Below are 72,089 nucleotides of genomic sequence, written 5' to 3' on the forward strand. Positions count from 1 at the left end.
TTTGCTCTACTGCAGAGATCACTCCAAAGCATCCCGTATTCCTTGAGAAGAAATAAGACATTCATTGCCACACTTTTTTTTTGTCTTTTTCTTTTTGCTAACCACCTTAATCAAGGGCAAAGATTTGGGAAGAAACTAAAAAGAAAGTAAAAGATATAAAATAGTAATGAAATGAATTTGTTACATAAAATAGTAATGAAATAAACTAAAATGAGAAACCAAATCATAAAAAAAAAAACCCAAAAGAATCATGAAAGGCAATGGTGAAGAAAACTAAAATCAAACATGAAAATAGAAATACCATGTATAAATGAGAAGTCAAAGAATATGGGCATGAGCCCACTTGAGAATTAAATATCGGGACCTTCAAAGTAGCTCACCTGGACAGTGTGCCTGCGTTATGTCTGAGTAGTATATTTGAACCCAGAATTCACTATGTTGTTTTGTGCTATGGTATCTTCCCCAATCTAGCACTGTCTGGTTTCTAAGTGAAAAAAAGTTTGAGTTAGAATTGATCACACCAGCAAAATAATCCATCAGAGACAGTTACAGGGCATCCAGAAGTGAGTGGTGTGGCACGGAAAGGAATACTGAGTTATTTACTGAGTTATTCTCTGAATCCTACACCCACGTGTACAGTCCATGGGTCAACAACCTCCCACACTCGAAATTCAGGTCTTCTCTTCTAGATGGTAGGTTGAAATGGTTCTTGTTTCAGATCAATGCTATGAGATAAACCAAAGTAAAAATAAGAATTATAGATGATCTTAATACTGAGTCACTAATGCTACCTAAAGTGTGTTAGGCGACTTGTTAAGGGAGTTCAAGAATTAGAAAGAAATCAGAGAAGCCTGACTAAGAATCCATTGGCAAAAACCTTGAGTTGAAATGGGTTGGGTAAAACCAGCAGTTTATTCATGTCTTACAAACATGGTCCTACAAACATCATACAGAGCTGGCACGAAAGAACAGACACCATCTCATACACCATGCTTCCTTCCAAATCACTTCTATTAAGTTACAATGTCAGAACAAGTCAGTTACTGAGTTACACAGTTCTTCAAACAAGGAGACCTCCCCCTCTAGTGCAGGGTTAGGTTGGCTAATCAGACACACAATAAATTTACAGATCTAATACGATGCAAGGTTTGTAAGAGAAGTCAAGATAGTCACATTGATACTGTAGTACATTATAATACGCCACTTTTTTTTCTCCAGAGATGATGATATCACTTAAGATTCCTGCCTGTTTGCATTCTTTTCTAGTTTTCCTCTTTCTTTCAGAAAAGCAGTTGCATGTAGTTTTAGTCAACTGTTCACACTCAAAACACTTTACATTTTAAAAACTAAAAACTATTTACAAATAATTCATTATAACTTGAAAAGTATTTGCTGTTTTTTTTTTTTTTTTTGATCCACTTAAAAAAAAAACACCTTCCTCCAACAACCATACTTGACCTGGTACTACCATGATTAACTTCTGGTTGCTACAAAGGATACTTAGCAGGGACTCCTCATGGATTTTCTGAGCTTCAAAATATATTATGTGTCATGGCCCATCATACCAAATATACATACATAAAAAGAACATTTGAATTTTCTAGACCACATACTAGAATTCCTTTTTCTATTCCTTTCATAGAAATGCTGAGTGGACCAAAATGCTGTGAAGTGACTTTGCAGAATGAAGACAATGTTTGGGGAATATATATATATATATATATATATATATATATATATATATATATTTTTTTTTTAATTCCAAAGTCATTTTAAAGCACACAAAAGAGGTCAGTTTCAACCTTCATCCATACAGATTGTAAAACATTTTCTTTACGTTAAGCACTGTTGTAAAAAACATGTTTACGTTGTTTTGAAAATGCATTTTCATAGAATTTACAAACACTGTGATATCAAACACATTTTCAAAAACTACTAAAGTACTGACACAAAACCTGACTCAAAAGGTAAATTTTCAGTGGAATTGAGTTCTAACTTGCATATTTAATAATTCAACCATACCCGAGTTTAACTCTTCTCTAAAAACTCAAAATAGTGAAGTTACCTCAAGTTAATGCTTCCCAAATATTATCAAGGGCACTAACTTATTCTACAAGGTTTATAATTAATTTCAGAGCCCTGGCACTAGAAAACTGTACGAGACACATGTCTATAAAGTGTACCACAGACAACAGTTCAAGACGAATTAGCCTAGAAAATAGAGTTCAACAAGTACTGTGTTGTGCTAATTTGACAGCCTAAATGTGTTTTGTGTGAAGAAATGTGAAGCACGTTAGGCTCTCTGCATAACTATTTTTTTAAGTCTTATTATTTAGTTTGTTTATTTGACATTTTCAGTCTAGTAATGTTGAAAACTTCACAGTCTTAAATTTTTTCAAACAGTACCTTGGTCCTTTTTGGGGGAGAACAAGCTAAGCAAAGACAGTTAGCCATGTCCTCTTTGTACAAGGGGAGCTTTGAATACACACTTACATACAATGCATAATTCCTAGGAGAAAATAGCAATTCTAACTGGTTTCTAGTTGAAGTTTATGTCTTTACCCACAAGCTAATTGAACGACTTCACAAATGGAAATAAGACTCTCTTAGGCTATACTGAGGCTTGTGACAGGCAGTGAATAGTTCCAGGATATGGTTTTTATGTGAGATTATATTTTACAACATTTTAACTCACACATAACCTTAAGGGGAAGAAACATGATAGTTCAGCCACAGTGTTCTCAATTCAGCCCTTTGCTAAACTGCTTTTTCAGCTTGTTCACTGTCCTTGTGGAGCAATCTTCAGTTACTACACTTATAATACAACTGTGTCAAATAATTACAACCTGAAGAGATAAGTATAGGTTCCTATAATCAGGACAATCAGTTGCAGTTGACATAATAATGAAAAGAAACTAGAGAACATTTCTTTAATATCTTTGGATTTAAAGAAAAAATGATTTCCCCTCACAAAGAAAAATGGATGGATTTTCATAAGAACAAAAATGCTTTTCATTTCTAAATTCTAACAATCGCAATGACTTCCAGTGACATGCTCCAATGAGATTATCACTACTCAGACTGTGTCCCTAATGTGGAATTGCACTGTAACATTCATAAATGTTTGACTACTCTTATCTGTATCACTGGTAGGCTGCAATGGAAATCGAATACCTTATGAAAATGCTCTAGTAAAGGGGGGAATCACCATGATACACATTTACAGATACTTTCTGGCCTGATAATTCAATCCGTTTAAAACAAACAAACAAAACAAGTGTGCTGACTATCAAAAGCTTGCAATCACATGTCAGAAGGAAAGAAATGTGTTCTTTGCCTAGTAAAAATCACTAGAGTTCCAACTCTTGGTTATTATGCTAACCATCACACAGCACATGCCACTTGGCGATTTGTCTCCTGGGGTAGTCACGGATTTCCTTCCAGTGCTCCCCACCAGTTCCTTCTGCTGCTGCTCCCAGGACTAGCCGCCCAATCACCTCATTTCGGGATCCCCTTTCAGAATCCAAAACCAGAAATTCAACACTTATCTCTTCCAGACTCTCACAAGGGATATCAAAGACAAACAGTTCATTGAACACTGCATTGGGAGTGCATTTCTTCACATGAGTCTTCTTTTTGGAGATTCTCTTCTTGGCGTGGTACAGGTTCACTTTGACATAGGGGTCTGAAATGGTAAGAAACAGATGTTAGATAGACAGGATGTGGCCAGAGAGCTGACCTCAAGATACTGGTGCCCTTCGAGATTACTGCATTTCAATCAAATGTGACTACAATAAGAATGAGTTCAGGCAAAGTGAATGAATAGAGATCACTGGTATTCTCTAAGGTCAAAGGAAAAAAATAAAAAGAGAAAGAAGAGCTATAAGCCAGAGGATGGAAAGAAACTATAATTGCTGGAAGGAGAAATCACATAAAAGGGAAAAAGATAAAATGTTCTGATGACACATTCTTATTAACAATTGCTCATTCCAGAGAACTGGATAGAAGGTCAAAAAAAATCAGATAACATCTATCTTTACTGAGTTGTATGACATGAAGTCTACTTCTCTCTATATATAATTTTTTAAATTTGCAAATGTAATTTATGTATTTGATCATTTTAGGAAGTTAATGGTTTACAATATTGTTGTTGAGCTATTTTTTTATTGAATGGATATTTAAAATTTAAGTTTTCTGTTCTACTGTATTTGCTACCTATTTATCAGTATGGACCATTATTGTGTAGGTGTTAGGAGCATAGTACTTTATAGCACATTTCATTATATATAGACTTTCTTTTTATTTATTTATTTTAATTTTTTATTGATTGGATAGAGACAGGTAGGAATTGAGAACAGAGGGGAAATAGAGAGGGAGAGAGACATAGAGACACCTGTAGCACTGCTTCACCACTCACAAAGCTTTCCCCCTGCAGGTAAGGATTGGGGGCTTGAACCCAGGTCTTTGCACATTATAGCATGTTTGCTCAACCAGGTGCACCACCACCTGGCCCCTACACACACACACACACACACACACACACACACACACACACACACACTTTCTATATAGTTTATATATAGTTTTCTATATATAGAAAGTGTATATATAGACTTTCTAGTCTAAATCTTTTGAGACCATGAACAGAGCAGGCAGGTTCATAATTCAGGGTGAAATCTCACTAGCCTGATCTACTGCAGCAGATCAGAAGAAGAGACAGTGTGTGCTAAGGGGGAGGGGACCTAGTGCCTTGTAGTAAAGGAAGATGATCTTTTGGCAGGGAATTAGGTGCACTAACAGCTATCCTCAGGAAATGTCAAAATGTTTGCCTGTGCCAACAGCAACTCTGAACATCTACATTTACTCATTAAGTTGACACTGAAGTTGGAAAGTAACATTGAAATCTATAGCTTTTCTCCAAGCCATAGTCTTATCTCCATGACTGTATTTTGGTAATTAATGTACATTCTGCTTCAAGTCCACTTGAAGAGACAAATGGCAGATGCCAATTTCGATTTGAATCTTAGAACTACATAATTTTCTTTTTGTTGATAATGGAACTGGCTCAAATTATTGTTTCGTAAAGTGAAAAACAGTAGTGACATTTGTGATTGGGACTCAAAAATAATCAAAATCATAAGCTAATGTTAGTTGTTTACTATTTTGTCCATTAAATTGTATACTGAAACTTAGTTTTGGGGAAGCATTCTTACCTGAAAGTCCAGATACATCGGATTTAGGCAGCTGTCGAGCTTTTAAAACCACCACAGTGAGAGTATTTGTAGTAGACTGGTAGCAGAGAGAGATCAGTAACTCACCCCGTCCTGAAGACTTCTATACAAAGAAATAGGATGTAATGTTTTTAAAATCCTTTTAGAATTTAAATTTATACTAACTTTAAAAAGCAGTACAGCAACACTGTTTATTGTAATTTTCCCATTTATTTGTATGCTAATACGCTAATCAGAGTAACTGCAAGCTTTTATGTAATACCATTACCTCTTAAAAACAACAGCCTGCCATCTTGTGGTCTTTTTAGGTATCGCAGAATATTAAATCTGTTAGCCACACCCATCACTAGAAAATCTTAAAGGCTATTTAGAGGATAGTCGAATGTTTAATGTCAAGCTTTTTAATTAAGCTCTACTTTTTGAAGTTGTAGCAGAAACATAGCTTATTTAATTATTTGAATGGCTATGTAGAGAACAAAATGCCTCACATTCCTTATTGAAATGGAAATTTAAAGTAAACACTTTGTTTTTCAGATTCTTACCACTGTACAACACAAGCATACTGATAAAGTTAAAGCATATGCCCTATCTTTTATGGAAAGCAGTCCCTTAATATGAGGAGAAAATTAAGTATTGGTTAATACATTCCCCCAGACTTTAATGTGGTGTCTTTGAGTTATCATAGAATCCTGAGATTATATTTATAGTTTAAAGGCAGCAGTAAGGATGATCAAAGTCTCAGAGTCCAAGATTTAATTGAATGTGACACAGTGAAAAAACCTGAAGTTTGATTTTAACCATAGCTCCTCTTGTCCCAAGATGCATGTCTCTCAAACTTCTATGCGATAAACAGGACAACATCCTAGGAGTGATGGATGCTGACTATATCTTTATTTCTACTTTGTCTCCAAAGAACTGCTCATCTCAGACCAGCTACTTAATGTTTCTGAGTGCTGAGTTTCCCTCATTTCAACATAGGTAACTGAAAGGACATTGCCCTGTAGTAAAGGAAGATGATCTTTTGACAGGGAATTAGGTGCACTGACACCTATCTTCAGGAAATGTCACAATGTGTCCCTGTGCCAACAGCAACTCTGTACGTCAACATTTACTTATTAAGCTGACACTGAAGTTTGGCTTTTCTCCCAAGCCATAGTCTTATCTCCATGACTGTATTTTGGTAATTAATGTACATTCTGCTTTATGATATTTTATAAAATTTTGCCACACACAAGTTATTCTAAAATATTATAGTTTTAATCAACTGAGTCCTTTACTTAAAATGGACATTGTATTAATTTGATTAAATGTCATTTATATGATTCATTATTTCCAATCTACGAAAGAGATATAATTGCAAAAGCAAAGCAAGTCACTTCCTATTATAAAACATAACAATGGAATTTCTTATTTAATATGTTGTTCTGTCTCCTCCTTGAAAATTAATATAAGTCAATATAACTTTTAAGTTCTCAGGATGAATTAATTCAATTTTAAATTTAAATTTCAAATTCAATTATACTGACCTTGAAACATCTTTGTTAACTTGCCTGTGAATAAGAACATATTTGCCTGCATTTTAATTCAAGTGCCATGCTGTCAAAATACTCACCAATGAAATTAACACAATATAGAATTACACTTAAATCTCCATAAATTCTGCCTATTATTTTTATATTATTAAAATACATTGAGTACATCATTTAGGCCTTAAGTCAAATTTTATTGCCTCTACTTATTTGCTCCCCATTTCATTTTGATTACTAATCATGTAACATGAGACTATGTGGAATTTTATAATTTCAGTGAAAATCCCTAACTGCAAACAAGCGTCATAAAGCGACATCTATAAATACTGTAAACACCGAAAAAGAATTACCCTAACATTTCTCTTGATGATTTCTCTGTTCATTAACATTTTGCCGTCAGATAATTCAATTCCTGCCAGAGGAATAAGGACTTCTCCAATAATATCATCTCTTGAAAACCTGTCAAAGCTCAAGATGGTGAAGTGCAAGGCCAACTCTTGGATCTGGGTGTAGGGGATCCCATAGAATGTAAAGGTCTCATCAAAAGCTGGGTCCAAGGTCTTTCTCAGAACCCTGGTTTTCACTTTGTGCTTTTTCTCTGGGAGGATCGTCATTTTGATATACGGGTCAGACGTCATCGACTGCTCATCCATAGCTGGCAGTCCCCGAGCTTCCTTAATATTCACCACAAATGCTTTCTTCTCAAAGTTGTATTCTAAAGAAAAGAACAGGGTTCCCAACTTCTCTTGTTTCTCTTCTGAAGTAAGGGACTTTAAGCTATCAGGGGTAACGGTCTCTTTACCCTCTTCAGGAAAGAGCTTTGGGGTCACATTCTCCAGGTTTGGTGGGTTGCCAACTTTGAGATTTGTTTTGGGGAAATTGCCATTAAGATCTCTCTTCTCAAGGTCGAGATGCAATGAATTTTTGGGCACAGCTGGCTTATTTTTTCCTTCACTTTTGTCATCGGCTCCAAATTTCTTTTTGCTACTTAAGTTCTCAGGGTAGATATCAACTCCCTTTAACACATGCACAAACTTATATGGAGGAGTCTTGTTAGACTTGGATGATTTTCTCTGACAGCAGATCCATGCAAACAGAGAGACAGTGAAGACCAGGCCAAAGGCACTGAAGATCCCCACTACTGTGGGGATTTCATCTGAAAAAAAATCAAATGACCAATAACACACATTAAAGAAGCAGAGCTGGGAAGAGGAGTCTATTTGAAAAACACGAGAACTGGCCATTGCTCTAGTTGTACAGATTGAATAATTATCCAACTGTCCTGGATGTGAGTTCTATACTCATTTGACATTACCCTCAGGAATAAACATGCCCCCCCAGTGGGTTTTCATAAATGAGATGAAAGATGAAACTAGACCTACACTGCAGGGAGGGGAGATGCTAAATGACCCCAGTCTACCTTTGTTTTCTTGGATAATATGAGCCTCCTACAGATTCATGGGTCAGTACTAATCTCATAATGCCACCACTGACATTTGGAGCCTTTCTAAAAGCATCATTATTACTGACTATGGAACTCTAAATGTACATTCTTCAAAAACTGAGAGATTTTATGTTCTTAGTAGTTCTTTATCTACTCATGATTCAAGCAGCAAATATCAGTAGTCTAGGTAACTTTTAGAGATTATGAAGCCTTAACTATTATTGTCATTGAATGATTAGAAATATTCTTCCAAATATGAAAGTGATAAATGTATATATACATATATATATGTGAAAAACAGGATGATAACAATATATAAGTACAAATGTTTTGTATACCAAGTTCAAATTTCTAAAACACTGGTTAATCAAAAGTATAAATTAATTACATTCAAGTATAAGAAAAGCCAAACAATGGTTATAAATAAGTCATCATTCTTTAATGTAAAGAGAAGAGTACATATAGACACTTTAGAGTTCATTTTTATCCATAACTGATCTTTCTCCGGCACATTTCTACATGATACATCCTAGCAAAGTGAAATTGGCAATCTTTCCCTGAGTGAGAGCACACACTAAATGATTGACATTAGGTAACACTGATTACACATGAAACTTACCACGCTCCACATGTAAGCATATTCCTCCAACAAATGACTATGAACATTGTGTGAGTAAAAGCAGTATTGCTGTATTTGGACACAGTTTATTAGTTCAGCCAATTTTCAGTATAATCAAAGTGAAAGTTACTACTGTTAAAATATTTGTTCTGTTCCAATCTTTTATTTATTTATTTTTTCTATTCCAAGGAGTCAATAATGAAGTTGAATGTCTTGATCAAGAAAGGGTTAAACTCGTTTTGGCAACCCTGAGTGACTAATCTTTTGTTACTCCCTGCTGTCCCATGACTTTCCAAGATGATGTCCTGATTACCTAGTCAATAGTCACAAAATAAACTAAAAGATAGGATTAAAAAATGCCAAAGAGGAACAGAGTTACCTAAACAAGTGAACAATGCAAAATATCCTGTAGTATAATGATATCATGACACTGATTCCTGTGGAGATAAAACAAACCTTTGAATTCTCCAAAGATATAAAGCAATGAATGACACAGAAAAATTCAAAAAGGAGACAAGAGATATATGTAGTCAGCTAAACTTAGTATCATATTTTCAGATTTTCCCTTGATTCAAGTCTTTTTGAAGGAAAAGATCCCCCTCCTGGGCACTGAAGTAATCAAAGGCCTGAGAATAAAAAAATAAAGTCATAGGCTAAGGCATTTACTACTCAATGCAAGAACAATAAAAGCAGCAAAAATACTTTTTTTTTCTAAATAGACTGCTGACCCAACTGGATATCTCTCTCCCTCTCTCTCTCTCTCTCTCTCTCTATATATATATATATATATATATATATATATAATATTTTATAGAAATAGAAGGCATTCAATGATATATATATATATCTATTTCATATACACATTCTTTGAAAAATGTCCCATATTAAAAAAAAAAATCTGATGTTCAAATCAGGACTTGAAAACAATCATCAATTTGTAGTTTCAATATTACAGTCTCAGTCATCCCAAATGAAAGACTGTGCCAGAAGATTTCTCAAGATAATGTCATAAATTGTCATTTGAATGCCTCGGGAATAGAGTGAAACATTAATGTAATGTGAGATGACTACCTACCTACTCTCTATGCATTCCCCTACTGGTAAGGTCTAAAAGGTGTGAAAGCAAAGATCTCATTAATTTATCCAGTTTAACAACTAACATATATTGTATAGCTACTGTTCATTATTTACAAACTTATGTAAGATTTCTGTTTTAAAATGCTTGCAATAACTTACCTCACTTGCATCTGGAATGACCAGTACCCAATATACTACTTTTTCATTTCTAGAAAATATATCTTATTTTATGTACTGAATGGGAAAAAAAAGAGAGCAGTGTTGTAAGGAATGTGGATAGGAAAAGAGAAACTGAACAGGAGAAATATGTGCTTCACTTCTATCTCTCAATAGCTTTGAGCTGTTTAACCTGCAACTCTTCTCTCTGGGCTTCAGTCACCTTACCTGTGATAGGAAATGAATTGAGATAGTTCCTAGAGAATATTCCTTTAACGAGAACAGCATCCCCTGTTTTTCACTAGCAATGAATGATATAAGAAGAGAACATGGGAAAACAATCTCTCGGCACACTATGTAATAAGATATTCTTCCAAACTCTCAGCCTTCCCTTCCAGTTGGTTTTAACTGAGACCAAACCCTTATGTAACCACTGAAACACCTGGTTTCCCTAGTGAGTTAAACAAAAGTCTACCTGCAAATATATGTATATAAATATATACAAATATATAGAAACCACCTACAAAACTATTGAAACCAGCAAGCAAACAACAGACCCCTTTTCCTGGACTCCGTGCATGCTGCTATTTACAGAGCTACCTGAATAGTGAGGAAGTTCCTGGCTGTAAAATCTCCCCAAAGCAGGCAATTTCAAGGTGAGAAAAAAAAAAAAATCAGAGAAAAACGGACAAACCACCACTGTCCTTTTTCCTGTTCTCATTTTCCCATGCAGAACTATTACCTAGGAAATCTATCTTCAACACAACGCAGTAAAAAAAAAAAAAATGGAGTTGGGGGTTAGAGTCCACTGGAGGGTATTCAAGGAAGAAGGGCAATTTTAAGTTGAGGAACTTGCTCACCAAATTGCTCCCGGCTGGTGGAGATCGGAGCCATGTTTGGGCTGTGTGTCTGTCCGAGGTGCTGAATACAGAGCTGCCAGCTAGACTGTCTGGCCCGCTGCGCCCAGTGCTGGAGACTCCAGTGGGGAGCCCGAGAGACCTGCGCAAGCAGCAGGGAGGAGGCAGAGAGGGGGGTCCGGGCGCCCGTGCACTGTCATCTGCCACCCCTGCTCCTGTTTGGGCGATTCTGTCTCCCAGACTCCAGACGTGGCTGAAACCCGAATTGACGCAATCCTGACGCTACAGGGTGGAAATCTTCATGCACCTGCCCCCGCCCTCGCCCCCGCCTGCTGCAAGCCTCTCCTCTCTTCTCTCCGCTCCCTTGCCTGCTTTCTTCCTCCTTTTTCTCCTGAGGATTCAACACACACACACACACACACACACACACACACACACACACACACACACACACACCCCAATTATTTTTAACTGTTAGGCTACTGGAGATGAGGCTGGCTATTCTGTGGGGACTCAGAAGCACATGGAAATGCGCCCTGAAACTAAGCCCTGTCAGTTCCTCATAGACAATCTCCTGATCGACTGACATCAATAAAAATGCATCTAAGAGATTTCAGAATAATGAGGTGTACAGAGACGATGGGAGGAGAGCAATCCGTACCCAACAGCTGGCTGTAAAATGCAGGAGGAAAACATTTTTTATTGCTTTCCAAATCGTCCCTTGATAGATGATACCTGCTTTAATATACATATTATATAATTTATATATATAGTGTACAGATCCACTGAAAATAAGATCGCCTTGTATTTTCGAATAATCTAAATTTCTACTAATAAACAGCTCGATGATGGTGCTGCTCCATCTGCCTGTCAGTTCTCTTCCCTCTGATTTTTGACATTTGACCAGTTAAAGTGCTTTGGAGCAGATGGGAATAATCCTGTCTGTATTTAGATTTACTCTCCTTAGGACTTTTGCATATAATGAGACTTCCTCTGGAATGACATGTCTCCTTAAAAGCCCTATCTTTCAATAGATTTTTTTTTCTTTTTAAATCAGGATAGAATATAAAGTAGCATTGATAATTATTGTTTTTAAAGAATAACATCTTTGAGCTGATGCTATCCCTGGGGTTGAGGAAAATACAGTATTATCTTCTAATTAATGTTCATCTCCAGTGTGGCTTCCTAACACAGATATTTAGCTCTTTTTTTTTTTTCCCAAAGGAGATAATTCAGATTGTAACTTCAAATGCCAGTTTTTGCTCCGCAAAGAATTTATTTGCTCTGGATTTCAGTGAGCAAATGACATTCAGTGTTTGCTGGGGTGGGGGAGGGGGCATGAGTGAGTTTCAGACAGCTTCTGTCCTAGTGACAGGTTCCTGCGCACTGGGCCCACAACTGCCTCTAGCGTCAAGACTGTGTCTGGGGAGAACTGACTTCCGTCTTTTGCATCATGGAAAATTTTATAAACCAAAGTCTCTCATCTTGCCCTTTCTACTTACTACCACATAGCTGGTACTTTTAGCATTCTTCTATGGATTTTTGCAACCTTAAATGTTCAGAAAAACAAGCTAATTTACTCTACTTATGTTTCAACTGGTAGAAGCTCCTTTTTTGTGTCTTGAACTACTCACTTCACTCAGAGTAGTTGCTTCCTTGGTTATGCATGTATTTTGTGACACTGTCTTTTTAATAAGTATAGCTAGGGAAGAGATAGCATAGTGGCTATTCGAAAGACTTCATGACCCCAGGCTTCTAGGTCCCACGCTAAATTCCTAGCAGCCCTCTAAACCAGAAAGCAGTGCTCTTGTGAAAAACATAGATAACTCCACTAGGTAAGAAAAAGTTGACATTAATCTGTGAAGCACCTGACAGGGAGACAAAATGTATGGTGTGGAATCACTAAAATGACAGCTTTCTAGCTAAGTTATTGCTGACATATGGTTAAACTCATCTCTTGGAAACATAAGTTCCTTATGTGTATGTTCTATATAAATTGGTAACTCTCTAAAATTACCTTCACATAGTAAAATATTGGTATCAAAAATCTGTTTAGATTGTTTACACTCTGTTCCTATAGAATCCTACCACATCCTGGACACATTGCAATAAGAATATTTCTCACCCAGAGCTGATTATTTTGTGAATGTAATAGCTGGTTCATAACTGGCTTTTAAAAGCAACTGAAAATCAAGGCTGTTTAATTAAAATGTATGAGGTGTCCCTCACTTTTTATCTGATGAATAGATGAACAGCATAATATTCATTATCCATTCTCTTTATTATAGATGCCTTTAGTAGCACCAGATGAGCAGTGGGGACCAGACCCAACACAGAGGGAAAAAAAAAAAACAACCTGTTTCTTAAGATTGAGATTTATACCCGACCATATTATTCTACTGATCTTTTAGATCCAGCAAACAAGTAATCAACTGCATGATGTTTGCACCACTTTTTTGGAAGGTAGTATGAGCAAGGGAGGGGTTGTTGCTAAGTAACCACCTTTCTGACACCCCCAAAAGAAGTCTCCAACAACTTCCTGACCTGGGGAACACCACACAGACTGCTTTATACAAGTGACAGAGACAACTTCACAATGAAGTTTTGACTGTTGAAGTGGTTAGTCATTTGCCCTACTTTATTTCCAATTGCAATACCTATAAATATTCCCCTCTCTCCTATCTCTCTCTCTCTGTACATATATCTTAATAAAGAAAGCACAATACGATTCCAAGAAATCCATTTGAGTTTGAAGACTATTGATAACTCCTATGATTGCTATTAACTACTCCATGTACTTTAATTGATAATTCAATGTACAAATCTTGGTTTATTAGTTACATTATTTAATCTATACCATCTGATTCCACTTTTTATTAGTAGATACCTTTAGAACTTTTTAAAGCAAAATAAAATTCTGAAAGGTTTTGAAATTTCTGCAAGGGTCTCCAGTAATCTTTGAAACAGTCATATTAGCAGTACAAAAGCATTTGCCGCTATAAGTGGGTGGAGTAGAGTGAGACATAGTCACAAGCCCTTTGGAATCTAATTAAAATAGGCCTACTAACTATCTACAAAATGGAGACCCCAACTCTTTCATCTGCACTATTCCAGCCTTTAAGTTCATGATTAGTCAACAATTTGTTTGGCTCTATATGTTAACTCTTTTTTCAGCCACCAGGTTCAAGATGCTAACATGATGTCAGCAGGACTTCCCTGGGCAGACAATCCCACCTATATGTCCTGGAGCCCCACTTCCCCAGAGCCCAGCCCCACTAGGGAAAGAGAGAGACAGGCTGGGAGTATGTATCAACCTGTCAATGCCCATGTTCAGTGGGGAAGCAATTACAGAAGCCAGACCTTCCACCTTCTGCACCCTATAATGACTCTGAGTGCATACTCCCAAAGAAATAAAGAATAAGGAAGCTAACAGGGGATGGGATGGGATATGTAGTTCTGGTGATGGGAATTGTGTGGAGTTGTACCCCTCTTATTCTCTGGTTTTCATCAGTGTTTCCCTTCTATAAGTAAAAATTAATATATATATATATATATATACATATATATATATATGTGCTAAGTGTCTACTGTTCCATATTACTCAGGTAGCAATGCTAACTCTAAAGGCAATGGGGTGGACTCCTGTTATTTACTCACCTAAACTGAAAACCTGTATTCCAAATGCTCCCCAAGTTGGTAATGCAGATATCCCGTCACTATGAATCATGTATGTCTTTTCCTTCAGCTTATTCTGCACTTAATATGTGACAGCCTAAATGGGGCTTTGATAGCATGTGACTGATAATCTCTTTAATTCCCCCCTCTGTCCCCATAAAAGTTTACAATCTCCCTTCCCTCCCTTCCTCCCTTCCTTCCTTCCTTCCTTCCTTCCTTCCTTCCTTCCTTCCTTCCTCTCTTTTTTTCTTTTCTTGCCACCAAGACTATCTCTGGGACTTTGCATACATGACTCCACTACTCTCAGTGATTTTTCTCCCCCCCCACTCCTTCTCTCTCATACACAGAGAATATGCAACATTGTTCCACCACTCTGGAAGTCTCCCTGCCATAGCTGACGACTGGAAACTTGAGCCCAGCTTCTTATACATGGTAACATGTGTTCTCTACCAGAGTATCAAGAAGTCAACCCCACCCCCCCTTTTTTAAATATTCAACACATGGTCATCAAACCTATACCACTTTCTCTATTTTTTGCTAAGTAGAGAATTATAAAGCATAGGATGAAAAAAACAAAACAAATAAGCAAACAAACAAACATAAAAAACAGTCTTGTTCCCAGGTAGCATACAGTCTACAGAAGGACAGGTACTCCTTTAGAATAAGGTAAACACTTATTAGATCATAATTAAATTAATGTTTTTGTCTGGAACTTTTATGAAACCTGGCCAGCACTATTCCATGATCATCATCTGTGGTAATGTATATCCCTTGTATGCATGAAGTCCATGCTTTGATCCCTGACACAACACTAAAAATAAATGCACATGCTGGTATAGAAAACAGTGACTTAGTTATTTGTTTTTCAAATGTATAAAAAAGAAATAAGATACTAAGCCCAAAGAATATTGAGTTGAAAAAGTGACAGAAAAGTAAACTGATGCATGCCCTCCTGCCCTCTGATACAGGCATATAATGATTTAGTGGTGGGTGAAGAATATTGACACCTATTTTAGGGAAATATTTTGAGAAGATGTGAGACTATATCTCCATGATAACAATTGTCTTGGATAACAACTCTCCCCCCAAAAAGAAAAACTAAGGCAAGAAAAAATAGCAAACCTAAAATAATTTATATAGGATTAATTTTATTATTGACCAGAAAAAAATTATAAATGATACAAGAGAAAGAAAAAAATCAGACTACCAGAACATGAATTAGAACATGGTAGCAGGGTCCAGGTGGTGGTGCACCTGGTTAAGCACAAATGTTATGAGGCACAAGGACCCAGGTTTGAGTCCCTGGTCCCCATTTGCAGAGCTTTGCAAGTGGTGAAGCAGGGCTGCAGGTGTCTCTCTGCCTCTCTCCTTCTCCATCTTCCCTTCCTCTCAATTTCTGACTGTCTCTATTCAATACACAAATATATATATATACTTGGTAGCAGTTGGCATCCCCTTCTCCCAATCAAAAAGGAAGTAAATAAATAAATGAAACCACACCTTGGGATAATACATGATCCTCAAAGAAAGGCAAGATCTTAGGGAGGGAAAGAGACAACACCAAGTGCTGATAAAACTATGGAGCAATGAGGAATCTTATCAGATGCTTTTGGCATTTTATTATGTTACAAACATGTTGGAAAATTACTTGACAATTTCTACTGAAGAAGAACATAGACATACACTATAACCCTGAAATTTCACCCCTTTTTCACTTCCACATAGAATTTGCTTCACTTAAATACAAGAAGTTCCAACATTATTTGCAGAAGCTAAAAACTGGAAAGTTTGCCTTCTATGTAATGGTAGACTCAATAGATAATTCTATAGGGTAGAATACTACACAGAAATGAAAAGAATGAAATACTGCTATCTATAACAAGGGCAAGCCTCACGAATATAAAATGATTAGGGGTTCATTAGATATCCCACCTGGGGGAGAAAACACTCCATCCCAATGCATCCCAGTGCATTCTTCATGATTCAAGCCTCAGGACCATACAGGAGCACCTTGCAAAGGTGGAACAGTGCTATCTCTCTCTCTCTATGTCTCACTTTTCCTCTAGAAAAAAAAAAAAAAAGAATCTGCCTGATTGATGGAATCACGTAGGCATTAAGCCCTGAAGAAAAACCATAGCAGGGAAGAAGTAAAGGATGAAGAAAGGAGGAGGAAAAAAATGGAGGAAGCCAGGGGAAGATGGAAGGAAGGAAGAGAAAATGGAGGAGAGGGAAGAAGAAAGAATGAGGAAGAAAGAAAGCAAATTAAGGAAACCTAAGGTTTGTAAACTATAAGATAAAAAATACCTGAAAGCTCATCAATATTGAGGGACTTCATACTGTTATTGTAGAAGACAATAACTATATTGTTAGAGACTATATATAAGAACAGCTGAAGGATATATAGGAATTTTCTTGAGTCTTAAGTTGCATATATATTGGTTATAATTTTAAAAAATCTATTTCCCAGAAAGGGACAAAGACTAAAGTACTATTCCTGCATATGCAGTACTGGGTTCAGAACTTCACAAGTGCTAGTACTGAACTAACATTAAGCTATTGTAAATTTTTCATATTTCAAAACTTTATGTGTTGGGCTATCAGGATAGCTCATTTGGATAAGGCACCACTTTGTCATGCACACAACCCAGGTTCCAGCTCAGCCCCCACCACAGTAAGGGGATCCTTGGTGCTCTGATATCTTTCCCTTTCTCCTTCCATCTCTCTTTTCCAATCTGACAAAACCTTAACAATGACAAGAAAAAAAATAGACAAAGTACATAAAATGTGGACTTCTTGAATTATATGAAATGTATTTCTAATGTTCTTCTCTTGATAACACCAAAGGAAAAGAATAAGAAAAACATCATCTTGTTTACCTGGAAACCCCAGAAACTCTCCAGCACATGGGCAGTTGATGATGTTCAACATGTAGTCAGAAGTCAAGTTCAGACAGGAGCATCAGACTGGAAAGTTTTGAATAGTAAAGCTCAGCAGTTTATGACCTTCAAGTTTCTAGCTAATTCTTTGATACTATAAAACAACTCTCTGTTTCCAAGGAAACAACACTAATCGCTACATTACTGACCCTTCTATGTTGAAGAGCCAGCCAGCCAGTGCAAAAAAAAAAAAAAAAAAAAGTCCAAATATAGTGCTGTACATTTCCAAAGACAAGTAAAGGTGAAATATGCCACTGATATCATCATCCTGGTTCTGTGAAGACTTTCTTTTAAGCTGTAGAACTTATTTCTTCATAAATTTAGCATTCAGTTCTTCATCTTTATTCACCCACTGTTCCTTTTACAAACACACACCGTTTATCAGATGAAAAACAGCAGTTGTTCAAGGCATATCTTGAAAAGAAACCCTGTTGGGACATTCACTGAGGGAAAATGAATTTAAATGACTTGTATCTGTGAATGTGGACAAAGACCCTCCTATACACCCAGAATTTAGTACGTCAATGAAAACATACCTGTGTTCCTACCTAACCCTCTACAGAGAGGTCATCGTCATTATTTTTAACAAAGTATCTTGGTTTGCTTGTTTACTAATTTGTTTATTTTGGATAGAGACAGAGAGCACTTGAGAGGTAAGGGGGAGATGGGAGAGAGAAAGAAACCTGCAGCCCTGCTTCAAACTCTCATGAAGCACTATTCTTACAGGTAGGGACCAGGAGCTCGAACCCAGGTCCTTGTGCACTGTAATATGTATGTGCTCAGCCAGGTGTGCTAACACTGGCCCCTAAAGCCAGGTGAGTATTATGTTGTGTTGCCCCTTTCCACGTTGCTTTTTGACTCTACTGGCTTTCAGTCTCTTCTGTCCTCTCTCATCTGCTGTCCTTTTAATCCTGGGCTTCATTTTCTATATGACCATTTTAAAGTTAACATTGTAAGCTCTCACTCATCCCAGTGAAACTGACATTGTCTCTATGTAAATAATTCTACAAATTTTAAAATGTAGTAATTTATAGAAACATTATTTTTTTTTCCTATTGTGGAGAAAACTTCCACAGATGTTGTGTAAGTATATTTTTGATGCTCTAAGATAGACACCAGGGCATGGGACTGACAGGTTTGAAGGCAAGTTTATGGTTCATTTTGTAAGCAATTGCCAAGCCATTTTCCTCAGTGGATGTAGCCATTTGCATTCCCCTTAGTAATAAATGAGCGGCCCAGCTGCTGTATATTCTTTTACAAGGTGGTATTTGTAAACTTTAGTAGGTTTCCAAGGTATACAGAAGCCCTACTAGATGTGCAAGATGGATAAAAATACCACATATCGCTTCAACTTTCTTTCCTTGGTGGTAAGTGATACCGAACTGCTTTTTGTATGATTGTATTCTAAGGCCTCATTCTCTCTTTTAGACGCACCATTACTGGAAGCTACTCTGAGGAACATTAGACTCCCTAAAGCATATATCTATTCCCAGCAGACTGTACCTCACTGAAAATGCTTACTATACTGCTCCACCAGTAGGAACTCAAGAGGATTTTTTTTTTTTATAGAGAATGTCTAGAAGAAAACAGGTAAATTTTTTTTTATAAATTAAGTGATTATCTTATTTGGGAAAGACTTGTATATTGTTTGTGATTGGTTATTTTTCTTTGGCATTCTCATATTTGAGTGTATTTATTAGAACAGATTTAGAGAACCATCTGGTCTACTAAGGCTTACAACTAGTACTGCTTTGTGACCACCTCACTGAAATACTTCAGCACTGCTTAAGTGCTTTACCTACTCTGAAGAACTGGACAGTTCATCTTGTCATTTCTGACTTTTGAGATTTATTTCTGTGTTTTGTTAATATGAAATAATTTAAAGGGGTCTATAAGAGGTTGGGCAAGGCCATACCCAGTAGAGCGCATACATTGAAAGGACAAAGATTTAAATCCCCCAGACCCCACCTGCAGAGAAGGAAGCTTCAGGAGTGGTGAAGCAGATTTCTCTCCCTATCTCCTTCTTCCATATCAATTTCTCTCTGTTCTATTGAATACAAGAAAGGGAGGATGATAAAAATGACTGCTGGTAGTGGTGGATTCATTGAGCAGTCACTGAGTTCCAGCAAAAACTCTGGTGGCAATACAATGAAGGAAGGAAGGAAGGAGGGAAGAAAGGAAGGAAGGAAGGAAGGAAGGAAGGAAGGAAGGAAGGAAGGAAGGAAGAAAGGGAGGAGGGAAGGGAGGGAAGGCCTATAAATACAGAAGTTACATTTTAGTAGCTTTGTACAGAAGAGTAGAGGCTACAATATTAGCTTGAAAAATGTGTGGTATGCCTTAAAAGTTGAGCTAAGATATGTAATTATTTGATCTATCCATTAAGTATTTATCAAATAGTTGTATACCTACAAGCCAGTATTGTTCTGAAGCTCAGTGGATGAATAGAAATATGAATCTATACTCAAGGTATATATAGTAAGGAAGGTGCAGAGTAATGATCCTGGGTCCATGATCCCAGAGGGATAAAGAATAGGAAAGCTTAATATGCAATACAGAACTCTGATGGTGAGAATGGTGTGAAATTGTATGTCTCTTATCCTACAGTCAAGTCAATAAAAAGGGGAAGGCAGTGTTGGAGAGATAGCATAATGGTTCAGCAAAAGACTTTCATGCCTGAAGCTCTTAGGTTCCAGGTTCAATTCTCAGCACCACCATATGCTTGTGCTGAGCAGTGCTCTGGTAACTTTCTCTCTCATTAAAATAAATAAAATATTTTTGACAATTTATTACTGGTGGTCACTGCTACAAAATAAAAAACAAAAGTTAGTTATCAACATTTCTGTACTCATTTTCTGCATTTCTTTGTTTTCTTTGTCATATTTCAGGGATCAATAATGTTCCCAATTTCTCTTATTATATCCCCTGTAAGAAGAAGAACTAGCCTACTGCAACCCAAATTTATATCTCCTTCCTTTTATTTTCTTTATTTCAACTTCCTTTTTTTTTTTTCCTCTTTTTGCCTGGACTTATCTGATTGATTAAGTTTAATTCAAATATTAAAAATACTTATTACTTTTTTGGTTTCCATAGGCACTATTTAAAATTGAATAGTTACTACAGTCACAAGCAAATCTAAAAAGTAAAAAATGGGAACTGATACGCAAAAGGGGGAAACCTGTTGTAGGGAGCTGCATACAACTCCGTATGGCGACTCTTTCCTGTCAGGACTACTCCTGCCTTAGTACTTCCCTGAACCAGTCTTTTTGTTGCTTTTTCCTGTAATCAGAGAAAATATATTTTCTTATGTAGGACACTGTGAAGCTGTGAAGTGCAAGAGCAGCAAGGAAAACAAAGAAACTCAAAGGCATCTTGAAAACATGGGTTCATCCAAGAAGGCAAGGATGAAAGTAATTTTCCTTTGTTTCTTTTATACCATCATCAGTAGCTCTGGAGTTAAAACGGACATCTGAGAATAGATAAGCTAACAACAAATACTCAGCCATAAATTTGGCCCTTTTGCAAAGGGATGGGTAGAAACAAAATAGCTTGCACTGTTTGAAATGTACAAAGTAGATCAGTCCGTCGATTTCTACATGCGATGAGAAAAGATTTGGGCCTAAGTAGATATGACTCGATTTGAAGCACAGTAAACAATAGTACATGAAGGACCTATTGGAGTCTCTTTCATTATTGTGGAGATAGGGAGCTTATTTTTCCTGTTCAGAAATTACTTATGATATGATTTAAGACTATGTTGTGGGGAGACTTTGCCCAAATCTTTTGAACCACATTTGTTTATAACTTTCAGTGATGTTTCAAGATCAGTATACAAAGTGTCCCATTATTAGAGTATCTTTATCAGCGGAACATGGCACTGATTCCTAGTACAAAATGGGTGTCCTTCTGTGGCATCTCAAATATTCAATTTTGATTCACTTAGAATCATAGCTTTTTTTTAAAAAAAATTCTTTAAAAAATTTTTTTATATTTATTTATTTTTTCCCTTTTGTTGCCCTTGTTTTATTGTTGTAGTTATTACTGATGTCGTTGTTGTTGGATAGGACAGAGAGAAATGGAGAGAGGAGGGGAAGACAGAGGGGGAGAGAAAGATAGACACCTGCAGACCTGCTTCACCGCCTGTGAAGCAACTCCCCTGCAGGTGGGGAGCCGGGGCTTGAACCTGTATCCTTAAGCTGGTCCTTGCGCTTTGCACCACCTGCGCTTAACCCACCACGCTACCGCCGGAGTCCCGAATCATAGCTTTTTAAAAATTTCTTTTTCTTTTTTTCTTTCTTTTATTTTCTTTGTTGGGGGATTAGTGGCTTACAGTCAATAGTAAAATACAATAGTTTGTACATGTATAACATTTCTACAATACAACCCCCATTAAGTCCTCCTCTGCCATCATGTTCTAGGACCTTAACCCTCCCCTCCCCCCAACTCCAGAGTCTATTTTGGTGCAGCTCAGCAAAGAATCATACTGTTAACTGCAAGATCCAGTTGATGAGAAGCCCCCCTTTTTTTTTTCAAAGCATTTTTGTAAATGTATATGTATGCCACAGAATGGCTTCTCCAAGCCAGTTTGCATTTTGGCTAGTTTCTACCTTGCATGATATTTTGAGCTCATGATTAAAATCCCCCCTGCCTTGCCTAGGCAACAGCTTACATGTCTAGTAGGTTCTTTGTATCGGTGCATGTACCACAAACTGCATTTTCACTTCTCAGGCCTCTGCAGCTTTGACTACAATCAATCACTCTTTGTCTTATTTTTATAGTTTTTTATGATGTTCTGATGGTTACTGTCTTCTATCAGTACTTTGTGTCACTATCTACTGGAGGCTTAATCAGAAGAACAGTATTAGAAAAAAAGTTCAATATGCTTTCTTTTTATATTTTTGCATCATTAAACTTGGTATGCATGGTACATGTATAACATATTAACCCTCTGTATCATGTAGTATCTATTGTGTTTCTTGCTTATCCCTGTTAGTTTAATTTAGTTTTTGCTTTATTGTATGCATTTATTTTTATAACAATAAAATGTGTTAAAAATAAATGTATTGGGGCCAGGAGGTGGTGCACCTGGTTAAGTGCACACATTACAGTGTGCAAGGACCCGGGTTCAAGCCTCTGGTCCCCACCTGCAGGGGGAAAGCTTCAAGAGTAGTGAGGCAGGACTGCGAGTGTCTCTCTGTCTCTTCCCCTCTCTATCTCTCCCTTCCCTCCCCTCTCAATTTCTCTCTGTCTCTATCCAATAATAAATAAGTAAAAATGTTTTTAAAAATGTATTAAAAACCCTACACTGGGAGTCAAGCGGTAGCGCAGCGGGTTAAGTGCAGGTGGCACAAAGCGCAAGGACCAGTATAAGGATCCCTGTAACAGCCACCGGCTCCCCACCTGCAGGGGAGTCGCTTCACAGGCTGTGAAGCAGTTCTGCAGGTGTCTATCTTTCTCTCCCCTTCTCCATCTTCCCCTCCTCTCTCCATTTCTCTCTGTCCTATCCAACAACAACAACATCAATAACAATAATAACTGTAACAACAATAAAAAAACAAGGGCAACAAAAGGGAAAATAAATTTTTAAAAAATGTCAGGTATACAGATGTTGGCAGAATTAATAAGTCCCTGAGGCCACACTGAAGAAAACAACTGGTACAGAAAGTAAGTGGGCTGTTTTCACACTGCATACATTTTTGCTCATCCTTTGACCTTGCTAAAACCATGTGCCTCTTAGTTCTAGTACGTGACTGCTCTCTGACTTGCACAGATACCCTGCTAGCAAACCAAGATTATGAAGAAAGGAAACTGGGCCAGTTGTGACATTTAAAAATCAACTGCAAGACATCTGGAATCTCTCAAAGACAAAAGCTCAAAAAACAGTTTATCCTAGGCTCTAAAAATGTGTTGCTTATTCTTTATGTATCTCAGACAATACAATTTTACAAAGATGTCTGCTCAGTTTAGTAATCTTTAGAACATATTTTCCCAAGCACTTAACAGTTTAGTAGTTAGAAATCTTACCTCAATTGTCTGTTTTTGGAAAGAACACTGTCTTCCTCTTTTAATATAAATGTTGTCATTATTTATGATCTTCTCATGCTCAATTAAATTCATGACTCATAACTGAGTGACAGTTCTCTATCCATGCTGTATCATCTAAAGACTTTGATAGTGGAGGAAGATACATAATGTGTAAGGTATCTGCATCAGTCAATGGATTTGCAAATGGAGTGACTGGAAATGAGTGAATCATCAGAATGACTTCTGGCTCCAGTGAGCAATCTCACTTCCATTTGCATTAATGTAGCTTCCTCTCAAGTAGCTGTGGATTTTAATAAGATAATATCATCATATAATTATTTAACTGCAAAAAACTTAAGAGGTCTTTGTATCATCCTCCTCAAAACTCTGGAAAGGTGACAAACACTGAGTCTACAGGCTAGCTAAGATTTTTGGTATAAGGTCATATAGCATGATGCTGCCCATTCTAAACCTTGGTCTTAAAAAAAAAAAATCCAAAGTCATACTCTTTTTTAAAATGATTCTTACAGTTTCATGTTTGAGGAATTTACTGTAATTTATCCGCCTTCCTCTACTGATAAACATTTAATGAAGTATAAACAATCTAAGTTAAATTAATATATTCAAGTTTCTGGAAAATATTAAGAAAACACAAATTTTAGGGAGTTGGGCGGTGGCACAGCGGGTTAAGCGCACGTGGCGTAAAGCGCAAGGATTGGCCTAAGGATCCGGTTCAAGCCCCTGGCTCCCCACCTGCAGGGGAGTTGCTTCACAAGTGGTGAAGCAGGTCTGCAGGTGTTTGTCTTTCTCTCCCCCTCTCTGTCTTCCCCTCCTCTCTCCATTTCTCTCTGTCTTATCCAACAACAACGACATCAGTAACCACAACAATGTTAAACAACAAGGGAAAATAAATAAAAAGGGAACACAATAAAATAAATAAATAAATAAATATAAGGGCAACAAAAGGGAAAATAAATAAATATTAAAGAAAGAAAACACAAATTTTATCTTTTCACTTCTCAGGATATTTGAATCTACCTTTGATATATATGTATTTTATAAAACTGAACACAGTCCTTAAAGTGTCAAATTGCAGAATAATCTGGTTCCCATGAAAAGGAGGAAACCAAACCTCTGCATGATGTCCCACTGAAAACTGTCCCCATTATCTTCAAAAATTAAAATATTCCTTTGAGTTACAAGCATTCTTCTCCTTGCTTCTCTGTGTGCATTGATATTTATGGGATCAATATGTAATTTAGTATCAGTAAACTTAATCATAATCAGCCAGAGTGTTCTGTTGAGCCTAACCTATAAAATGTACTATAATGATTCTAAAATGTTTAATTTAAGAATGACTGCCTCTGTGTATATGAATCAGAGACCTGTGTTTAATTATTGATAGCAATTAGATCACAGAAGCAGACAAACACCATCTGGTGGTAGAAATGGTTTTGTAGTTATCCCTCTTTAATTCCTGGTGCGAAAGTATGTATTGTTGATTCGGTTCTCCCAGATGGAAAAACTGGCTTTCTTTCTATAATCCACTTTTTAAATCTCAAATTATCAATAATTAGTATTCTCTAAGCTAAGATTATCAGAATTAGAAAGTGGTCAGTCGATTGTGGTTACCATAATTTGAACTCACTTCTCGCTTTGTATGGACCTCATGAATAATAATAAGAGTCATGTAGATGTGGTTGAAATTCAAGGTCAGATATTCAGAACAAAAAAGAAATGCTGAATATAAAATAATAGACAGTGCCAAATATAACATATTTCCTCAAATGAGATACACACATATGAACTGTATGGGAATCTATGAGTATCGTGGTGTTATGGGTTGAGTAAACAGATTTCAATATAACAATATTTTTTGAAGGGTCTGAAGAAATAGTAGTGTAGACTTCAGTGTTTACTCTCTTAAAGGATAAGTATTACTATTAAATTCTGAGTATCTTTTGACCCATCAGCACAACTACTCATGCACCATATAGGGCATAATCTGGGCCCCAGACTCATTGTTCTTCCTTGGCATTCTGCTACATATTTATTTATTTATTTGTTTATTTATTTATTATTGTATAGAGAAATTGAGAAGAGAAGAGATAGGGAGGGATAGAGACAGAGAGACACCTATAGGCCTGTTTCACCACTTAAAGCTTTCTCCCTGCAGGTAGGGACCAGAACTTGAATCCCAGTCCTTGCACACTGTAATGTGTGCATTTAACCAGGTGTGCCACTGGGAAGACAGCATAATTGTTCTGCAAAAGACTTTCTTGCCTGAGACTTCAATGTCCCAGGTTCAGTTCCCATTACCACCATAAGCCAGACCTGAGCAGTGTTCTTGTCTGTCTTTCTTTATCTCTCATTAAAATAAATAAATACCACAGCTTTCTCAGCCACTCATCTGTTGTTGGGCACCTGGGTTGCTTCCAGGTTTTAGCTATTATGAATTGTGCTGCTATGAACATAGGAGTACACACCTCTTTTTGGTTGGGTGTTATGGAGTCCTTGGGGTATAACCATAACCCCAGGAGAGGAATTGCTGGGTCATATGGAAGGTCCATGTCTAGTCTTCTGAGAGTTTTCCAGACTGCTCTCCACAGAGGCTGTACCAATTTACATTCCCACCAGCAATGTAAAAGGGTTCCTCTGTCCCCACATCCTCTCCAGCATTTGTTGCTGCTGTCCTTTTTGATGTATGCCATTCTTACAGGAGTGAGGTGGTATCTTAGTGTTGTCTTAATTTGCATTTCTCTGACGATCAGTGACCTAGAGCAGTTTTTCATATGTTTGTTAGCCTTTTGGATCTCCTCTGTGGTGAATGTTTTGTTCATTTCCTCTGCCCATTTTTGGATGGGGTCATTTGTTTTTTTGCGGCTAAGTTTGCTGAGCTCTTTATATATTTTGGTGATTAGTTTCTTGTCTGATGTCTGGCATGTGAAGATCTTCTCCCATTCTGTGAGGGGTCTCTCTGTTTGTTTAATAGTTTCTTTGGAGTGGCTGAGAAAGCTGTGGTATATATACACAAAGGAATACTATGCAGCTATCAAGAACAATGAACCCACCTTCTCTGACCCATCTTGGACAGAGCTAGAAGGAATTATGTTAAGTGAACTAAGTCAGAAAGATAAAGATGAGTATGGGATGATCCCACTCATCAACAGAAGCTGACTAAGAAGATCTGAAAGGGAAACTAAAAGCAGAACCTGATCAAATTGTAAGTAGGGCACCAAAGTAAAAACCCAGTGGTGAGGGGTAGACATGTAGCTTCCTGGGCCAGTGGGGGGTGGGAGTGGGCGGGAGGGATGGGTCACAGCCCTTTGGTGGTGGGAATGGTGTTTATGTACACTCCTAGCAAAATGTAGACATATAAATCAGTAGTTAATTAATATGAGAGGGGGAAATAAATTGTATGTCTCAAAGTTTCTCAAAAGACAAACCGAATCTTTTTAATATATAGACTGTGTATTTGATATGCGGACTCTCTCAAAAGCCTAGACCAAGTAGATTAGAAGCATCCAATAGCACAGCTATATACAAGATACTGGGTACTGTACAGCAAACCATAACAAAGGGACTTTTCAAAGTTAACCCAATTAACAAATAAAGTGATAATAATATTAACTATCGATTGTCTTTTTGAACCCTAAGACAGCAGGAACCTCACATCTTTACTATAGAGCCCCTACTTCCCCCAGTCCTGGAACCCTTGGATAGGGCCCACTTTCCTGTATGCATCTCCCAATCCGAACCAAATAATATTGCATCCGCCGATCACAACCTAACCAAAGCAACGATTGCCACCTCAATATGCTTCACCTCAGACTGTATCCAGAGACTTCACGTGTGGAATGACAACCCTTCAACTTCATTACTCGGGTGAGACCTTTCCTTTTATAGTACACTCTAATTTCATCCCAGATAGTTCACTTTCTAACAAAGTCCCATAATCTAGATATACACCAGTTTCTGTGAGAGAGAGCTTATGTGCACACGTATCCATAAACTACTGCAAAATATATACCTGAAAGCAGAAGTACACTAGAGTTTGCAGTGAGTACCTCCCTAACACTTCCTCTCCACTATTCCAAGCTTGGGATCCATGATTGCTCAACAAATTGTTTGGCCTCATATGTTAACTCTCTTTTCAATCACCAGGTTCCAGATGCCACCTGGATGCTGGCTAGGCTTCCCTGGATTGAAGACCCCACCAATGTGTCCTGGAGCTCAGCTTCCCCAGAGACACACCTTACTAGGGAAAGAGAGAGGCAGACTGGGAGTATGGACCGACCAGTCAACGCCCATGTTCAGCGGGGAAGCAATTACAGAAGCCAGACCTTCTACCTTCAGCAACCCTCAACGACCCTGGGTCCATGCTCCCAGAGGGCTAGAGAATGGGAAAGCTACCATGGGAGGGGGGGATTATGGGGATTGGGTGGTGGGAATTGTGTGGAGTTGTACCCCTTCTACCTTATGTTTTTGTTCACTAATCCTTTCTTAAATAAAAAATTAAAAAAATAAATAAATAAATAAATGTTGGTCTTCTATGTGTATAGCTCAGCTTAGATATTCTGTGACACACACACAGCAGAGCTGAGGTGTATCGGTATGATGGTAGTCTCAACAATTGTGACTTTGGTGAACCAAGGCTGTCTAACCTCATAGAAAGTTATCTCCAGAATCAAATAGCTTCATGTACATCTATCTCATGGGCTGAGAGTTCCATGGCTTACCAAAAAGTCTCCACTTCATTAGGGGCAACATGTAAACTTTGTTTTGTTATTTCATCTCATTGAGTAGAGCCAAAAGGGAATTCTACAAGAATTCATTTCAGTAGTCAGTGACAAGATTCCTAACAGTGTTCTAGGACAGTAGACCTAGAGAATTTCTGGAAGAAGTTGTAGGTCATGTGCAAAAACCACTACACTGGAGTCAGTGAAACTGGGAGAGAAGATCAAAGCAGGTGGAAGGCCACAAGTCTGTCACCATTAATACTTTAGATGACTCTTGCAGAAATATATCAGATACTTCTACATATCAGATACTTCAGTATATTAGATACTTCTATTTGTTTGAAGTTGATATGTCCTTAGCTGGAGAATGGAGTCAAATAATAGCAAAAAGTAGTAGTTGACATCAAGGCTAATGATATATGGTAGATAGTGGAAACAAATCACTTCAGAGTGCATCAGAGTTCTAAGCTATTTGCCCACTGACCTGGAAGTTTTTATCTCCGGGGAAGAGGGAAAAGCAGGCATCCAAAATCCAGTTTCAGAAGATCAACATAGGATACCTGAATGGAAATCTGGGGCACGAGGAAGAGTATCGGAAAATTTTCCAGAGGATGGCAGGAAATTAAGATATAAATAGATGTATCTTGTTTAGTATAGTACATTCAGGTAACATACGATAAAGACATTTGAAGAGTCTGCTGCTGTCTAAGGACCCTCTTTAAAGAAGCAGTATCAGGTTCTTAAGAGGTGATGCAGTAGAGAAAGCACTGAATTCACTCTTGGAAGGTGACACAATGGATAATACATTAGACTTTCAGTCCTGAAGTTCTGAGTTTGATTCCCAGCATTGCATAAGCCAGAATGATGCTCTAGACATGTATATCTCCTCTTGAAGAGGCGCTTCAAGATTATTAGAGTAGTACTGCAAGTGTCTCTTTCTTCCTGTCGCTGTGATAAAAGAAATTTTAAAAATTGGTCACTGGAAACCGTGATGTCCACAGCAGGCATCAAGACCTAGTGATAACCTTGGTATCCAAAATAAAAAAAAAGAAAAAGAAAAACGTCATTTCTAAGTAAAGGAAATATAGGCCACCAAACTCACTTTTATAGATTTTATCAACTTTATTTTGTTTTTGTTTGCTTGCTTTGGAAAGGCATGATTCAATCAATCCTTCACACCCATTTAAAAATATTGTATTTATTTCACTGTAGTGAGGGAGACCAGAGCATAGCTCAGCTCTGGTTTATGATGGTGCAGAGTACTGAACCAGGGACCTCAGAGCCTTAAGCTTGAGAGTCTTTTGCATAACTGTTATCTCCTCAGCTCCCCAACTCTTTTATCTTCAGACTGAAATAGAGAGATAGAGGTAGAAATGGAGAAAGATAGACAGTGAGAAGGAAAGACACAACTTTAGCAGGCCACTAGTCATGAAACAGCCCTTGATGCAGTGCCTGTTTTTCTCTGTGGTTCTGGGATCATGAAGCAGGGTATTCCAATATGATAAAATGTACACAGTACTTATCTGCCTCTCAGACCATATTTTATTTTGTATAAGAATTCCCCTTCATCTATTTTGTATAATTGACTTGTATGAAAAATTTTCTTTGAAGGAATAATTCATTAAGCAAGCCTCTGCTATATTCTTTGACTCCATATGAAATGGTAGGAAGGCAATACCTCAGAATTCAGATCCAAGTTTGATGCAAGTGAGTATCTAGATTGACTTCCAAAGATGGGTAGTATCACCTAGATTACTGTCATTCTTGTGAACTGAGGTACCCTCTGAAAAGCATGGTTGTCTGGGAACAATAAAAATAAAGAGGCAGGCAGGAACTTCTGAGATAAGCAGAATAATCTATAGGTGTGAGGGAGTTTGAGTGGGTTGGGTACCTGTGTCGGTGTCTGCTGTGTTTATATGGAATCTACTTTGCAGGCTCTTGTATGTGACCTCTGCCAGTTACAGGGGATTTGACTGCATTTTTATCAAAGTTACATGGGTTCTTCATTCTGTCCACTGACTTAATCCAATTTCTGTGAAGAGGTTAAAAGCATCACAGAAAACTGTACTATATTCTTTATACATTATTCGTGAACTATAGATAATTACAGCTGTGGCTGGTCATGAAATATTCATAGATTCAAACAGGGATGAAGAAAGAAAAAAACCAATGACAAAATAGCAATAGGGCAAACTTGCTCAAAAGGTTAATATATATATATATATATACATATATATATATATATTCTGCAATAGATCTTAAAAGATGGCAATTTTTTATCAGAGGAAAGTAATAAATTGAGTCAGTGCCTTGACACTAGGAAGACATTCTAATTATATTGTTCCAAAAAAGTACCAAGGAGGATGCATTCTTATACTACACAGATAATAATTTTTTTTCTCTTTTTTTATTTAAGAAAGGATTAATTAACAAAACCATAGGGTAGGAGGGGTACAACTAATAATTTCTTAATAGGTTTTTATTTCAAGGCAGAATCCCCTTAACTTAAATGATGTGTACAGATTCTTATTGTGCTGACCATGTAGGAATAGAGATTTAAGAATTTGTGCTTTGACATCCAAGACATATTTTGAGATTGCATCCACTTTCCCTTTCAATCCCCTCCCTGTCATTCCTAGCTCCAGAAGTTCTCTTTGAAGTTCTTATTACTTCAGGAGGAAGATGGATGCCAGACATATTTATAGAAAGTAAGGTGGTAGGTTAGACACTTGGCAGTGTAGTTCATACAAGCAGTTAAAGTTAAAAGTTATGATTTAAAAATCCATATCTGCTGAAAAATTTTAGAGCCTGTATCTGAGGACTAAGGTCAAATTGGGTTCCTATAAAAAGAACAGCTGTAAAAAACCCTGGAGTGAGAGTGAGGGTGGATGTTTGGCTTCCTGGGGTGGGGGTGGGGGGTGGATGGGATGGGACACAGTCTTTTGGTGGTGGGAATGGTGTTTATGTATACTTCTATTAATTTGTAGTCATATAAATTTTATTTAAAAAAAGAGCAGCTGAATATTTGTAATTCATAACCATGTACATGGCATGCTGAAGGTTCCCAAAGGTATGTGATATAAATAAAAACCTAAGCACAGTCTGTACAAAATTGGACTTGTGACTTTCACTGAATGATAACAGCAAAATCCAAAGAAATCATCACACACTTTTATGAATGAGACCTAGTAAAGCAATCTCAATTTCTCTTGTCTTGCTGTATAGTAAAATATAAATATTAGAAAACAAATCAGTTATGATGAAATTAGAAGTGTTAAGAACTCATAGGAAAACATACAAGCCAGTTTTATAATTACTTAAGATGTGGTCCCGTTCTTCTTCTAGCGTTTGCCCTTCTTCCGTAGCCAGACAACAGCATCAGGTTGAGCCTGATGTAAAGTTTCGAGACCTCCTTTGAATCTGGAGAGGTAGCATTCATTGACTATGTGGGTCATAGTCTGTCTGTAGCCGCAGGGGCAGTTCGGGTCGTCTCTGGCTCCCCAGCGATGGAACATAGCGGCGCACTGGCCATGGCCTGTTCGATAGCAATTGAGGAGGGCCCAATCATAACGTGCTAGGTCAAAGCCGGGTTGACGCTTGCAGGGGTCTGTGATGAGGTGTTTGTTCTTTACCTCAGCTGACTGCCAACTCTGTTTCCAAGAGTCTGGAACAGAGAAGTTCAGTGTAGGCATAAGGGAGCAGATTGGGTGACGAGATGTCAAGCGTTGGACAGGGTGGGCGAAGATATCCGCGTATATTGGCAGGTCCGGTCGAGCGTAGACATGGGAAATGAACTTAGATGATGCCGCATCCCGACGAATATCTGGCGGGGCGATGTTGCTAAGAACTGGCAGCCATGGAACCAGGGTGGAACGGATGGTTCCAGAAATTATCCTCATGGAGGAATATAATTTGGAATCGACCAAGTGGACATGGGGGCTACGGAACCATACTGGGGCACAGTATTCTGCAGTGGAATAGCATAATACCAGAGATGATGATCGCAGTGTGGAAGCGCTCGCGCCCCATGAGGAGCTGGCCAGTTTTGCAATGATGTTATTCCTCGCGCCCACCTTTGCTGCAGTTTTTATGAGATGTTCGTGAAATGACAGAGTGAGATCGAGAGTAACGCCAAGATAGACTGGCTGGGCTTCATGCCGGATTCTCGTATCACCAAGCTGCACATTAAGCTCATGCCAGGCCGAGGCATGGTGTAGATGGAAAACAGATGATACCGTTTTTGCAGTGCTAGGGATTAGTCACCATTTTTTACAGTAATCAAAATCAGAGACATGTCTTTCGTGAGTGTTTCCTCGAGGATGTCGAACTTGGATGCCTGAGTTGCACAGCAGATGTCATCGGCGTAGATGAACTTCCTTGAAGAAGTTTCTGGGAGGTCATTGATGTAAATATTAAATAGCGTAGGAGCCAGAACAGAGCCCTGGGGGAGGCCACTTGAGACAAGTCTCCATCTTCTAGACTTGTCACCCAGATGCACCCGGAATCTTCTGTTTTGGAGAAGAAACGATATAGTGTTGGCCACCCATGGAGGCAGGCATCTTGAGATCTTGACTAGGAGACCACGGTGCCAGACCGTGTCATAGGCTGCTGTGAGATCAACAAAGACAGCACCTGTCTTTAAATTCTTCTGGAATTCATTTTCAATGTAAGTTGAGAGGGCCAGGGCGTATTCACAGGTAGATCTTCCTGGGCAGAAACCAGCCTGGGCGGGTGATAGGAATTTCTCTGTAAGAGGAGAAATACGTGACAGAAGCAGCCTCTCAAGGAGTTTGTAACATACGCAGAGGAGAGAAATTGGTCTATAGCTGGCGGCCAGTGTTGGGTCCTTCTTTGGTTTCAAAACTGCTATAATCTTCGCACGACGCCAAACTTTGGGCATAGACTCAGATTCCAAGATGTGGGACAGGAATGAAGCGAGCCACTTCTTTGCCGTGGGACCCAGGTTTAAGAATGAGTTCTGGGATGATGTTATCATAGCCAGCAGCTGTTCCCGGTTTAACCCTCTTCAAAGCGTCTTCCAGTTCAGACAGTGTAAAGGGAGAGAGTTTTGGAGATGGACAAGATAACCGGAAGTGAGATGACCACTCATGGGAAATGTGGTCCCGTAATACATTGGGATTTGAGCCAATCAGGTGAACTTTAAAGTAGTTGACTTATTTACAATTTATAATTTAAAATCTAATAGTATTAACATGTTGTTTAGTAATATTATTTTATAGAGAGTAAGTAGATTCTTACTATCTCAAAGTTATAAAGTAATCTTTAAAAAAATATTTTATTTAATTATTAATGAGAAAGATAGGAAGGGGGTGAGAGAAAGAACCAGACATTACTCTAGTACATGTGATGCCAGGGATTGACTTTGGGACCTCATGCTTCAGAGTTCAATGCTTTATCCACTGCACCATCTCCTAGACCACTATAAAATATTCTTTTTTTAAAATCTTTATTTATTTGATAGAGACAGCCAGAAATTGAGAAGAAGGGGGAGACAGAGAGAGAAGGAGACAGAGAGACACCTGCAGCACTGCTTCACCACTTATGAAGCTTTCCCCCTGCAGGTGGGGAACCAAGGGCTTAAACCCAGTTCCTTACGCACTGTAAATGTGCACTCAACCAGGTGCACCACCACCCAACCCCCACTATAAAATATTATTAAGAGCATTTAATGACTTAGTGTTTATGTCTCCATAATATCTTTTATGGACATCTACTGGATATATAGATTCACATGTGGAATAGATATGTGAAATATAAAGAACTGAACCAGATGAACTTGGACAGAGGAAAGGAAAAATGAGAAAGAAGATAGGAAAAGATAAAGAATTAATGAGAAGTAGTCAAATTGCCTCTAAGATTTTACAGGAACTTTGGTGGTGGTTATTGAGGGTGGCAGGGACACAAACTGTGGTGGGGGGTACCATGTATAACTACTGCCCTATAATTTTATAATTTGCAAGCCACTATTAAATCACTAACATAATAATTTAAGATTCAGATTCTCTGTAATGTCACTCCAATTTGAATCAGACTAATCTCACATTCTGAAGCCAACATGCAAATGTAAAAAGCACCAAGTGGGTCAGGGAGAGAGTCAAGGTGGTAGAGCACCTGAGGCACCAAAGGTTCCAGGTTCAAGCTACAAGACCACCATAGACAAGGGCTGAGTGGTGCTCTGCTTATCCTCCTGCTATGTCTCACATAAAAAAAAAATCAATCAATCATTTATAAAGCACCAAAGTGTGAGACGTGATTCGATCATGCAACAAGATGGTACAAAATGACTAAAAACACAGAATAACGCTTCCCACGTCACTGACGACATCCTTCTCTATTTCTTTCTTCTACCTGCTTGCATATAAGACAGTGAAAATTAGTATATGTATTTGTTTTAGTTTTACTTTATTTAGATAGAAACAGAAGGACAGAGAGGCAAAAAGAAATTGAAAGACACCACAGGGGGGGGGGTGGGTGGGTGATGGCGCACCTGGTTGAGTGCACATTGCAATGCACAAGGACCCAAGTTTGAGCCCCCAGTCCTCACATGCAGGGGTAAGCTTTGTAAGTGATGAAGCAGTGCTGCAGGTGTCTGTTTTTCTCTCTCCCTCCCTAATTCTCCCTACTCTCTTGATTTCTCAATCGAGACAATTAAAAAGAAAGAGGCCACTGCAATTAAGTTTTCTTCAATGCAGTGGGATACTGACTCAAACTTCATTTGCACACAGGGCAAAATATTATATGCATTTTATATTTAAATAGTAATACTACATGGGGGTAGGTAGCATAATGGTTATGCAAAAAGACTCTCAAGCTTGAGGCTCCAAAGTCCCAGGTTCAATCCCCACACCACTGTACCAGATCTGAGCAGTGCTCTGGTTACAAAAAAAATAAATAGTGGTATCATTGATTTACATTATGATTGCTTTACATTCTGTGAGATGAAAAATGTTCCTTATCATAAATAACTAGCAAAATTAAAATTCAGCTAATATAACAAGTTATGTATATATAAACCAGATTGTACCTGAGTGATCACTATAGAGTTTGTGCTACTTCATCTTCATACCAGTGCTCCCCTCCATCACAACAGTAATTACATTTCATTCTTTTTTTTTTTTTTGCCTCCAGGGTTATTGCTGGGGTTTGATACCTGCACTACAAATCCACTGCTCCTGGAGGCCATTTTTTCCCTTTTGTTGCCCTTTTGTCTATCATTGTTGTTAGTATTATTGTTGTCATTGGTGTTGGATAGGACAGAGATAAATTGAGAGAGGAGGGAAAGACAGAGAGGGGGAGAGAAAGATAGACACCTAAAGACCTGCTTCAACTCCTGTGAAGCGACTCCCCTGCAGGTGGGGAGCCAGGGGCTCGAACTGGGTTCCATGTGTGCTTAACTCGCTGTGCTATAGCCCAGCCCCCATTACATTTCATTCTTATGAAACATTATATTTCCAAAAATCATTCCTGGTATCTCACTATCACTGATGTTTTCATACTGGGGTAAACAAATATTAACACTACAACCAAATATAAATATCTTTGTTCTAATCTCTAGATCTGGGTATATCTTAAAGACAATTTAGATTGTAGAGAAAACGAACTTCCTAAGACCCTTGAAATGCTGAAAATAATTTATATCATTAGGCTGAATCATAGATATTTTTATAAGTGGGAGAGGGAGGCCAGAGAAAAAAAGACAGGAGTCATTACTGTGAGTAAGACACTAGAGGTGTTGTTTTGAAGATGGAAGGGGTCATTGGGCCAAGGATGTAACAATCCTCTAAAAGCTGAAAAGGCAAGAAATAGGATTCTTCTCAACAAAGTAGAACAGACCTGCTGACACCTTCATTAGAGCCCAGTGAGTCCATGCCAGATTTCTGGTTTCAAAGCAATAAGACAATAAATTGTTGTTGTTTTAAATCATCGTCTTTGGTAATTTTTTACATCAGCACCAGGATAAAAATATGTATGCTGCCTAATTAAGTGGATTTAACAGTTTTCTCTTGTACTCTATCACTGAGAAATGTTTTGTTTTCATGAATTGTTTTCATGCTGTTAGTGGGGAGGATAGTGATTCTGAGAGCATTCTTACAGACAATTCTTCCTGCACATGTACTGGACCTTTCCTTTGAAGTTTATTTAGACATGAAATTGCTGGATCAGAGGATGTAAAAATCACAGAAGGAATGAGATACATTCAAAGTCCATTACAAAATGGCTGCAAAAATCAGTGTTCATGGCAACAATATAAAACAAACTATGTAATTCTACAGCTTGACATTTTAAAATGTTTCCTTAATTGAATGTGTTTAAAATATTACTGCATTGCAATCATAACTTATAACCCCATGTTATAAAAGTGACGATGGTCATATATGTGTACTTTGTCTACTTGAAAATTAAGTTATAGGTACTTGTATTCTTCTTAGAGTTTTTATGTACTTTTATGCTTTCCTCATATAGACTAAAAATTCTAAAGATTTTTTGTGACTGAGGTTATTTTACTATTGTAGTAATGTTGGATTGAGATTCTAATACCTTTTCTTCAAAACTTTTCTTTCATGTTGCAATAACTATTTTCATTTTAATATAATCTGCTATTTTCTAGACATTGGAGTGGGTTGGTGCCACCTATAGTCTTGTTATATGCATTTATGTCTTAAGTGTTTAACTGCATTTTCACTTTATAAACATTTTTCAATCTGAAGTCTTTTCATTTCTTGTTGGAAAATATCTCCTTCATTTACTCAAGCAGTTCTTCATCTTCACTTTTATTTTTCTTTCTTTCTGGACTAGCCTGGTAACACCATATTTAGCTCTAGTTTCTATACTTCTCATCCATATATGTCCATATTCTCTGTCAACATTTTCCTGTTATGGGGGTTTCAGGGTTAGATCTTCTCAATCTGATCTTCTAGTTTATTAACTCTTCAAATACATCTCATTTATCTTTAAAAATAATTTCAATTATTATGTTTTCAGTTTAGTTTTCTTTGACCTTTTATGCTTTCTTGAGTTTATTTTATGCAACTAACTTTTATGCTGTCAGTTTTCCCAATAGCATAACTGAAACATAACTGTTTGACTGAATAAAAAAAAAAAACTACAGATTATATAAAAAAAAAAAACTGCAGATTGTGATCCAATTTTAGCTTCAGCTCCTCAAGGGCATATTTACAATTTAAAATAAGACACAAATTAACTCTAACTTGTATATTATGTGTAGGCTGTTATATTTTGGCTATTGGCACTTCCTAATTTCTTGACTAATCTCTGAGGCATCAAGGCTATTCCAAATGGAATATTTTATACTAACTTCTTAAAGGTTGTGACTACAGGGTCAGTCTCAGGGCTAGAACAATGCCTGAGATTCACAGCAGAGATTCAATATATGCTTGCTCAACACAGCTATGACCAGTGAAAATAAAACTTTGAGCTCTCTATCTCTTTACTTAACCATAATAGAAAATTTCCCAGGCAAAAATGGAAACTCCTGTGCATGATTTGCCTGTTTCTAAAGCTGTGTGCATGGGGCCCGAGGAGTAATGCTCAAATGATTGGTAACAGGGGGTAATGAGTTGCTCAGTGTCCGCATCACTTTATTTCAGTTGAAAATATCCCACTGGACTGGGGGTAATCACTCTTTCCCCAAAACATTTTCTTTTTACAGTAGCATATGCAGTAGCAGGGAGAAAGACTGAAGTGAGGCAAAGAGCAGTTGAAATACAGGACCGACCCACTTCACTAGAGAGGAAGCTGTCACATTAGCTTTGCTCATCTTTCCTTTCAATATTGAGGATTTCCAGGACTTGTCAAAATCTCCTCTACACCCCCCCCCATTTGAAGTCATGGTAGTTTTTATCTTCCTTTCTGTATATTTACATCTGAGTCCAAGTTCACAAAATTAATGAATACTTTATCTTCAGAAATGTTAACTTGCATTTCTAATTAGTTCTTATTATTTCCAACTGCAGATACATGATTTCAAATCCCTACCAGTGAATTCTCTTACCAACCAACACCCTTAACCTCTGAACAGTAAAGGAAAAGCCAAGTCTGTCAATATTCCTTGAGTGTACTTCTCTCACTTCTCACCACCTATAAATAAACTCAGAACATCCTGTTTCCTCGGACAGGTTTCCCTCTGTACTGCCATGATCTATAACTTCATCATTTCTTGCCTTGGATTATTAAACTAATGCCTCTACTATTGATCTCAGAGCCTGCTAAAACAAATCCAGGTTTCAAATTGCTCTAGAAAGATCTTACAGAAAAATAATCCAGGGTTAGGAGACAGTTTAATAGAAGAGTTTAGGAGTCACCCCAGATGCCCCAAGGCCCTGAGGCATGGCAACATCATGTGCCAGACTGTGCAGATTTCGTACCATAAAAAAATATTTTCCAAAGATAAAAGGGAATTTTGCTGATTTGAAAGCTTACAACTATTCATGCCTGCACATTTTCAATTCTCAACAGTTACAAACACCATGAAACTGATTACTTATTTATTTATTTTTATAGTTTTTTAAAATTTATTTTCCCTTTTTGTTGCCCTTGTTGTTTATTGTTGTCGTAGTTATTGTTGTTGATGTCATTGTTGTTGGATAGGACAGAGAGAAATGGATAGAGGAGGGGAAGACGGAGAAGGGGAGAGAAAGATAGACACCGGCAGACCTGCTTCACTGCCTGTGAAGCGACTACCCTGCAGGTGGGGAGCTGGGGCTCAAACCAGGGTCCTTACTCTGGTCCTTGCACTTTCTGCCACCTGTGCAAAACCCGCTGCACTACTGACCAATTCCCGATTTATTTATTTATTTTACAGGAGCACTGCTCAGCTCTGGTTTATGGTGATGTGAGGGGCAGGGGTGAAGGAGGATTTAACCTGAGACTTTGTAACCTCAGGCATGAGTCTCTTTGCATAACCATTATGCTATCTACCTCCTTCCATCCCCACCACCCACACCCACCTCTCCAACCCCCATAAAACCAAAAGATTTAACAGCCTCTTTTTGAGACTTATTTGAAGAATCATGCTGCCTGCTATTCCAAGGGAAGTGAAAAACAATTAAGATGAAGGCTGACAGAGATTGTTATCATGTTAATATCCCAAGTTTTCTTCCATCATTGACATCCTCCTCTGGGCAAATATTATAATTCCTATATCAATTTGATAGGAGGAATTAAAAGTCTTTGTCAGGGAAAGTTGCCCCAGTATGGTCACATTATTATTATCCATTCCAAATTTAATTTATCAGGAATCGAGCTGTAGCACAGCGGGTTAAGCACATGTGGCATAAAGCACAAGGACCCACATAAGGATGCCTGGAGCCCTGGGCTCCCCAACTGCAGGGGAGTCGCTTCACAGGCGGTGAAGCAGGTCTGCAGATGTCTGTCTTTCTCTCTCTGTCTTCCCCTCCTCTCTCCATTTCTCTCTGTCCTATCCAACAATGACGACATCAATAATATCAATAACTACAACAACAATAAAAAACAAGGGCAACAAAGGGGAAAATAAATAAATAAATATTTTAAAAAGCCAAATTTAATTTATCAGCCTTCCACATACTACATTCTAGCCATATTTCTTTTCAATATCTTTATTTAATAAAAATTGTGTTTGATCACATGTTAACCAGAGGAGAGATAAGGTATACATGCAGTGCATATACTCTAATAATCATTCATAGTTTTCTTAAAGTAGAATTCTGCTTATCCATACTTCTTAGCCTCCAGCTATGAAGCTCAGTTATATTTTTAATGTTTCATCATCTTCATGATTGTCATCATCATCATCATAATGATCCTAACCACCATCATCACCATCATCATCATCGTCAGCATCATCACATCAGATGCATCAATATAACTGTCACTGACATTGATGCTTTATAGCTATTGGATCATCAATAGGATGCACAAGGATGCAATTACTATTACTGTACTTGCTTAGCTATATGTAACTAAGTAGTTGTGAAACTTGTTGCAACTAATACTTTCTCAGTAGCATTATCAGATTTCAGAATCCACACTACTACCCACTACTCAACATTTCATAACCATAGTCATCATTTCTGCAAGACTCATAGATTTTCTTACAGATTTTACTCCATTTATTTACTTATTGCCACCAAGGTTATATGTAAGGCCCACTGCCTGCATGACTCCCACATTTCCAGCTGCCACTTTTACAAAAGGTGAGAGAAATCGAGAAGAGGAGACAGAGAGAAGTAGAGGTGCCTTGGGCTCTAATCCACTACTCTCTGTATTTCTCCACTAAAGTTGGGTACCAGTTCTTCGTGCATGGGAACTTTGATTGCTCTACAAAATAAGTCACCACTCAGCCCCTAATTATTTAAGATTTTTATGAGATAAGGAGACATCTCAGAGAACTGCTCAGCTGTGATATAGTTCTGGAGATTAAATCTGGGACATCTGAGGCATGAGGTATGACATTCTGGTTAGCTATCTTGCCTTCCTGAAACTGGCATTACATTTGTCATTCCCTTCTTTCTTGTATGAAACCCAGTATCTTCAGATAGAAAGATAAATGGGTCCCAAATACTTCTACATCATATTTTATCACTAAGATATTTTCTGACTATGTCTTGGATGATATCATTCTTGAGACCCAAGAGAATTTCTACGTTACTTGACTTATAACTTGGTGATAACTAGGATTCCCAAAAGTCATGGAAAATTTACCTCAGGCAGGCAAGATAGTTCACTTGAATTGTATGCTACTTTGCCATGTGCAGAACATGATTGGTTTGTTGTTTATTTATAAAGGCTTAATTAAAGAAGAATATAGACTTCTATTTGGCATACCTCCTGGTCTTAAACTATGAAGCCACATGTCATGTTCAATTACATTTTATGAATATTTTTTTATACTACTTTTAACACACACACTTGGGTTCATGTTCTTCTGCATCCTCTGTGAGCATTTAGTGTAACAAATAATGAGGCGGGGGGTTCCCGGAAGATGGCAGACTGAGAAGCTGCTAGTGGCTTGAGCTCTGACCACATCTTCTGGAAACGGTAGGATTTTCTGCCTTTAGTAGGCCAGTCAATAAGGGGTCCTAGCGGTGACACCAAGGAGGTGACTATAACTTAATTTGGGTTAAGAAATAGAGTAGAAAAAAAGGGAAATTTTTTTTACCTTTTAATTATTAAGCACACCGCCTCCCCCTCCAACCCCCCCATAACCAGTCCCTGGGGACCAGCTCCTAGCAGGCTCCCATGCTGAGCTTCTGTCTTTACCAAATTCCTGTCCCACAAGGGAGTATCATTCATTCTAAGTCTATACCCTTCTGAAACCTCTGGCCTTTTTTCTATCTAAGTAGCCAACCCCCCCAACTTCACCCCGCATAGCTAATTAAATAATTAAAAATAAATAAATAACTCTTTCCTTTCACCGCTCTTTTATGACTGTTTTTTCTTATCTTTTTCTTTTTTCTCTCTTTCTTTTTTTATTCTTTTTCCCATTCTTGACATCCTTTCTTCCTTAATCCTACAACTTCCAAAGCCACAGGCCCCAGCCCCCACATCACCAAACAGTGTGCTTTTTTGAATTCACTGATACACATTTGGGAATTACTTTGGGGAATAATTCTGACTCAGAGTAGACTCTCACTGCAAGTGTCTCTGCTCAACTTCCCTTCCTCCTTTAGCCACCCCTAGAATATACAGTGGATAGTAGATTTGGATAACTGTCTATTTCATCTATCCTTTTCTAGTCCTGAGGTTTTTTTCTCATTCTGAACAATCAGCTGCCTCTGATCACAAGATTTGAGGTAATCTGGGACAGGGTTTTTTTTTTTTTTTTACCCTGCTCTATTTTATTATTAATATTATATAAAGGCATATATCTTCCCCCCTTTAGGTTGATCAGAATTAACTCTTAGGGTATCTTTCATTGCTAGGGTAGTGGGCATCTTATCTATTGTGGGAGGAACTTATCTCCTTACTCCTACCTCCTGTACAGACTCTCCCCTCCCTCCTCCTCCTAGCTAATTAAAAGAAATTAAATTAAATTAAAAATAAGTAATAAAAAAACCTTTCCTTTCACTGCTCTTTAATTACAGCTCTTTTTCTTATCTTTTCCCTTTTCTATCACTTGTCTCTTTTTTCTTTCTTTCTTTTTTAATCTTGTCATACACTTCTTCCTTCCTTCTTTGCCTTTCTGAATTTTTGAATTATTTTGGGGAAGAAATCTGACTCAGAGTGGACTCTCTATGTGTGTATCTCTGCTCTACTTCCCTCTCCCAACTTGTTACCCCTAGAATATACACTGGATAGTAGATTCGCAAAACTGTCTATTCTTGTTATCTCTTCTTTCTTTTCTCTTTCTTCTTCACTGGGATTTGGTTACTATTTTTTCATGGACTAGAGAAATTGTTTGGCTAACTGGTAGTGATTAAACTGCTTCAATACTTGCTTCAGTTGCTACTGTAATTCCTGAGGTTGGTGAGTGTAATTGTCATAAAGGTATTTAGTACAGTGTTGCTTTTACTCAAGACACAACAGCTGAGGAACAACAGAGCATAAAAAAAGAAACACATAAATCAAAAAAATGGGTAGATCAAAAAAAATAATAAAACTGCTACTCCAATGAATGAAGACAAGAGCCCAGAAGAAACTACAAATCAGCCAGAAGTAACCATAGATAAGAAAAGTATACAAGCAATAATAAACTTATTAATCACAGGAATGAAAACAACATTGGAGGAAAGGAATGGCAGTATTAGGGAAACAACAGTTGAGATCCCCAAGGAAAATACTGATTATCTTGAGGCAATTAGAGAACTGAAAGCTGAAATAGCTACAATGAAGAAAGAAGCTGAGGGAAGGGAAAGCAGACTAACAGAAGCAGAAAACAGAATTAGTCAGACAGAGGATGAGTTAGAGAAAATGAAGAAAGAGGTGAAAGAGCTTAAAAAGAGATTGAGAGACACTGAAAACAACAACAGAGACATATGGGATGATCTCAAAAGAAGTAACATTTGCATAATTGGCCTGCCAGAGGAAGAAAGAGAGGAAGGGGAAGCAAACATTCTAGAGGAAATAATAGAAGAAAACTTCCCAGGCCTGAATAACAGAAAGGACATCAAGATTCAAGAGGCCCAGAGAGTACCAAACAGAATCAACCCAGACCTGAAGACACCAAGACATATCATAGTCACAATGAGAAGAATTAAGGATAAAGAAAGGATCCTAAAGGCTGCAAGAGAGAAAAAAAAAGTCACATACAAGGGAAAACCCATAAGATTATCTGTAGACTTCACTCAAACTCTAAACGCCAGAAGAGAATGGCAAGATATCTATCGAGCACTGAATGAAAAAGGGTTTCAACCAAGGATAATATATCTTGCTAGACTTTCATTCAAACTAGATGGAGGGATCAAAACCTGCTTAGACAAACAACAGTTAAAGGAGTCAACCATCACCAAACTGGCCCTGAAAGAGGTTCTAAAAGACCTCTTATAAACAAGATCATCACTATAATACTGGCAATATATCAGAGCAAACAAAAAAAAATTTTTTTGAACAATGGCACTACATTACATTAAATGCATAATGTCAATAAATGTAAATGGCTTAAACTCACCCATCAAAAGGCACAGAGTTGGGGGATGGGTCAGAAAACATAATCTAACCATATGCTGCTTGCAAGAATCCCATCTGTCACAACAAGATAAACACAGACTTAAAGTGAAAGGATGGAAAATTATCATACAGGGTAACAGACCACAAAAAAAAGGCAGGAACAGCCATTCTCATCTCAGACATGATAGATTTTAAATTAAATAAAGTAAAAAAAGATAGGCAAGGACATTACATAATGATTAGAGGATCAATCAGCCAAGAAGACTTAACAATCATTAACATCTATGCACCCAATGAGGGACCATTTAAATACGTTAAGCACTTACTGAAAGAATTTCAAAAATACATCAATAGTAAAACAATAATAGTGGGAGACTTCAATACCCCACTCTCACACTTAGACAGATCAACAAAGCAGAAAACCAACAAAGATACAAGAGAATTGAATGAAGAGATTGACAGACTAGACCTCTTGGACATTTTCAGAGTACTTTACCCCAAAAAACTGGAATACACCTTCTTTTCAAATCCACATAACACATACTCAAGGATAGACCACATGTTAGGCCACAAAGACAGCATCAATAAATGCAAGAACATTGAAAACATCCCAAGTATCTTCTCAGACCACAGTGGAGTAAAACTAACATTTAACAACAAACAGACAATTATTAAAATCACAGAATTTGGAAACTAAACAATATACTCCTTAAGAACCACTGGGTCAGAGATTCACTCAAGCAGTGAATTCAAATGTTCCTGGAAATAAATGAAAATGAAGACACAACCTATCAAAATATTTGGGACACAGCTAAAGCAGTACTGAGAGGGAAACTTACAGCCATACAATCACATATCAAACACCAAGAAGAAGCTCAAATGAACGACATTACTGCACACCTCAAGGACTTAGAGGAAGAGGAACAAAGGAACCCTAAAACAACCAGAAGGACAGAAATCACTAAAATTAGAGCAGAAATAAACAACATCGAAAATCAAAGAACCAATGATCAAAAGATCAATGAAGCCAAATGTTGGTTCTTTGAAAGATTAAACAAAATTGACAAACCCCTAACCAGACTCACCAAACAAAAAAGAGAGAAGATTCAAATTAATAGAATTGTAAACGATGGAGGAGATATCACAACTGACACCACAAAAATCCAGAGAATCATGCGAAACTTCTATAAAGAACAATATGCCACCAAGCTAGAGAATCTGGAAGAAATGGAACAATTCCTAGAAGCATATGCACTTCCAAAACTGAACCAAGAAGAACTACAAAATCTAAATGCACCAATCACAGACAAAGAAATTGAAACCGTTATTAAGAACTTCCCCAACAACAAAAGTCCTGGACCAGATGGCTTCACAAATGAATTCTATAAAACTTTCAGGAAAGAGTTAGTACCTATACTTCTTAAGCTTTTCCATAAGATTGAAGAAACAGGAATACTCCCTTCCACCTTCTATGAAGCCAACATCACCCTGACACCAAAAGCTGATAGGGACAGAACAAAAAAGGAAAACTACAGACCAATATCTCTGATGAACATAGATGCCAAAATATTAAACAAGATCTTGGCTAACCAGATACAGCAACATATCAAAAAGATTGTTCATCACAACCAAGTGCGATACATCCCAGGAATGCAAGGCTGGTTCAACATCCGTAAGTCAATCAATGTCATTCACCACATCAATAAAAGCAAAGCCAAAAAGCACACGATTATCTCAATAGATGCAGAGAAAGCCTTTGACAAAATCCAACACCCACTCATGCTCAAAACCCTACAAAAAATGGGAATAGATGGGAAATTCCTCAAGATAGTGGAGTCTATATATAGCAAACCTACAGCCAACATCATACTCAATGGACAGAAGCTGAAAGCATTCCCCCTCAGATATAGGACTAGACAGGGCTGTCCACTGTCACTATTACTCTTCAACATAGTATTGGAAGTTCTTGCCATAGCAATCAGGCAAGAGAAAGGAATCAAAGGAATACAGATTGGAAGGGAAGAAGTCAAGCTCTCACTATTTGCAGATGATATGATAGTATACATAGAAACCTAAAGAATCCAGCAGAAAACTACTGGAAGTTATTATGCAATATAGCAAGGTATCAGGCTACAAAATCAATGTACAAAAATCAGTGGCCTTTCTTTATGCAAACACTCAATCTGAAGAAGAAGACATCCAGAAATCACTCCCTTTTACTCTTTCAGCAAAATCAATCGAATACCTAGGAATAAAGTTGATCAAAGAAGTGAAAGACTTGTATACTGAAAACTATGAGTTGCCGTGCAAGGAAATAGAAACTGATACCAAGAAATGGAGCAATATCCCATGATCATGGATTGGAAGAATAAATATCATCAAAATGAATATTCTCCCCAGAGGTATACACAAATTTAATGCAATACCCATCAAAGTTCCACCAAGCTTCTTTAAGAGAATAGAACAAACACTAAAATCATTTATCTTGAACCTGCAAACACCTAGAATTACCAAAACCATCTTGAGGAAAAGAAACAGAAATGGAGGCATCACACTCCCAGACCTTAAACAATATTATAAAGCCATCATCATCAAAACAGCATGGTACTGGAACATAAATAAGCACACAGACCAGTGGAACAGAATTGAAATCCCAGAAATAAATCCCCACACCTATGGACATCTAATCTTTGATAAGGGGGCCCAAAGGATTAAATGGAAGAAAGAGGCTCTCTTCAATAAATGGTGCTGGGAAAACTGGGTTGTAACATGCAGAATAATGAAACTGAACCACTTTATCTCACCAGAAACAAAAATCAACTCCAAATGGATCAATGACCTAGATGTCAGACCAGAAACAATAAAATACTTAGAGGAAAATATTGGTAAAACAGTTTCCCACCTACACCTCAAGGACATCTTTTATGAATCAAACCCAATTGCAAGGAAGACTAAAGCAGAAACAAACCTATGGGACTACATCAAATTGAAAAGATTCTGCACATCCAAAGAAACTATTAAACAAACAGAGAGACCCCCCACAGAATGGGAGAAGATCTTCACATGCCAGACATCAGACAAGAAACTAATCACCAAAATATATAAAGAGCTCAGCAAACTTAGCACCAAAAAAGCAAATGACCCCATCCAAAAATGGACAAAACATTCACCTCAAAGGAGATCCAAAAGGCTAAAAAACATATATGAAAAACTGCTCTAGGTCACTGATTGTCAGAGAAATGCAAATTAAGACAATACTAAGATACCACCTCACTCCTGTAAGAATGGCATACATCAAAAAGGACAGCAGCAACAAATGCTGGAGAGGATGTGGGGACAGAGGAACCCTTTTACATTGCTGGTGGGAATGTAAATTGGTCCAGCCTCTGTGAAGAGCAGTCTGGAAAACTCTCAGAAGGCTAGACATGGACCTTCCATATGATCCAGTAATTTCTCTCCTGGGGTTATACCCCAAGGACTCCATAACACCCAACCAAAAAGAGGTGTGTACTCCTATGTTCATAGCAGCACAATTCATAATAACTAAAACCTGGAGGCAACCCCGGTGCCCAACAACAGATGAGTGGCTGAGAAAGCTGTGTTATATATACACAATGGAATACTATATAGCTATCAAAAACAATGAACCCACCTTCTCTGACCCATCTTGGACAGAGCTAGAAGGAATTATGTTAAGTGAACTAAGTCAGAAAGATAAAGATGAGTATGGGATGATCCCACTCATCAACAGAAGTTGAGTAAGCAAGGAAGAGAAAAAAAAAAAAAAAGAAGTTGAGTAAGAAGATCTGAAAGGGAAACTAAAAGCAGGACCTGACCAAATTGTAAGTAGGGCACCAAAGTAAAAACCCTGTGGCGAGGGGTACATATGCAGCTTCCTGGGACAGTGGGGGGTGGGAGTGGGTGGGAGTGATGTGTCACAGTCTTTTAGTGGTGAGAATGGTGTTTATGTACACTTCTAGTAAAATGTAGTCATATAAATCACTAATTAATAGGAGAGGGGGAAAATTAATTGTATGTCTTGAAGTTTTTCAAACACAAACTGAATCTTTTTAATATATAGACTGTGTATTTGATATGCAGACTCTCTCAAAAGCCTAGACCAAGTAGATCAGAAGCATCCAATAGCACAGCTATATACAAGATACTGGGTACTGTACAGCAAACCATAACAAAGGGACTTTTCAAAGTTAACCCAATTAACAAATAAAGTGATAATAATATTAACTATCGATTGTCTTTTTGAACCCTAAGACAGCAGGAACCTCACATCTTTACTATAGAGCCCCTACTTCCCCCAGTCCTGGAACCCTTGGATAGGGCCCACTTTCTGTATGCCTTTTCCAATCCATATCAAATAATATTGCATCCGCCGATCACAACCTAACCAAAGCAACGATTGCCACCTCAACATGCTTCACTTCAGACTGTTTCCAGAGACTTCACGTGTGGAATGACAACCCTTCAGCTTCATTACTTGGGTGAGACCTTTCCTTTCATAGTATACTCTAATTCCATCTCTGGTGGTTCACTTTCTAACAAATTCCCAAAACCTAGATATACACCAGTTTCTGTGATAGAGAGCATATGTTCACACGTATCCATAAACTACTGCAAAATATATACCTGAAAGCAGAAGTACACTAGAGTTTTCAGTGAGTACCCCCCTAACACTTCCTCTCCACTATTCCAAGCTTTGGGTCCATGATTGCTCAACAATTTGTTTGGCTTCGTATGTTAACTCTCTTTTCAGTCACCAGGTTCCAGATGTCATCAGGATGCCGGCCAGGCTTCCCTAGACTGAAGACACCAGCAATGTGTCCTGGACCTCTGCTTCCCCAGACACATCCTACTAGGGAAAGAGAGAGGCAAACTTGGAGTATGGACCGACCAGTCAATGCCCATGTTCAGTGGGGAAGCAATTACAGAAGCCAGGCCTTATACCTTCTGCAACCCACAAGGACCCTGGGTCCATGCTCCCAGAGGGATAGAGAATTGGAAAGCTATCAGGGGCGGGGGTGGGATATGGAGATTGGGTGGTGGGAATTGTGTGGAATTGTACCCCTCCTACCCTATGGTTTTGTTAATTAATCCTTTCTTAAATAAAAAAAAAATAATGAGGCAATTTTTTCAATACAGAGAATCTTTAGGAAAAATTCTCTTCAGGAAATCTCATTTTAACTCCCCCTACAAAATCAGTTATATTTCAGAAATAAAAGAATTATGATGTATTTAAAATATGCATTTTCTGTAAATTTATGTGCATTTCTCACAGGATATCAAAATAGAGTGAAAATACCCAATTGGGTAGTTCTAGCACTGACTTGGTCCATGCATATCTTGACTTAATTTATGAAGAAACTTCTGCACATTAAATCTATATTAGAAAAGCTACAATCAAATGTAAGACAAAAAAAAATTTTGTCCACTCAAATACAGTATCCAACCCAAAGGCATTCATATATTCACACAGAAATTAATTGTAAGACATATTATGCTAGCTAAAGAGATCACAAATTGTCAGAAAGGATGAGGTCAGTATAATCATATCTGGACTCTGGAGAGATACCTTCACCCCTATTGTAGGACAGTGGATAAAGGAACAAGAAATTCATATAAGATAGAACTGAAAGTTTGAACCTTTACAGAACTAACTCAACCTTCCTTTGTTCAGATGAAACATTATAAGAATGGATAAGAATATATCAGAGAATATACAAAGTCTCTTGTGGGTTTAAACTATCAATTCTACACATTTATGTAAAGTGAATAAATCTGATGACAATCAAGACTGATGTGTTCCCTTAAACTGAGAATTTCAAAAGAAGCCTAGAACTAATATGTAAAGAGCTTCAAATGCCAAACAGAAATCTATTCATTTTCATATGCACTACAAAGGTTTCGATAATCCTTAATCATTAAAATGTCTAGCACATTCAATCTACTTGAATACTTATGCATCTGTACATTCTAAGAATATGAAACAAATACAGTCAATCTGAAATATGCTTCTCTTGAGTCTACATAATCAAAGAATATCTTGCAACTTATTTTATAATTTTGATACTAAAACCTGTTAAGGCAAACAAAGGAGAGGGATATGATACTCCTATTTTTGTCAATATAAATCATATAATTTAAATTGAATTGACAATAAACTGAACCTATAACATAGTTAAGGAATAAAAAGTTAAGATTAAGCACAGAAATTAATAATCACCTCACATGTGAGACTCAAGTAGCATCATTCTCCACCTTAAATGATTAAAGGAGTAAAACTGTTTCAACATATCTATAAATGTAGAACAAGTATTTTATGAAATATTTAAAACATTTAAAATACCAAGTATTTAAAAAAATACATTGAGGGGGGTTGGGCGGTAGCGCAGCGGGTTAAGCGCACATGGCGCAAAGCGCAAAGACCAGCAGGAGGATCCCGGTTCAAGCCCCCGGCTCCCCACCTGCAGGAGGGCTGCTTCACAGGTGGTGAAGCAGGTCTGCAGGTGTCTATCTTTCTCTCCACCCTCTCAGTCTCCCCTCCTTTCTCAATTTCTCTCTGTCCTATCCAACAACAACAACAACAGCAATGATAACAACAATAATGATGACAACAAGGGCAACAAAGCGGGAAAAAATGGCCTCCAGGAGCAGTGGATTCATAGTGCAGGCACCGAGCCCCAGCAATAACCCTGGAGGTTAAAAAAAAAATACATTGAGAACTTAAAACAAAACAAAACAAATCTTACAACTGAGGATAATTCAGTGTGCAAGGAATAGGACTTCCATGTGTACGATCTGAGTTCAAACCCCAGCACAGACAGGAGCTGTGTTCTGGTCTTCCTCACATAAAAGAAGCGTGCAAATAAATTAACTTTTCAACAAACTAGAAATGGCAAAAAATATGATAAATAGTATCTAAAAAATTATCTATGACAATCTTGGGGCACAATAGCAACTTTTTCTCATTATAAGTAGAACTACTATGTTAAAGTTGTCTCTTATATAGCTATCATTGAGTTCTTGTTGAGTGCTCTATGGCAGGAAGAACCTAGAGCAGTGTGATTCTAGAGGGTTCAAGTCCCTGGCTCCCGCTTGCAGGGGAGAAACTACATGAACAGAGGAACAGTGTTGTAAGTTTCTCTCTCTCTCTCTCCTTTTGTCCTTCCTAAACTCCTCCTTCCTTCCTTCCTCTCTCCCTCCCTCCCTCCTTTCTTCACTTCCTTCTTTTCTTTTTTCCTTTCTTCCTCCTTTCTGTCACTTACTCTCTGTCAAATTAAGAGGGAAAATACAGCTTCCAAGAGCAGTGGAGTCTTCATGCAGGTATAGATACTAAGTAACTAGCCAGGCTATAGGGAGAGGGGAGTATAACATATAAGATTATTTAATAATGGGAGTTGGGTGGTAGCACAGTGGGTTAAGTGCAGGTGCTGCAAAGTGCAAGGACAGGCATAAGGATCCTGGTTCCAACCCCTGGCTCCCCAAGTGCAGTGGAGTTGCTTCACAGGTGGTGAAGCAGGTCTGTAGGTGTCTGTCTTTCTCTCCCCCTCTCTGTCTTCCCCTCCTCTCTCCATTTCTGTCTTGTCCAACAGTGACTACAACAATAAAACAACAAGGGTAATAAAAGGGAATAAATAAGTATATTTTAAAAAGAGTATTTAATAATGAGACATTTGATTTTCATTGTTCTTGAAAGGTAAATTGTGTTTTGTAACTATTCAGTTGCATTAAGCAATCTTATAATCTTGTAAGCCGCTATTAATCACTAATTTTTAAATATTTTTAAAGAAGATTATACTCCCATTCATTTATTTTTGTTTGTGTATTCTTTGAGGCTGGACTTGTGTCACTGAAGATGCCTACATAACTTAGATGGAAAGGAATACTGCCAGTATTTTCCCCTACATATTTGATAGTTTCTGGTCTAACATTCAACTCCTTTATCCACTTGGAGTTTACTTTTCAGTCATGGTTCAGTTTCATTTCTTTGCATGTTTCAATCCATTTTCCCAACACCATTTGTTGAGGAGACTCTCCTTTCTCTATTTAATAGTTTGAGCCCCTAGTCAAAGGGTAGATGCTCATAGGTACAGCAAACTGAAAAGCTTTTGCACAGTAAAAGAAATCACCAAAAACAAAGAGACTCCTTAAAGAATGGGAGAAGATCTTTACATGCCATATATCAGATATAAGGCTAATAACCAAAATATATAAAGAACTCACCAAGCTCAGCAACAAAAACCAAATCACCCCCTCCAAAAGAGTGGAGAGGATATCAGATGAATATTCACAAAAGAAGTCCAAAAGGCCAACAAACATAAAAAATGCTTCAAATCATTGTCAGATAAATACCAATAAAGACAACATTGAGATACCACTTCACTCCTGTGAGAATGTCATACATCAGAAAGGATAGTAACAACAAATGCTTGTTGGAGACATTGTGTAGGCAAAGGAACCCTCCAGCACTGCTAATGGGAATGTAAATTTGCCAAACCTCTGTGGAGAGCAGTCTGGAGAACTCTCAGAAGGCTAGAAATGGACTTTACCTATGATTCAGCAATTCCTCTCCTGGGGATATATCCTCAGGAATGAAACACACTCAACCAAAAGTATCTGTGGAAACTTATATTCATAGTAGCTCAATTCCTAATAGCCAAACTCTGGAAGCGATCTATGTGTCCAACAACAGATAAGTGGCTAAGAAAGTTTTGATATATATACACAATGGAATAATACTCAACTATTAAGATTGGCAAATTCATTTTCTTCACTTGATTTTTATGGATCTTGAAGGAATAATGTTAGGTGAGATCAGCCAGAAAGAGAAGGATGGGGGGGGGGGGCAGGTGGTAATGCAGTGGGTTAAGCACACATGGCGCGAAGCACAAGGACCTGCATAAGGATCCTGGTTCAAGCCCCTGGCTCCTCACTTGCAGGGGAATCACTTCAGAAGCAGTTAAGCAGGTCTGTAGGTGTCTATATTTTTCTCTCCCTCTCTGTCTTCCTGTCCTCTCTCGATTTCTCTCTGTCCTGTCAACAACAATAACAGCCATAATAACAACAACGATAAAACAGCAAGGACAACAAAAGGGAAAAACTGGCCTCTAGGAGCAGTGGATTCATAGTGCAGGCACAGAGCCCTAGCAATAACCTTGGAGGCAAAAAAAAAAGAAGAATGAATATGGGATAATCTCACTCATGGAGAGAAATTGAGAAACAAGAACAGAAAGGGAAACACAAAGTAGAAATTGAACTGGACTTTGTGTATTTTACCCAATGCAGCTGGGGCATTGGGGTTCTGATGCCTGATAGTGGAGAAGGACTTTGGCTGGAACTCAGAGTATTTTCCAGGTATCTGAGAAATTGTACACACATATTAACAGTTGTATATACTGTAAATCACTAACCTCTCTAATAAAATCAGTGCTACTTCCTATATTTTTTCTTATGATATTGGTGTCACTTCTTGTTGTTGTAAGAAAATAGTTAAAGACACATGTTAAAATCGAAAAGAAAGTATTACATTAGGCTAAATGTATCTAGGCTATAGTGTTATAACAATGAACTACACAATTTTACCAGCTTAAAAACCCAACAATTAGACCAAAAGATAGTTTACCTCATAAAAGATAGCTTTTTTCATGCCCCATAACTAGGTTTGAATCTTGACATAATATGGGAGTTTCAAAGGCTGGAGGAAGTTCTAGTGCTATAGTGTTTCTCCCTTCCTCATTATCTATGTGTCTCTCCTTTTCTATCTTAAGTACAACAACAATAATAATAAAGGCAGAACGGGATCAGTGAAATTGTAAATGCATGAGTCTTAGCACTGCAAGTAATTATATTTTATTCAAATTTTACTTGACAAGGGTGAAGTATGAGCTAGGAAATACTTGGGAGATTTCTCTCTGGGGTCCAACAGATAATGACTCAACCAGGACACAGCGTTGGCACACGCTTCCCACATAACCTCTTGTCCTGAGCTGGGAGTGAACACTGAAGTTTATTATGAGTCATCAGATTGTCTCCCTCTCAATGTAGCAAGTACTATTTTCACTAACACTGGCTTTATTTTACTGACCAAAGACATTCGAGAATATGACGAATTTGAAATGTGTGGCAAAGGGCCAAAGAGATAACTTCCATGTTAAGATGTGTACCTTGCTATGAAAGTGAGGGGAAAATCTAGTGCTACAATCTCTCTCTCATGCTCTCTCTCTCTCTCTTTCTTTCTGTCTTTCTAGCTGAACTCAAAGTTTGACATAGTGATAAATAAATGAATGTAAAATGCAAAAAATAAAAGCTGAACATGTGGAAAAATAGAATTATTATTTTTTAATTTTTTAAATTTATTTATTGATTAGAGGTTACTAGAAACTGAGAAGGAAGGGGGATAAAGAGAGACAGAGAGACAGCAAGACATCTGAAGCACTGCTTCACCACTCACAAAGCTTTTCCCCTACAGGCGAGGAACAGGGCCTTGAACCCAGGTCCTTGTGCACTGTAGTATGTGCATTCAAGCAGGTGTGCCACTGAAAGTGTAATTATTGATAGATGTAGATAGAAGAGACTGGAAATTTGTGAACAGACATAATAGCTAACTTTACATACTGCAGTTCAAATAAAATGTCAAAGGAAAGTATTTTGCAAAATTATAGTACTGGTAGAATGGTATATGTATTTACTGGCACTTAGTGAGAAAATGCATTTTAAAAATCTCAAATAACAATGAATAAACGTACAAAATTATGACAATAAATAATATGAAAAATATAGGTTCAAAATGAGCAGACTTGTGTCTTTTTAAAGGAAATAATAAAGATTGAAATAAATAAATATAATATGATCCCAGAAGGATCTGTGCATATAACATTTCATCTATCAAAATTAATCCTGCTGTCTATTATGGTAATCTCTAGCAAAGTGATTATAGAATGTATAGAGAACAGCAAACTTTAGAGAATCAACCAGGCCTCTTTTCCTTGTGGGATTCCCATTACTTGAGTGTTTTCCTTCTGTGCTCATCCTAGATGTCTCTGGTGCTGATTTCATTATCCTTGGCCATTTACTATTTTCTTCATGTTCTCTGATTCATCCTCAGTTTTGCTGATTCTGTTTTTTAGTCTCTGTAATTTTGCTCTGTGGTCCGCTAGTCTGTTAACTCAGCAATTATATTTCTGTTCTCAGCATCTTTGGCTTTCAATTCAGCTACTATAGCCTGTTGCTCTATTGTTGGTGCTTGTCGCTACCTTATCATGTCATGTTGCTCAGCTACTCAGCTACTCTGAGCAAGTTGATAAATCAGCTAACTTAACATTTGTCTCTTTGCTTTCAGCTTGAGTAAGTTTCCTGTTATCACTTGGGGGTCTCCTATCTTCTCTTGTATCCATTGAGCAGTTTCTTCTGCTGCTTTATTCACCTCTATGGCAAGTCCTTGGAACACTGTGAAGATTTCCTCAGGAATTTTGTCTTCCTCTGATTTACTTAACTTTTTTCCAGGTCTTTTGTCCTCTTTAGCTGGTAAGGAGAGGGTTTTTTCTCTGTCTCCTTAATCTGGTTAGTATGGGCTCTCACTTGGGAGGCTACGTGATTTATGGCTCGTAGGACTGAGGGCTGCAAAGATCAGGATTGTAGGGGGTTTAGGGCTGTGCAGTGTGGCTTAAGTATAGTCAAAAAGCAGTTTCCTGAAAGTCAGCAGTGTGTAGATGATTAGGGAATTTGAAAACAAATCACTGGAGTTTCCCCTTTTGTGAGCTTCTAGCAGAATGATAGGTCCTACATTCTTTAGGCTGATTATGAGTAACAGTTGTCAACAATAGTTACATTTAGATTCTTGATTATTAAACAATTTGTTCTCCTTTGTATCTTAATGCTTTTCAGCCACCAAATTGCAGATGCTACCCTGACACCAATCTGACTTCTCTGGGCAGATGACCTCACCAATGTGTCCTGGAAGGCCACCTCCCACTACAGAAAGAGAGAGACAGGCTGGGGGGTATGGATTGTCCTGTCAATGCCCATGTCCAGCATTGAAGCAATTATAGAAGCCACCTTTTGCCACCCCATAAAGATCTTTGGTCCATACTCCCAGAAGGATAAAGAATAGGGAAACTTCCAATGGAGGGGAGGGGATATGGAACTCTGGTGATGGGAATTGTATGAAATTGTACTCCTCTTATCCCACCATCTTGTTGATCATTACTGAATCACAAATAAAATAAAATAAAAAAGAATTGTGTCCTTAGGCTATTTAGCTTTCCTCAAGTCAAAAAGTGATGTGTCCTCTGAGTCAGTCAGAACCAGGTTGCTTGGAATGTATCTTGCTGTCTCTGCTACTGTAAGCAGACTGAGCTAGCTGTAAGCTCAGAGCTGTGCTGAGGGTCTCTCCTGGGCCCAGTGCTCTCATGGTATAGCCTGCTGTCTGTAACAGTACACATAGAACTTTCCTTGTTCACTGCAGTTATGTCTTGATTCCTCAAAAAAGTTGTTCATTTGTCTTCAGAATTATTTTTAACTTTATTGCTTTATTGTCTTTGTAATTCTCAATCTGATATTCCACCCTCAGACCCCATTCTACCTATTTTGCAAGCACAACCATCTTGAAGCTAGCAAAGACAGCCCTGTCTGCCTAATGCCACTTTCAGATCACGGAATCTTAATTATTTTTGTCAGGCAAGATAACCTTTCTCCTGGAATTTCCAATTCAAAAGCTTTCAGTATTTTTTAAAAAATCTATTTGGAAAAAATTTATTTTTCTTTGGTTCTGCTGTGACATTCACTTCTTGAAGCAGATAAAAATAACCAGTACCCACATATATGCTGTGAAATAGGTCACAGTAAAAAATAATACTGAGAATGAAAACAAATTTGTTATTGGAAACTCAGAAGAAACAGGAGACAGAAACACACTTTGGAAGACAAGTTGAATTTCCATTTGGGGAGGCACAACATTTTTTATTTGTGGTTGGGACAATGGAAACAGGAAAAAGCACATAAGGACCATGGTGATGTACTACCAGTGGTGATGAGAGATTTGAACATCATCAACCTTTTTAATATCAATTGATTAGAGTTATCCCATTAATAGTGGACAGAAGATCAAGGATAGTCATGAAGTGAAGTAGATCAGTGGTAAAGGAGATTATGAGATTTAAAGAGCCTTCTTAGACATTCAATTTATTTTCCCCTCATATTGATTAAATAGTGATGTATAAGGCTACAAGTTAATAGGAATGTATATTAACACCATTCCTGCCACCAAAAGTCTTACTCCCACTCCCACCCCTCCTATAGTGTAGCTGAAAATCTACCCTCTCCCTGCCACTCCGCAAGGTTTTGTTTTTTTTTTTTACTTTGATGCAGTATTCCAACTCAGTCAAATTCTACTTTGCACTTCCCTTTCTGTTCTTCTCAACTTCTGTTTATGAGTGGGATCATCCCATATTCATCTTTCTCTTTCTGGCTTATCTCACTTAACATAATTCCTTCTAACTCCATGCAGAGAAGATGGGTTCATTATTCTTAATAGCTGAGTAGTATTCCACGGTCTACATAAACCGCAACGTTCTTAGCCACTCGTCTGTTGTTGGGCACCTGGGTTGTTTTCAGGTTTGGCCTATTAGAAATTGTGCTGCTATGAACATAGGTGTATACATATCTTTTTGAGTGGATATGTTTGACTCCTTAGAATATATCCCTAGGTTGGTGTATTTCACCAAAGTAAAAGACTCTGGGTTGGGTGGGAGTGGGAGGGTTCAGGTCCTGGAACATGATGTCAGAGGACCTAGTGGGGCTTGTCTTGATATGTGGAAAACTGGGAAATGTTATGCATGTACAAACTGTTGTATTTACTGTTGACTGTAAAACATTAATCCCCCAATAAAGAAATTAAAAAAAAATAAAAATAAAAGAGAATATGTCCCTAGGAGAGGAATTAGTGGGTCATAAGGATTTCTAGCCCTGTAAGGGTCTCCAGACTGCTCTCCACAGGGGTGGACTAATTTACATTTTCACCAGCATTGCAGGTTCCTTTGTCCCCACAACCTCTCCAGTCTTCTTAATGCAAGCAAAAATACTCAGTAAGCCTTTATATAGATGGGCTGATATCTGCTCCTGAAGCTGTGCTTCAGGGTGAAAAGTCCACAAAGCACGGATTGATTTGATTCAGAATGTGATGAAAATGCTGTTTGGTCACAGGGATGGCCAGCTGGTGAAGTCTACTGATTGTTTTGGGTTAACAAACCTTATCGTCTTATGCAATCACTTTTGATAGAAGAAGAAGGAGGAGAAGGAAGAGAAAGAGGAGGAGAAGGAGGAGGAGAAGAAGAAGAGAGGATTATTTACACAGGCTAATATAACACAGCCTCATTTTTGTCTTTTTTATTTTATTTATTTATTAATGAGAAAGATAGGAAGAGAGAGAAAGAACCAGGCATCACTCTGGCACATGTGCTGCTGGGGATTGAACTTAAGACCTCCTCCTTGAGAGTCCAAAGCTTTTTCACTGCGCCACCTCCCGGACCACTTTTGTCTTTTTTTTTTTAATACTAAAAATGGAAATGCAATCTTCTTGCCTCAGATGGTACTTGACTAGGCATAGGTATTATTATTTTTTCATGTGTAGTCTTGGTGGAGATGTATTGTAACTAAAAATTAAAAGGGGCTTTCACTCTGATGCATAATGGATTTGGCTGAGGGATGGCTGGGAATAGGTTTAAAGGCATCAAGGTTTTATTAGGGCAGTACAGAGATATGGGACATTATTTTAGGTACTGCAAAATAAGCAATTATCATCAGGGGCTAAGAATACTCTAGGTCCATAAAGTCCATGAATAGCTATCAAAAGTTCAGTCTCATGAGATAAACAATTATCAGCTCTCATGGTTGTAGAGGAGTCTTAGAGTTTACCGGCTAGCTGAGTCACACATGTTCAGTTCCCAGGAGTGGCAGCCATGCAGATATCTAGAGCACCTCAGCAGAGATCCATCTGACTAGAAGAAGCAGCAGCCAAAGAAGACCGAACTTCTGGCTGTCTGTGCTTTTAGTCTATTCAGTCTACCCACAATGCTTTGTGCATTTGCACAGACCGAATCCATCCACAGTACATTGTGCATGTGTATGCTCTGGTCTCAAAGGCTGACGTCAGCCAAGCACTGTGCCCAACTTCCTGGTCTACCGGAAGCATCACAACAGAGGTGTGCAAGACAAAACTATAGTTATAAAAAATAATAGTTATTGACATTTTTTTTGGACTCACATCTGGCTTATGGTGGTATTTGGAGTTGAACTTGGCACCTGTGAGCCTTATGCATATGAATCTGTTGTACAAACTGCTGTGTTACTTCCTCACCCACCCCCTGCACTGATGAATTTTAAACATTGTGATCATCAATAAACAGGATTACAATTTTTATTGGAACTGTATCAAGATTTAACTCTGCATAACTTATTATGCTACTTAAAGAGAATTAGAATAGTCATTTCATACCTAAGGCTTACCCTCCCCCCATCACAAAAGAACAGGGAGTGAGTTGTAAGAGAAGGAACATGAGAGAAGATTGTGAAAGGGCAGAACATGCCAAAGGGTTAGCAGATGCAGTAAGGCATAAAGTTAAGAAATTCCTTTTATCTATACCCCTTTTGCATATTTGGTAGCTACTCTCTTCCCTGATCCAGCTTTCTAGCCCTTTTTCCAGCCATGACATCATCTCCCCAGACAATAACTTGGGTCCACTTGCATATCAGATGTCAGGCTCAGGAAAAAAAAATATTAGTATAGTCATGGGTCCTTTGGAATGTACCTAAAATAGGCCTACTAGCTAGCTCCAAAATGGAGACCTCAAATCTTCATCTGTAACATACCACCCTTCAGGTTCATGATTAGTCAATAATTTGTTTGGCTTTATATGTTAACTCTTTTTTCAGCCACCAGGTTCAAGATGCTAACATGATGCCAACCAGACTTCCCTGGGCAGATGACCCCACCAGTGCATCCTGGTGCCCCACTTCCCCAGAGTCCTGCCCCACTGGGCAAAGTAGAGACAGGCTGGGAGTATGGATCAAACTGCCAACGCCCCAGTTCAGCGGGGAAGCAATTACAGAAGCCAGACCTTTCACCTTCTGCACCCCATAATGACCCTGAGTCCATACTACCAGAGGGATAAAGAATAGGAAAGCTATCATGAAAGGGAGTGGGATATAGAGTTCTGGTGGTGGGAATTGTGTAGAGTTATACACCTCTTATCCTATGGTCTTGTCAGTGTTTCCTTTTTATAAATAAAAGTTTTAAAAAAAGAAATTCCTTCTAAGGTGCTTAAATATGGATCTAAGTTTGAATTATCTTGTTAGATGCACAGATTTGTACTTATGTGAGTTTAAATCATACGTGGAGAAAATTATCTTAATTGAGCTATTTAGAAACACATCTAGTGAAATCAAAAGTATACTATGTTGAATTACACTTTCTAGGGCGCTGTACTTCACATAATGTATTTTAACTCTATATAATTATCAAAAACTTTTGCTTTCTAGATAAAGTCCTATTATAAGATGATGCTCAGACTACTTTCATACTATGGCAATTTGATCCCTTTCTTAATGCAGAGCATATGTTCTCCTTCCTATGTAGTTGATTGTGTTCCTTAGTGACTGGTTCAAAATACTGGGCATGGATCCAAAGTATTGTTGCAGGATATGAGTCATCTGATAATAGCAATAATGTGTGTCCATTTTCTTTAATTGTGTATTTTTCTATTCTCTAGTTTCAATAACTGGGCATTTCTTTAGCTAGCTTTCAGCTAATTAAAAAGCTTGTAGCAGAGGACTGAATGTGCCCACAAGAAAACCTCAAGCAGTGCAGATGGCCCCACCTCTGCACTCAGAAGCAGAAAAGTAGTTCTTTGAAACAGCTGTGGGTTGTAAGAGTCTGGATGGTCTCTGCCTTCTGGCAGGCAAAAAATAAAAATGATCCAAGTTATCTGGTTTACTGCAATGCACCTCACCCCATCCACATTTTGCTCCATGCTTTCCTTTTCTTACCTTGTTTCTTATAGTACCACCTATAAGTGAGATCATCTTATAATAAAATTATTTGGAAAAAATATATACAGAATGAACAAAGTATTAATTGTGAAGCACAAAGAAGACTGAATTTAATTTGAATCTCCTGTGTCTACTGTTTGATACGGTAAATAGCTTTGTAGCTAAAGGAGTATCCAAATTTTACATTCTGAAGGGTTTTTTTGTTTGTTAGTTTTTGTGAAGTTACATGTTCTATAGGATGAAGTATGCGCTACATATTGCCCTGAAATCTGTGACTACATCTATATTCCTATAGATAGTAGTACCCTATGGTTTATCTGCAGCAACTGCATATATTAACATATTTTATAAATAAGGAATATTGATAGGCTATAAGTGCATCCCAAATCATTTCCTGTGCACTCAATCCCAAATGAAAAATCTATATATTCTAAGGGGCACATCATTTAGTGCCATTTTATGAGCATAAGATACTTAAAAATCAGTGACCCTATGATATGTCCAAGGTCACATTAGATGAAAAGATCTCTCAACTCAGAGTCAAGGAGAATACATTAGTAGTTTGAGGGTAAGATTCCATGCATTGGTGGTTGGATCACCTATTCAACATTACTTTCCAATCTGTGACACTGTATACTACAGCAAGAGGAAATTCTTGTGATGATTTAAGTTTGGTGAAATTTCACTCCATTCTGCTCTCCAGGTAATAAATGATCAGTACATTGGCAGAGATTCAGAGGAGGTGGGCTCATCACCAATGTGTGGCACTCACAGTCATTTGCACGCAATTTCCTTGCAGGTTTATCTTTTTTACTCTTATCAACTTGATGTTTGTTGTTGGAGCTATTTTATTTATTTATTTTTCCTCCAGAATTATCATTGGGGCTCAGCGCTGGCACTATGAATCCACTGCTCTTGGTGGCCATTTTTTCCATTTTATTAGATAGGACAGAGAGAAATTAAGAGAGGAGGGGAAGATAGAGAGGCAGATAGAAAGATAGAACCCTGCAAACCTGTTTCACACCTTGCGAAGCATCACCCCTGCAGGTGAGGAGCTGGGGGCTGGAATCCAGATCCTTGTGCAGGTCCTTAAGCTTCCTACTATGTGCGCTTAACTTGGTACACCACTGCCCAACCCCTATTTGAGCTATTTTACATTGGCAAAAAGAATTATTTGGGACCAAAGAATGCTGGCCAATATGAAGCTCTAATATTATATAATACAATTTAAGTATATTCTGCATAATAAATTAATAGCAGCAAAAGATTTTTGTTTAGTTTTACAGAACAAAACATATTCAGATCTCATAAAGAGCCATATTCTGCAGACAGAACTTATTAGACTTCATTTAGAAACCAACAATGCAGTTATGGTGCTTATCTATCACTATAATAAGAAAACAACAGCAGCACTTGCCCCTAGTTATAATTATGGTGCACTTTATTCAAGAACCAAAAACAGATTTTTGTTTTTAGCATGTATTTATTTTTAATGCTTAAATTAAGAATGCACTGAGACAGAAATTAATGTGTCAAGATTTGGAGTGGAAATGCAATCAAGACTTGGATAACAAATAAGCAAAACACATTCACATTATAGTTGCTAAAGACCTTTTTCTCACCTCTTTTAAGTATTATAACTTCACATTTAAGAGATTTCAAGAGGTGAAAAATGCACAAGTCCTTTAAGATACAAGCAAATCAAATAACTATTGTCTTTACATTGCTGCTATAAGGAAACTACACAGGAAACACCATTAGGGAAGTAATAACTCATCTTGAATCAAACAAATTTGCCTTGAAAGAATATCACACAGCAATTCTCCTTGTGAGTTCATATGTCATCTTCTGAGCATAACATTTCAATCAGTTGTTAACTAAAATTTTCTGGGTGTTATGTTTTATTTTCTGGAGCAGATTTGGTCACACTTATACATCTGTTACAAATATTCTTACTTTTCTTACAGGTTAGAAGTAGGTTAGAACTGGGAGTCGGGCTGTAGCGCAGTGGGTTAAGTGCACGTGGTGCTAAGCGCCAGGATCTATGGAAGGATCCCAGTTCAAGCCCCAACTCCCGACCTGCAGGGGAGTTACTTCACATGTGGTGAGGCAGGTCTGCAGGTGTCTATCTTTCTCTCCCTCTCCCCCTCCCTGTCTTCCCTTCCTCTCTCTATTTCTCTCTGTCCTATCCAACAACAACAATAATAACTACAACAATAAAACAACAAGGGCAACAAAAGGGAATATTAAAAAAAAAGAAGTAGGTTAGAACCTTGATAGGTATACTGTTGGTCATTTTATTTATTTGTTTTTTTAGTCAATAAGTAAAGTCATAAGACCTTCACTTTAGCTCATGGGTGTTTTCTGATTTCTATAAGTGTATAACACTTAATAGCAGAATATTCAATACTAAGATAATATAGTCATTATGAATTGTGCTGCTATGAACATAGGAGTACACACATCTTTTTGGTTGGGTGTCATGGAATCCTTGGGGTAGATCCCCAGGAGAGGAATTACTGGATCATATGGAAGGTCCATGTCTAGCCTTGTGAGAGTTCTCCAGACTGCTCTCCACAGAGGCTGGACAAATTTACATTCCCACCAGCAGTGCAAAAGGCTTCCTCTGTCCCCACAGCCTCTCCAGCATTTGTTGCTGCTGTCCTTTTTGATGTATGCCATTCTTACAGGAGTGAGGTGGTATCTCAATGGGTTTTTTTGTTTTTGCATTTCTCTGACAATCAGCGACCTGGAGCAGTTTTTTAGTTTTTCATATGTTAGCCTTCTGGATCTCCTCTGGAGTGAATGTTCTGTTCATATCCTCTGCCCATTTGTGGATGGGTTCATTTGCTTTTTTGGTGCTAAGTTTGCTGAGCTCTTTGTATATTTTGGTGATTAGTCTCTTGTCTGATGTATGGCATGTGAAGATCTCCCATTCTGTGAGGGGTCTCTTTGTTTGTGTGATAGTTTCTTTGGCTGTGCAGAAGCTTTTCAATTTGATATAGTCCCATTTGTTTGTTTCTGCTTTAGTCTTCCTTGCAATTGGGTTTGTTTCATCAAAGATGTCCTTGAGGTTTAGGTGGGAAAGTGTTTTACCAATGTTTTCCTCTAAGAATTTGTTTCTGGTCTAACATCCAGGTCTTTAATCTATTTGGAGTTGATTTTTGTTTCTGGTGAGATAAAGTGGTTCAGTTTCATTCTTCTGCATGTTTCAACCCAGTTTTCCCAGCACCATTTATTGAAGAGAGCCTCCTTCTTCCATTTAATACTTTGGGCCCCCTTATCAAAGATTAGATGTCCATAAGTGTGAGGGTTTGGTTCTGGGCTTTCAATTCTGGTCCACTGGTCTGTGTGCCTGTTGGTATGCATGAGACCCCTTCTGTTTCATTTGGTTTAAATCCCCCCTGCTTAACACTATTCTATTTACATCACCACTTCATTCTATTTACATAACCACTGTTAATAAGTTCCACCCTCCCTCCAGGGCATTTGTGGTTCAGTGATAGGATTCTCGCCTAATCTGCCCCCTCTTTGTCACACTCTGATTTTCACCAGTCACTTTTCTCTCCACCCTATGTCACATCCTGTTTCCACCCTACTTGGGAAGTATATATAAAGACAGCATTGTGAGTTTTAGAGTACTTTACCTTGAGTTTAGCTTAGCTCGTCTTAGATTGTGCTGCGTCCTGCTTGAATAAAGAGACACTGCCTACAGCTCAACCATGAGTCCCTGGTCATCTGTTACCCGCCCGTGAAGCCAGCCCGGCGAAAACAACATAACCCGTCGAAAACAACATGTGCCTATTTTTGTTCCAGTACCATGCTGTTTTGATAATGATGACTTTATAATAAAGTTTGAGGTCTGAGAATGTGATGCCTCTATTTCTGTTTCTTTTCCTCAAGATGGTTTTGGCAATTCTAGGTGTTTTCTGGTTTGCAGATAAATGATTGTAGTTTTTGTTCTACTCTCTTAAAGAAGCTTGGTGGAACTTTGATGGGTATCACATTAAATTTGTATATTGCTCTGGGGAGACTATTAATTTTGATGATATTTATTCTTCTGATCCATGAGCATGGGATGTCTTTCCATTTCTTGGTATCAGTTTCAATTTCCTTGAATAGTGACTCATAATTTTCAGTATACAAGTCTTTCACTTCTTTGGTCAGCTTTACTCCTAGGTATTTTATTGATTTTACTGCAACAGTGAATAGGAGTGATTAACAAAGTCCCAAAACCTAGATATAGACCAGGTCCCCTGAGATAGAGCATATGTCCACATGTATTCATAAACCAGGGTAAATATATACCTGAAAGCAGTAGTACACTAGAGTTTGCAGTGAGTACCCCCCTAACATTTTATCTCCACTACTCCATCCTTTGGGTCCATGATTCTTCAACAATTTGTTTGGCTTTGTATGTTAACTCTCTTTTCAGCCCCCATGTTCCAGATGCCATCAGGATGCCGGCCAGGCTTCCCTGGACTGAAGACCCCACCAATGAGTCATAGAGCTCAGCTTCCCCAGAGACCCACCCTACTAGGAAAAGAGAGGCAGACTGGGAGTATGGATTGGCAGTCAACGCCCATGTTCAGCGGAGAAGCAATTACAGAAGCCAGACCTTCCACCTTCTGCAACCCACAACAACCCTGGGTCCATGCACCCAGAGGGATAGAGAATGGGAAAGTTATTGGGGAGGGGACGGGATATAGAGATTGGGTGGCGGTAATTGTGTGGAGTTGTAAACCCCCCCCCCCATGATTTTGTTAATGTCTCCTTTCTTAAATAAAAAAAAAAGAAAAAAATTTTAAAAAGTAAAAAACAAAGATAATATAGTCAAGATATTTTCAAGTACTAGAAAAGTCTACACAGGTATAAAGATATTTTTATATGGAGGGCTGGGTGGTGGCTCACCTGGATGAGGACACATGTTAGAGTGCACAAGAACCTGGTTTCAAGCCCTCAGTTCCTACCTGCAGGGGGAAAGCTTTGCAAGTGGTCAAGCAGGGCTACAGGTGTCTCTCTATCTTTCTTCCCCTCTACAAGCCCCTACACTCTAAATTTCTGACAGTTTATATCCAATAAATAAATAAATAAATATAATAATATTTAAAAAAAAATAAATTTAGGGGCTACAGAACAGCAGCAGCTATGTTTCTCTCCTCTCCCAGGTCAACTAGAAATACCAAAGGAGAGCACAAGGACCGGCATGAGGATCCTGGTTCGAACCCCGGCTCCCCACCTGCGGGGGAGTCGCTTCACAGGCGGTGAAGCAGGTCTGCAGGTGTCTATCTTTCTCTCCCCCTCTCTGTCTTCCCCTCCTCTCTCCGTTTCTCTCTGTCCTATCCAACAACAACAACAACAATAATAACTACAACAATGGCAACAAAAGGGAATAAATAAATGAAATAAATATAAAAAAATTAAAAAAAAAGAAATACCAAAGGAGATCATCTGGGACCACAACAAGGCAGGACTAGAATGATTTCAGGAACCCACCAAATCACCGAGCCAGAAATTGAAGGGGAAGGGGGAGATGGGGAGGGAGAGGGATGGAGAGACACCTGCAACACTGCTTCACTGGCAGATCTTTCCCCCTGCAAGTAGGGACTGGGGCTCAAACCTAACTCCTTGTGCATTGTAACATGTGCACTCAACCAGTGCACCACCAACTGGCCCCAATAATATCCTTATTATATAGAAACTTCTTTTTTCCTTGCTCTTGTTCCAAATGTATTGAGGTATAGTTGGCAAATAAATGGTAATGTATTTAAAGCATGTAATACAATGTATCCATATATGTGTACATTGCGAAATTATTCCCAAAATCAATTAAAAGATCTACTCATAGTTACTTCAAAAAAAAGGAGATAAATTTATATGTTAAGAATAGAAATGTATCCTCAGTCTTCTAAGTTTTGAAGTAAGCTGGGTTTATGATGCTGAAGAATGCCAGGGTGCATATGTCATAGTTTTATGTCTTTACAGACACATGAAGAGTCCACTCAGCACTGGTATGCTTTTGTTTAAAAAGATGTCCTTGGGACTGGCATAATGGCATACTTGGATAGTGCACTATTGTCCTTTGTGATCCAGTTTCAAGCCTAGACCCTACCACATTGAAGGAAACTTCAGTGCTGTGATCTCTCCCTCTCACTCTCTGTCTGTTCCTCTCAGTCTTAAATAATAAAAACAAAAACCTAGAAATGCTTTGTGTTTTACCTGCAGATGAATATATGAATTAGATATGAAGTAGACAGCTGACATCAGCATATAGCACAAGACATAAACTCACAAGGAATGTTGGGTACTGGAAGTTATTAAAGGAAGAGTGGAAGAGTCTGCGGGAAATAAGAACTTTTGTTTGTTTGTTCTTCTTGCCTTTTATTCTTTGATCCCTGCAACTTCTTATGGGACACTTCTGTCATGAAACAATACTGAACTTCGAAGGAATCATGGTTCCTGCCCCTTGGCTGGCTAGTCTTTGTGTTTTCTTTTGTCATTTTCCCTACAATGGGTGTATGGAAGTATCTAATAAATCTGCTGCATTGTTAAACCCTACATGAGAAAGAACTGTTGTTTTTTATTTTAATTATTATTATTATTATTTTTTTTACAATACAGTCACCCTTGACAAGTATAATTCCCAATGATTAATGTGGGTGGGCAGCAGTACCAGGAACTCACATGGGCACATGAGAGGCATCAAACACTGTAACACTGACTCATACAACTTCAAAAACATGTGAGACTTTTTTTTCCAGATTCAATATATTAAAATTTAAATATATATATTAAAAATTATATTATCAATATCAATATATTAAAATTAACTGTAATATATCAATATATTAAAATTTAACTGTAAGTAATTATCAAAGTGAAGGTTCTATTGGTGCATTTTACATATCAGCTCACAAGGCAAGAACTCTCAAGAACTCTTAATCTTTACATTTATCTTCTTGTTAATACTTTTTTTTTACTTTATATCTTTATCTAGAAACTTTTTTCTCCTTTTTTATTAGTAATTAACAGAGTTTTATAAAATTATAAGATTTCAGGGACATAATTTCACAACATATCTCCTTCTCTCTCTCTCTCTCTCTCTCTCTCTCTCTCTCTCTCTCTCTCCCTCCCTCCTGGAGACTTGTGCATGTACAATAATCCTGCTCCAGAGAATTTTCATACTTTCAGATAGAGACAGAGTAAGAGACAGAGAGATAAGAAGAGGTTACAGTACTATTCCACCACTGATAAAACCTCTCCAGGTGCCCTGCATGGTACACCCAGCCTCTACAGGGTGTTTGAACCCAGGTCTGTACACAAGGTAAAGAAAGGTTATAAGGGGGTATGCTGGCTCCTAGCGCTGGCTTGTCTAGAACAAAAATCCTGCCCACTTTAATTTTATACTATATCATGATTTATCTATCATGCAGCAATCATATGTTATCTTGTGTTGTATTGTGTGTGTTACATGTAGCACTATTTGGTAGGCAGTGAATGGTGGTGGTAGACTAGTAAAAGATGACAGCGAAAAGATATCCTGAAAAGTAAGAGGGAGAAGTGGTATTTATTATATACAGCATTTCCTTTTATCCTTGACATCAAATAGGATCTTAGATCAGGTTTGCTATTTTAAAAGTGTTTTAGAGAATGTTATTGGGGAAAAGAATGTTTCAGGTCTAGGAAGTTCAAAGTATTCTCATGTCACTACTTTGCCAGTGGTTTTCAAATCACTAAAAGGACACATGACTTTAGTTCATAGACTATAAACAACTCAAAGTGACAGTTTTTACTCTTCATGATTACTTCAAAGTCCCCATGAAATAATCTGAACATCTAGAATTGGTTAGCCCCACCATGAGAAATGTGATTATGTATCTGTGTGCAGGAAGAAGGAACGGATAAGGGATCTGACAAGTTACCTTCCTCAGCCACAGTGACGGCACTGTTGGCAGACAAAGGCTTAATGTGTTCAGCGATAAGCAATCCCTGTGACAAATCATTTCTCTTCCTGGTTAGCCAATGGAGTACTTAATGACTGCCCATCATTTTGGGGGAAAAGATGAGGGGGAAAAGTGGATAAAAAACAACCTGTTCACTTTTCCCTAAAGCCACTATCTCTTTTAAAAACTGTAATTCTAGCCTTGTTGTATGAAACAGATTCAACTGTTAGAGGCGTAAAGGCTGAGGAGACAAGTCATTTCTTAGTTTTTGCAACAACAACAACAACAAAAGTCTGTGACACAGTCATTATTTCTATATTTTCTGGAAGCTGTGTAAAAAATAAATAAATAAGGAAAGGAAGAAAGAAATCCTCTCTGGAGACTCATATTAGGTTAATTAAGCTACAAGCTTGGCTATCTTTCTAAGCCACTTCTGGGAAAGAAGAAAATTTAAAAAAGCATAACTGTCCTATTATAGCTTGAGCTTTCATCTCAGGACCCAAGATGTAATCTGACCCCTTCTTGGGAAGGACAGGACCATTACTGCACTTACCCTGGCTCATTTAAGCTGGAGAGACTGTGTTCACAGAATAAGGCTTTGTAACTGTCTCCATTTGGGGTCCAAATCCCAGAGCAACAATAAAATTATGATCACGGTGCCGTTCTTCTAAACCCCTGACTTCCCAGCATGGCTGACTGTGTACTTTTCTCTACATTGCAATAAAGTATCTATCTCCATCTCTCATTACAAATGCAGTCTTTTTAAATCAAGAAAATCTTATTTCTGTCATCACTATTATTAGTTTGTAACATCTTAGAAACCTCCTAGTATTTTACAGTCTTCAGCTCTTCCCTAGGTCTTAAAAAAATAAAGACATTGATTTATATGGATATAAACCTGAAGCCTATATAATGTTATAATGTAACACTACTTCAATTAAGAAAACATTTATAGATTACCTCTTATGTATAATAACTATGAGACCAAAATAGATAAGTAAATGTTTGTGGCCTAGAAAAATGTATAAGTTCTTTAATTTGTCCAAAATTATAATTGCCTATTGCCAGTAAGAATTGAAGTAGACTCTAATATTAGATTTGTAGAAATGTGTAAAGCATATGGCGACTTTTTTCTAATTTCTCAAAAATATTTCCATTACAATTTTACTTTCATAAATTAGAAAAGGAATAGAATATCTTGACAACCTCCATTGATTTTATGGCCTGTCTGTTACCTGGACATAGTGCACAAACTACCTTTCCTTTGGAAGTTTTTTTTTTTTTTTTAATTTTTTATTTAAGAAAGGATTAGTGAACAAAAGCATAAGGTAGGAGGGGTACAACTCCACACAATTCCCACCACCCAATCCCCATAACCCACCCTCTCCCATGATAGCCTTCCCATTCTCTAGCCCTCTGGGAGCATGGACCCAGGGTCGTTGAGGGTTGCAGAAGGTAGAGGGTCTGGCTTCTATAATTGCTTCCCCGCTGAACATGGGCGTTGACTGGTCGGTCCATACTCCCAGTCTGCCTCTCTCTTTCCCTAGTAAGGTGTGTCTCTGGGGAAGCTGAGCTCCAGGACACATTGGTGGGGTCTTCAATCCAGGGAAGCCTAGCCAGCATCCTGGTGGCATCTGGAACCTGGTGATTGAAAAGAGAGTTAACATACAAAGCCAAACAATTTGTTGAGCAATCATGGATCCCAAGTTTGGAATAGTGGAGAGGAAGTGTTAGGGGGATACTCACTGCAAACTCTAGTGTAATACTAATTTCAGGTATATATTTTGCAGTAGTTTATGGATACGTGTGCACATACGCTCTCTCTCACAGAAACTGGTGTATGTCTAGGTTATGGGACTTTGTTAGAAAGTGAACTACCTGAGATGAAATTAGAGTGTACTATAAAAGGAAAGGTCTCACCCGAGTAATGAAGCTGAAGGGTTGTCATTCCACACGTGAAGTCTCTGGATACACTCTGAGGTGAAGCATGTTGAGATGGCAATCGTTGCTTTGGTTAGGTTGTGATCGGCGGATGCAATATTATTTGGTATGGATTGGGAGATGCATACGGGAAAGTGAGCCCTATCGAAGGGTGCCAGGACTGAGGGAAGTAGGGGCTCTATAGTGAAGATGTGAGGTTCCTGCTGTCTTAGGGTTCAAAAAGACAATCAATAGTTAATACTATCATCACATTATTTGTTAATTGGGTTAACTTTGAAAAGTCCCTTTGTTATGGTTTGCTGTACAGTACCCAGTATCTTGTATATAGCTGTGCTATTGGAAGCTTCTAATCTACTTGGTCTAGGCTTTTGAGAGAGTCCACATATCAAATACGTAGCCTATCTATTAAAAAGATTCAGTTTGTCTTTTGAGAACCTTTGAGACATACAATTGATTTCCCCCTCTCATATTAATTAACTACTGATTTATATGTCTACATTTTGCTAGGAGTGTACATAAACACCATTCCCATCACCAAAGGACCGTGACCCATCCCTCCCGCCCACTCCCACCCCCCACTGGCCCAGGAAGCTACATGTCTACCCCTCACCACTGGGTTTTTACTTTGGTGCCCTACTTACAATTTGATCAGGTCCTGCTTTTAGTTTCCCTTTCAGATCTTCTAAGTCAGCTTCTGTTGATGAGTGGGATCATCCCATACTCATCTTTAACTTTCTGACTTAGTTCACTTAACATAATTCCTTCTAGCTCTGTCCAAGATGGGTCAGAGAAGGTGGGTTCATTGTTCTTGATAGCTGCATAGTATTCCATTGTGTATATATACCACAGCTTTCTCAGCCATTCATCTGTTGTTGGGCACCTGGGTTGCTTCCAGGTTTTAGCTATTATGAATTGTGCCTCTATGAACATAGGAGTACACACCTCTTTTTGGTTGGGTGTTATGGAGTCCTTGGGGTATAACCCCAGGAGAGGAATTATTGGGTCATAAGGAATGTCCATGTCTAGCCTTCTGAGAGTTTTCCAGACTGCTCTCCACAGAGGCTGTACCAATTTACATTCCCACCAGCAATGTAAAAGGGTTCCTCTGTCCCCACATCCTCTCCAGCATTTGTTGCTGCTGTCCTTTTTGATGTATGCCATTCTTACAGGAGTGAGGTGGTATCTTAGTGTTGTCTTAATTTGCATTTCTCTGACAATCAGTGACCTAGAGCAGTT

The 72,089-nt window shown here is 38.0% G+C and overlaps 1 protein-coding gene across 2 annotated transcripts; it reads right to left on the reverse strand.

The window, feature by feature from the left end:
- Positions 1 to 883: 883 nt before the first annotated feature.
- SYT4 (synaptotagmin 4) lies at positions 884 to 11,210 on the reverse strand. Of its 2 annotated transcripts, none has more exons than XM_060173801.1 (4): positions 10,917 to 11,210; positions 7,117 to 7,916; positions 5,214 to 5,334; positions 884 to 3,685 (listed from the first exon to the last, which is right to left on the reverse strand). In XM_060173801.1, the coding sequence occupies exons 1-4, from the start codon at positions 10,948 to 10,950 to the stop codon at positions 3,378 to 3,380; spliced, it is 1,263 nt and encodes a 420-aa protein (XP_060029784.1). In that variant the 5' UTR covers positions 10,951 to 11,210; the 3' UTR covers positions 884 to 3,377. The 2 variants fall into 2 exon arrangements, with proteins under 2 accessions (XP_060029784.1, XP_007528639.1); XM_007528577.3 differs by having other exon boundaries at positions 7,111 to 7,916; positions 10,917 to 11,208.
- Positions 11,211 to 72,089: the final 60,879 nt, after the last annotated feature.

This window comes from Erinaceus europaeus, chromosome 15 (assembly GCF_950295315.1).
Source record: "Erinaceus europaeus chromosome 15, mEriEur2.1, whole genome shotgun sequence".
NCBI lineage: Eukaryota > Metazoa > Chordata > Mammalia > Eulipotyphla > Erinaceidae > Erinaceus > Erinaceus europaeus.

Bases quoted from the DNA above. Each gene is read 5' to 3' on its own strand.
- SYT4 (XM_007528577.3), bottom strand. From the start codon at position 10,950: ATGGCTCCGATCTCCACCAGCCGGGAGCAATTTG. The intron at 7,917-10,916 runs GTGAGCAAGTTC...ATTTTTTTTCAG, and splicing joins CACCAGCCGGGAGCAATTTG to ATGAAATCCCCACAGTAGTG. The intron at 3,686-5,213 runs GTAAGAATGCTT...TTACCATTTCAG, and splicing joins CGATGTATCTGGACTTTCAG to ACCCCTATGTCAAAGTGAAC.